A 71,446-nucleotide genomic window follows, 5' to 3' on the forward strand; every position below is an offset into this window, starting at 1 on the left:
CAACAGTTTCTGTGATATAATTAAACGTTTTCCTCAACGATATGTTTAAATTAGTAGTATAAAAGTATAGTGTTTAGGCAGTGTAGTGTTGGATCTCAATCTCATTAGAGGTGAGTTGTTAAAAAGTCAGCGCACGATACATGCAATTAATGTATCAAATCAACGTGTTTCTCGACAGAAGGATCTTTTCTTTCTCACATGTGGAGAGGGACCGACCACCATTGACTGGATACTACAAAGCAATGGAAGGTGAGTGGATTGGGTAAAAAACTTCCCCAGAGAGAGAGATTGTAAGCATTGAAAGAAGCAATCCGCGATTTCATTAAACAAAACACCCTCGGATTGTCGCCATTATTGGGATTGCGCTATCAACAAGGATATAAAAGATACCTTGGTTAAAACAAAGACAACGTCAACGTCATACTGATTCCCAAATTCCATCCTTACTGTCGTCTTATCCCTATTAATTAATATTACCAGATTAGTTAATTTAATTCATTCAAATACCATCTAACAGATAGCTCCCCTGCTCTTCAATCCCATCACTCGTTTATATATTTTCTGCGTTCTGCATCTCCCAGTTTTTGTTTTTATTTTCATCCCATTCATTTTCTCCACTCCAAAGCCTGCTCTGTTTCATGGCTTTGAATATGGTTTATCCTTCTGAAATGATTGAGTCTACCTCCTTCTTCCATCCCACCAACTCCGTTTCCCTCCCCAACCTTTCTCCAGGTTTATTTGTTTTACTCCATCTTCCTTTTTTCTCTTCCATTCTTGCTTCGTCTATGCTACGCATCTGAACCCAGAAATTTTCTCTGTTTTTGTTTAAAGATTCTCAAAAACCTTCTCCTTTTGCTTCTTGGGTTTGAATTATAATTGTAATGAATGGTGTTTTCTGGATTTTAAGATGGGTTTGTTTGGAAGAGGAAGGGCTACGGCACAGCGATTGGTAGGATCAGGAGACTACAATGTTCAGCTCAGGCTCCACACCCACCACCGGCATGGCCAGGACTAGCTTTTCCACACCCTGGACGCAAGACTTGGGATGGCCCCAAGCCTATCTCCATTGTCGGTTCAACTGGTTCCATTGGAAGTCAGGTGAAGTTAAAGGGGGAAAGAGAACTATAAAAAAAAAAATCTTTTACATACTGAAACTAACTTGGGATGGCCCCAAGCCTATCTCCATTGTCGGTTCAACTGGTTCCATGGGAAGTCAGGTGAAGTTAAAGGGGGAAAGAGAACTATAAAAAAAAAAAAAATCTTTTACATACTGAAACTAACTTCTTTCCGTTTTGCCTTTTAACTATCTGGCAATGCGCCCATGTAGATTTTTGCCCAAATTTTAGGCTTGCATGTATGTTTTGTTTGGCACTTGATCAAGTTGTTTAGAATTAGAATTTGGCGTTATGTAGACGTTGGACATAATTGCGGAGAATCCAGATAAATTCAGAATTGTGGGGCTTGCTGCAGGTTCAAATGCCACCCTTCTTGCTCATCAGGTAACTCTTCAGTTTTCACCGAGCTATATGACTACTTATAATGGACCAGTTTTAAATTCTTCCGATAAGAGCCATTTAGAGTTGTCTAACTCTCCCTTGACTAACATGATTATGGTTTCATAATCACTAATTCTTCCTTCAGCCATATGTGGTTTTGCAGTATAATCTCATATAAAGTGGTTTCTGCAGATGCTTGCAAGCGTTAGAACTAAAACATAAAGTTCCCTCTATACAAGATAAATGATTTAAACGTGAATTGGGGTTTTTGCAAAATTTTGATGGCTGATAATGTTTCTGTGTATTGCAGGTGAAGACATTCAAACCTCAACTGGTTGCTGTTAGGAATGAGTCTTTGGTAAATGAACTCAAAGATGCTTTGGCTGACATGGAGCCAAAGCCTGAAATTATTCCTGGGGAACAAGGAGTTATTGAGGTAGCCTATGATATAGCTCATTATTTCTTTTCCCTGACTATATAATGCCATTTTCTTATTTAGATAATTAGTCTTAAAAAATTTTCCAGGTTGCTCGCCATCCTGATGCTGTCAGTGTGGTTACAGGGATAGTAGGATGTGCAGGATTGAAGGTACTTCATGATTCTTTTACTGTTTCCCTCTGTTTGGTCATGTTCCACATCCTGCCTTTTCAACCCTTTGATCCATAACACCTAGGCTAGGAGGGCTCTGAAAAGGCTGCATGTAAGATTTCTTTGTCTAGTTTTTTGCATGCATAATGTGAAAAACTGAATGCAGTTGAGACTAATTGAAAGAAGAATAGACTTCACAAAATTTTAAATAGTGTTGGATGATAGTTCTCATTTGCATGCAATCCTTATACTTCAGAGAACCGTATGCAGATCTATTTCTGCTTCCTCTATATATAGCTTTGTTTGCCTCCGCTGAAAGAAATATATTTGAGATATCATCAATTACAGTTTTACTGTCAAGAATTAGGATATGTAAAGAGAAGCAAACAATTTGTTGCTTATTAGATTATATTGTTTAGCTTGCTAAAATTTCCATCTTTTATCTTTTATAGCCTACAGTTGCTGCAATAGAAGCTGGGAAAGATATTGCTTTAGCCAATAAAGAGACCTTGATCGCTGGTGGTCCCTTTGTCCTTCCTCTTGCTCACAAGCATAAAGTAAAAATCCTTCCAGCAGATTCTGAACATTCCGCCATTTTTCAGGTATTGCTGAATAATATTATCTGAAAATTGTTCACTGCTCCAAGTTTTTTTGTCAATCATGTTTCCTTGTTGGTAGTTGAAACAACTCGCCTGTCATTTTATCCCCCAAGTCATTCTTGGTAATTACAGAAAAATCTCCTAGAATCTTTTGTTTCTTCAGTGTATTCAGGGATTGCCAGAGGGTGCTCTTTGGCGTATTATTTTGACTGCATCTGGTGGGGCTTTCAGGTGTGGAATCATAATTTATGTTAGAACGGTAAACCTTGTAAAGTGGGATGACTAGGCCACATTGAACAATTTTCTCACCTTGTTTCACACAGGGATTGGCCTGTTGATAAGTTGAAAGATGTTAAAGTAGCTGATGCTTTGAAACATCCTAACTGGAATATGGGGAAAAAGATCACGGTGGACTCTGCTACCCTTTTCAACAAGGTTTTTATCAAATATCTCATTCAAAGTTATAGGCAGCTAATTTTCTACAAAGTTTATTAGTCCTTTAAAATGTTACCCTCGTCAAAATTACTAGCATTAAATGCTTTCTCTATTTGACAGGGTCTAGAAGTTATTGAAGCCCATTACCTCTTCGGGGCTGAGTATGATGACATTGAGATAGTAATTCACCCGCAATCTATTATTCACTCAATGGTTGAAACACAGGTTTTGCTTTTAACTTTATCATGTTGGTTACTGCTTGGTGATCCGATAGATGTCACATTCACTTTTTAATTTGTCTTACAGCCGTGCCTTTGAATGGAGAGTTGGATAATACAAATTGAAATTCAACTTCCATTTCTCATAATTATTTTTTATATACTTATTTTCAGGATTCATCGGTGCTGGCTCAGTTGCGATGGCCAGATATGCGCTTGCCAATCCTGTACACTCTGTCATGGCCTGAAAGAATTTACTGCTCTGAAATAACTTGGCCTCGCCTTGATCTTTGCAAGTAACTAGCATCTCCCCATTCCAATTTAACATTAGTACTTAACTTTTAAAAATTTGATAATGTTTCATTCAGTTTACAATAATAACAATTATCCCGTGTCCCACAATAGTCGGTCTTAAGTTTTATTTACATCATGTTGCATTTGGAACTTTTTTGGTGATTGAAAAGTAAAATTTATTGAAAAAGGAACGGACACTGCACTCATTCCAATGTGTTAAATTGGTTGATGGATAATACAGGCTTGGTTCACTAGCTTTTAAGGCTCCTGACAATGTGAAATACCCCTCCATGAGTCTTGCCTATGCTGCTGGAAGGGCTGGAGGCACCATGACAGGAGTTCTTAGTGCAGCTAATGAGAAAGCTGTCGAGTTGTTCATCAAGGAAAAGTAAGTATTTTGTAAGATGAGTAGAATTCCCCTATCCAGCTTTATTGTGGTTGATTGAAAGTTTATTGATTAGCCCTTTCCTAACTTTGGTATCAAACATTGGAAATGAGGATGTAGTGATGATTGTTGACAGGTTAAATTGGTATTGCTTCTATTCAGGATAAGCTATTTGGATATATTCAAGGTGGTGGAGCTAACTTGTGAGAAGCACCAGGAAGAATTAGTTGCCACTCCTTCCCTTGAGGAAATTGTACATTATGACTCATGGGCACGAGACTATACCTCTGCTTTGCAATGCTCTTCTTCCGGATAAGATAACAATTACAACCCAAGAAGTAATAAGTACTTGGGCATGGACTTGGAAATCTGCTATTTGTCAATAGAAATGTTCGCCTACTTCCACACAAGAAATATCGTATAACCCGTTGATAAATGAACAAAAAGGTTCATGTAAATTAGAAAATTAAGTGAAATGAGTTTTTTTTTTATTAATGAAAAGATAATAATTTAAATATAAAATAATTCAATATAAAATTTAACATTTATTTATTATTATATAAATTCATTTTAACAAGAAAAGAACTTTCAGCAAAATCAAATTTCTTATAAATGATAAATCCAAATGTTTGAGTAAAATTAAAATTCTTATAATGAACTTTAAATGTTTCTCTAACTCCAACCTTGTTCTCTTATATATATAAAGTTTGGACATGGCATGGGCTCCCTCATCATCTTATAATCCCATTGATAAACTATGCAATCGATGTCCAAATTCTTCATTCTGTTGATTAGTATACAGTCTGATGATACATTGAACAACGTTTGTGATGTGTGCAGTGCAGCCCTACTAAACATTATTCTATCTTCTTTCTCGAATCATACAAACAGTAACAGTCTTCAAGAATTGAGCGCAGGTGTCTCAAGCTTAGCTCAGCTGCCTGCTAATCACTCAGTACACACTAACCACTGACTGCCCTATTCAACAAAATCACAAACTTAGATGGAGAAATTTAAACAATATCATATAAATATAGGCTAATGCTGACAGCTTTCCATTGCTCTTATCTCCATTCTCCATGTTAGTATATAATATTTTAACTCGCAGGTTCATATCTGCAAACACAATCGTAAATCTCTCCCTTGATCAGTTTTTCTGCCAACCTCTGGTTCTTCACCATCGCGAGCTGCAAACAAGGTATTTTGTGTTATATTAAGAGTTGATTGAAACTGAAACCTCTGAGCCTAAGACATCTTCTCAAGCCTCAAACTTGCAGGTTAGAATCAAATAAACATCTTTTTCATGTTTCCTGCCCTAGTTCATGTGATATTTAAAGCCTTTGGTGAAGATCATAGTTTAAAGAACTCAAAGATAACAAATAAGTGTTGGGTATAATGATAAGGCACATTACACTTCCAAGGGAAGGACTCGGGTTAGAACTTTAGAGACAATATTGTTGGAAGGGGCAGCCATAAACCCCGAAAGGATTAGTCTCTATAAAGACCGTAAAACAGACATGGAGGATACCTTGGTTCCAAAAAAAAAACCTGGATAAAGAAGAGGTTGATACAATGATTGTTCCAGCAACTACAATGAGGCCTCATTTAATTGCTTCCTGCTCTTACATTCTAAGATGCATACGATATCATATAAAACCATACCTTCAGGGCTTCACATTTAAACCAAGCATTAAAGTTGGTGTGAAGAGCTCTACCCATTCCTTCTAAGATAATCTGCAGCAAAATGCATGGTTTCTCTTATTTCTTCTAGCATTTCTTATTCTCCAGACACAAGTAAGAAAGGGATGTAAAAGTTTGCTCTACCCATCACAGAACAATAATAACATACCAAATCAGCATGTTTGGCTGCTGAAGCTAGCTCCGAGCTGACCTGCCTCAAATCGATGCATGGGCTCCCACACCCATTCTCAACAACCATCAAAGGAACCGAAGAACAATTTTCTTTAGATCCATCTAGAGTGTTAGTCATTGCATCCACTAGGAGACCTCCAGCTTCAGCAGCTCTGCGAAGGATGTCACAATGCTGTGGGCTAGAAGAGTCAGCGTAACTTGTCCAACACATGATGGTAAATAAGTACTACAAAAACAAAGCTACATTAAAAAAGGCAAACCTTTGCAGCCTCAGCAACAATGTCAGGAAGCTCCATAGCGGTTACATCATTCAGTGCAGGGAGAGAATTTGCAACCAAAACAACCTGCAGAACATCTCATTATAAGTTATTCTGAAATTTAAATGGTAAAGAAACAAGATAAAAGCCATGGCAGAGGATCTTTGGTCTCAATAGTGAGATTACTCTTAAAGTTCCAAAGTTATGGCATTTGTATAGCACAACCATCATCTACGAGAAGAATAATTGTACTAGGTAATTAAAACATCAACTGAAAGAGTACTCACATATATTTCAAACATGCAATTGAGGGTTCCGATATGTAAAGGCATCACTACTCATGCTACTCTTATTGTAAAAGTAATTATTATTCAGTGGCAGATCATTCACAGCAAAATAAAATGACAAACTTACTTCTGTTCCACGTCGGAGAAGTTCTCTTGCTAGTGGAAGCATGCCCAGGACAACATCAGCACCTGAGTTGTCCACAAAGAGTAAAGCTCTCTTATGGGGCCGAGGTTTCTTCCCTTCTGACCCTAACATTCTCTCCCTAAAGAGATCAAAATCATCCACCTGTAGTACAGAAAAGAAGGATTTTCCTTTTTTTCACTGAATTTCTAACAAACACTCAATAAAGAATAATACACTGCAAATCAAGATACCATAAAGATAATCATTTTTTCTCCACTTACACGCCAGGGTCTTTGCATTTTGTTCCGACTCATTCTATAAATATCGATAATTGTTCCTTTATGATAGAGATCAACACAGGCTCGGGATCCCCAATCAAATATGTTTGCAGCTAGAACACCTTCAATTAAGGTAAGCAACCTTGCCTCCTGCAAAGTGAGGAAAATGTTGAAAGGTTAGAAAAATAGTGGCAAAAACAGGGCAGTAGAACAGGTAATGTGCACTGTAACCGAAACTGAAAACCTGAGTTGGAACTTTTATCAAATGATCACATATCTTCACACCTAATCTTTTATCTGATAAAGCAATTTTCATGCCTAAAACAACATATTTCAGTAAGAATGAACAAATGCAAGCAAGGTTAACATGCAGAACCTGACGGTAATTTTGGTAACTGGCAAGCTCCTCCAAAGAGGAAACAAAAATATCACCATACCTCATCCATACGATCAAGCTCCATCAATAGATCAGGTAAAACAGCAAGAGATACCTCATTTTCCCTGTCATGATCGGAGAAACAGCGATAAATGACTTAAATGAGGTCCAAAGAAACAATGCCATCAATGTGCATCAACTTGGTAAAATGTGTCATGAAACTGTAAATGTTGCCTGTGCTGTATGACTTGTCACGCAGGCAGGTATTTGAACAAATCTTCCAGCTAGTTTCCTTTTCACGTACCATGCATATAAATGCTTGAAATTTAATAGAAATGGGGCAGATTTTAGCTCTGGTCAAGGGAGACCATAGGCACCCCAAATGTTGTCAGTGTAGTAGAAAGCTTATATAGATTTACCCAACCCCACCGCTTTTATTGTTTAAACTAATATGCCTCCCCACCCCAATATCCTTTTCTCAATAGCAAATAGAGTAAATGTTACTTTTTATTTTAAGAAACAAATACAGTGCAATAAATGGAAAATGAAGGAAACTGTCCATCTAATTTAAGATTGCCATTTGCAAAAAAGTTATCTTTAGCTTTCCCACTGGGCTTTGAAAACATAAAGTATTTTAACCAGAGTAGTGTTTCCTTTTCCAATGCAACTACTCAGTAAATCAGTTTTTGACGAAAAATATGCCAATTTCCCACTTTACTGGAGGAACATGCAGCTGTTCTGACTAAACTTCTATTAAAGAAAAAATTATCTTCCCAATATATTTTAAATATTTTATTAATTAAAAGAATAGTAGAGATATATTTAAGTTCTTAAGATCAGGCCCAATACATATATATTTCTACTCTGCTCTTTATACATACATATATATATTTGAAATTGCAACCATATACAGCCAGCCAAATGCTTTTAAATAAACACCCAACACCATCATGCAAGGATTTACTACGAGTAGTTTGTACAATAATGCCTTTAATGCTCATGTAGACAGAACGTATTGATGCAAGGTAGTAATAAGAAAGCAAGCACACATAGTGTAGGCACAGAGACATAGGAAAGGACTTCTAAATTTATAAATAATACTAATAAATAAATCAATAGAAGAGTTCAGAACTTGGTTGGAACGCAGGTTACCTCTGTTTGATGCTTCTATAAGCATCAAGAAATTGAAACTCCCTCAAGCATTCTTCCCTTAGTTCCAAAAGATTGGCCAATCCTAACTTCCCATAAGCAGCTGGTTCCTCCATCAACCTATTCAGGAGGATGTAAGCGCATAAGTATCTAAAAGTAAAAGTTCAATTTATTCCAATGATTTTCAGTTAAACAGAATTCAGAAAAAAGAATAAACCGTATCACAAGCTTTTTGTTTAAAAGAAAGAAAAAAAAAAACATAAACCCCCTAGTAAAAACATCTAGGAAGCAATATTTGTAATAACTACTGTTTACATTTTGCACAAAAAATGATTAAAGAGCATTTACTTTAGTAACAAAAACAATCTCCCACTCTCTGTTGGTGGGTAAATGCATTATACCTTTCCATTATATGCTCTATTTAAGACCTCATCCTGAGAAAAACATCATTCACCTTTGATGAAAATTTCTAAGCAGAGTGAGCTAAGTATGAAATTCAGTTGTAGTCTTCCCCCAGTATCTCATGTTTTTTACTAATCCTCAAAGATAAGCTACAATTACGCTAGTTTGCTGTCTATATGGGTAGATTAGATTTTGCCAGTTAATAATGTTAATAATAATGAATAATATACTTTCATTAGGTATAAGTCACCTTGCCAAGTGAGCAGAGAAAGCACGAGCAAAAGCATCACCTCTTCTTTTAGCATCACCAGTTCCACCTTCACTTGCCACTGCCTAACACATTTGACAAGCTCACAGATTACAAAGTAGTTCTAGGAGTAATTTAACTTCAAATTATTTCCACTGCCTAACACATTTGATAAGAATTCAATTTTCTTTGGACTTTATGGTTATTTTCATATGGCCAATGAACACAAGGAGAATTCCCTTTCTCTCTCTTCTTCGGAAAAGGGGGAAGTTCTTTCATCAAATCCTAAAGAACAAAGAACTGGATAAATGTACTTTAAGCATTTTAAAAAGCTTTGTTACCATCAGTTCTTATATTTCTTTTGAAAATAGAACCAGGCATCAGAAGGCAAGTCACGGGAATGCTCAAATTGTTGTATTCAATTTTGATTGCTATTGTGAAATTCCATCAGCTATCAGCAGCATTGAAGCTGTAAAAATTCCACCAGGAATGGCTCACTTCTTAGAAAACAATTCATATATCTTCATGATTTAGGTACTCAATAATTATCCATGATCTTCTAAGAGAGAGAGTCCTAGGGGCCTGACAAGGTTTATATTCCACATTACTCGAACTCAGGTATGAATGTCAAGTACAAGTATGTGTTTGACAGGGGAATGTTCATTCCTTTCTAAGTTTTTCCATATATTTGAAGGGTCCTTGGAGGGTTATATCTCCTACATTGTCCAGATATACATCATATACAGGTAATGCAAGAAAAATGAAAAATTCAGAGCAATACAGTTTTTATTTACCTTATCAACAAGGTCTGGCAAGTGCTCTGAAAGCACAGTGAACCAATACCTGAGGGAACAAGTATATCCAAAATAAAATGAGAAATCCTTGTTTGTGGATCAGTATAATGGAAAGTAAGAAGTTATCAGATCTATTTTTCAAAGCAGTCTTAGGAAGTCTCGAATAAGTAAAAAGTAGCATATTTCAACCGCATACTTACTCAAGCTCGCAGTGATCTGAGAGATCAATGGTATTAGGCTCATACCTGTTTGAATGTAATTCAAGATAACAAATTAAACTATTGCATGGACAGATAAAATCTAACCACCAAAAAATTCTGTATAATAATAGTAGTTTCATAAAAGGTTCTTGCAGATCCTAGCATGCCAAATTACAAAGACAAAAGAGTAACATCCAACTTCATTTCCAAAAAAAATCATTTTACCTCTGTGAGTAAATAGTAGCCGGGCCAAAATACACATATTATATGAGAGAAAGAGAGAGAATCTCCACTTATACTGGTGCACAGCTTGCTGAGTTTACACCACTTAATATATTTCTATGCCATATTTAATTTTCAATCGAAGCCTCAAATTCCATTCTTTCTATTTGTAGATCATGAGAACAAATTTCAAATTAATTAAAAATGCATAGCTATTTTTTGTTCCAAGTGCTAAATACATGCAGTGAATAGATATCAAATTGACTAGAAAATTTATGTGCATGATAAGCATTAAGATATCGTTAAATCCAACAGCTGTTTTCTTAAAATATTATATATATTGTAAAATTTATAAATGCTAAAAAAGATACACAAGTTCTTTTACGTACATTTTAGGGTTGGCTAATAACGGGAACACCTCCAAAGTGGGTACAAGATGGAGAACACCAACATTTAAAGCACTAGCATCAGAGCGCAGAGTACCACCTTTGGAAGAGGGAACTTCAAATCCCCCAAGTCCAGTGGTTCCAGGTGGAGCCATTGGTACTGGTGCAGTAATCTCAGTCCCCTTCAACACAAACTTTTCCATCCAAGAAATCTGCAGTTGAACCCACACAAAGTGGAGTGTGAGGTCTAGTAGGAGAACTAAAGCTAAAAAGGAATTCAAAAGAGGAATTAGCTTTCAAGTTCTTAGACAAGAAATGTAAGGGGAAAATAATAAAACTCGGATTAAATAACATGAGCTCTCATGTTGAAATGAAAAGATTCCCTGTTCTTAGTACTCTAACAATTGAAAGGTTAACATCATCTATTTTCTCTCCTCGATTTGGCAACAAGAATGCCAGGACTTAACTCTTGTTAAACCATCAAAATATTCTAATCTCTCTTTGGTCAAGTTTGCCTATAATAATCCAGTTTTATGGGATATATTCCTACACAGGTGCTTTAGGAATCAAGCCTTTATGATGCCCTAGAAAAGAAAGGTCTATGCTAAGATTCTAGGGAACCACCATAGAATTTTCAACTTTTAGTTGTTTGATTTTTTTTTTTTAATGGTGGGCATAAAGTACAGGTTCTAAGAATCTGGATGAGCCTAGCATAGCTCTTGAAGCAATACAGTAGGGTGTTCCTGTAATTCACCTAAAATGGAATATGTTCTTTTGAGTGTTAAAGAGTATTCCTCACTTGAAAGCTACTCCAAACCCCTATCACTACCACTATTAAATAATGCATTTTTGGCAAAGTTTGAATCCGTTTTACTTTCTTCAGCTGCCCCAAATTATTTGTCCACAATACAAAAAGAGTATATCATTTACTGTAATTCAAAATCTGCAATTTATTTATTGTAAATTATTAACTTGGAAACGACGTAAAGAATTATTAAGAATAAAAGAAAGTAAAAGGGTACTAATGTCAATGAATTAATTGCTACATCTAAAACTTTGTTCCATCTGTGCCAACGTACATGCATAAAAGTTCTTTGTTTTCATCCTTTTAAAGCAGGACAGAAAGTCAAAAACCACGTGAGAATGTGCATGGAGCAGTAATTCTGCAATTCATTATTTTGCAGGAATGATAATTTTGGCTGCTTCAAGAAACAGGTTCTGCAGAACCTTTGTATTTGAAATACTGGAGAAGCTCAAAATTTCTCATACTGATAGATAACAGAGTAAACAGGGTAGAAAAGCTAACCTAGGTACTAAAAAGAAAGAAAATTGATGTAGAACACATATGCTATTGTTCTTTTAATGTTACGAATGGGTAAAAGTTCATGTTTGCAAGTACTAAATTATGATTTGTCGATATACAATTCTCTATTTTATATTTCCTTTAGGAAAATTTTTAAAAAGCCCTGTGTTAAGCTCAAAGCAATTTATATCCAAGATTAACTCCGGGTACTAGATTTGTAGTCAACTCCCCATGGAAAAGACAAAACCTTGAAGATTTTAGAAAATAGATATGTAGAATGGTTTCAAAATCACAGAACGCGAGGTTGAGAGGCAAACTCAAATCCAACCCATTTACAGTCAACTTGGACCCAACTCACACTCATTGGTATCTACGGCTTTGATGTTGGTCAGGTCAGATATGACAAAGTCTAACTATACTTGCCTTTTCATTCAAGTTACCAAGTGGTGGTCCATGTATCTTTCCTCCTGTGTATGGTGCGCCCATTGGAAACCTTTCAACTAACTGATGCACCATCAAGTCATCGAGGCCAAGCTTCTCATAACTCATAAATGCACCTAAGGCTCCCAAAAACCCTTCATGTCGCAAGAACATAGCTTGTGCCTGTCCCTGTGACCTTAGACCAAGTATGCAACATTTGATCATCTGAAGAGTACAGTAACCACTCATCAACATGTACAAACAAGGATAAACTTTCTACACTTACCAGAAATGAACAGCAAAAGAGATTGTATCCATAGTATACGCATGACCCCTAATGAAAAATCCTCCGAAAAAAATTCGCTTAAGCCCAAACCGAAGTGCATTTAAGTATGATATCTACATAGCAGAACTACTCAAATCAGAATCAGGACAACTAACAAAATAAGGAGCACTATAACTAACCTGAAAGGTTATATAGAAGCATGTATGACAAATTTACAACATAAGCTAGTTACAAGATAATGTACAAGTAAATTAAAATGTTTGCTCCTAGAGGTTTAAGAATTTTCTATATGTCAAGCAAATGAACTGTTCTGCACAATACAATTCTTCACCCTTCTCAAGAATATAAAGAAAATGGCAAGTATTGCCATCTTAGGAAGGATGATCCTCGAAGAAAATTCAAGCAAGACTTTCAGCCTAATTCTGATAATCAATTCCTTCGAAAAGAAAACAACAACAATATATTTCAAATAAACATACTTTACATAATATTTTTTATTTTGAAATTAACCTGCCCAATATTATATGAAATCATTCGCAAGAGAGACAAGGAAATATCTTCAGGTCTGTGATCTTCAAGCTCCTTTTTGTCAGAGATAGCCTTGCCAAAACTTGAAGCTATGGTTGAAGCAGAGAGACCAATCTGCCATGATTTAAGTTAGAAGGAACTAACAATGGAGAAGAAAAAATCAAGTTGCCCATTAATCATAGAATTGATACATCTTAGAGTTGCCCAAGCCTGTTAAATGTTCAGGTAATAGAAAGAAAAGATGATAAGATATACCTTAGAGTAATCCATACCACCATAAATGTCTCCAACAAGCATGTCTATGGTCCTGTTGTCTCCCCTTTGACTCAGTTCTAGCAGTTCATCAAAGCTGAAAAGAAGATGGATTTAGAGGAAGGTCTGGATAATATAATACAGAAGATGTAGCATGTTGGGATCACACAAAAAGGAAAAAAGGAGACTAAAAACAACCTGTTGCACTTCGTTAGTAGCCTCCCCAATCCCCAATAGGTACCACCTCCAACATTTGTTCCGCTAACACGCTGAAATTTTCCATCCCCATCAACCTGAACCAAACCAGTAGTGTAGATTGTTTTAGACCATAATCAAGCTCATATCCCAAGCAGCTTGAAAAAGAGGTAAAAGAAAAATTAATTAAAAAATACCTTTATCATACTAACACCAGATCCAACATTAACAAGAAGATAGGGGAACAGATCATTGTGGTCAATCTGAACAAACTCTTTGTGACCCTCCATGTGTGTGAAAGCTTCATGACGAATAGCCTGCTCAGTATAAATACCAAATTTACATTGAGTGATATGCTGTAAACTATTGGAGCATGCATAAATTTTGTAAAAGAATATGAATACTTCCAAAAATCAATTTTAGAAACAATTGGTTACACAAATGCACGTTTAGATTTTAGATTATGCATAAGGGAAAGTTCCTCCTTAGCCAGGATAGGCCTCCTCAAGCATTCATGAGATTATGTATTAGAAATAATCATCAATTCTACACATTTAAGAATTATTACCACAAATGACCACATTCAACTTTCACCAATGCGCTTATAAGATGATCTATCTCACTACTGTTTATATATAATAGTCTCCTGAAAGTAAACTTGACCAGATCAAGAATATACTACCATCATCCATTTTTCTGCTTAAAAAAGTGGCATTATGTACTAGTTTATAAAAGATGCAAATGAGATTATGACGAAGAATTGACCTTTAGTAAGAAATTTGCTCCTGCCACAAGACAATCCATTTCATCTTCTTTGTCGATACTGACCCCAAGCCTTTCTTTAAAGAGGTCTGCAAACTTGTATGCCCCACCCCCTGTGGCCTTCTCACAAACTCAACTTGTTAGAAGAAGTATGCATTTAAAAAGGTGTGAATGTGAACTGTGAAGCAATCTATTAACAGTTTAAACCTCAGCTAAACAACTCTTCCACCTATAAAGAACATTTACTATACCATTGCAATAATTACTCAAGCAATTTATTAACATTTTAAACCTCAGTTAAACAAGTCTTCTACAGACAAAAAACATTTGACTTTTATCATAGCAATTATTACCCAAGAACAAGGCCTTAATATTCTCAAATTAATGAATTTTTTCCATATTCTTCTAATGAAACCTCAGGAGAATATTTCATAATGTACCAGCTTAAGTAAAAGAAACAAGACACCTAAATATTGGGGAAATGAATAGTCAAGAACTTCTTCCAGGTCATCTAATGTGCAAGGTAATCACAGAATCTATGAGATGGTATGTTTGTATGATCAGTAAAGAAAAGACTGTAGCAGAAATGAGACTGCTGCATATACATCGACAGTAGTCATATATTCTTGTGTCTGAAATAGAAAAATATTGATTAGAATAGCCAATAACTCAAATTACCATTTGTACATATATTTAAGGATTTTGAAAACAATGCTTTAGTACAGGATCTTCTCACCAATGTAACATAAAATTGGTCCAACTTGTATGAAAATAGAACATAAAAAATGCTATGAAGAAGGCACTAAACACAAAGTTACCTTGATAACTGCATTTTCTTTGTTTGTGGCCTCAGAATTCCAGTAATGAGAATCAATTCCTATTTAGAAAATAGAAGGAAAAGAACAAAAATAATTAAAAAGGCTAAATGTAATTGCTGAACATAATATGTTAATGCAGGTCAACAAAGCCATGAATATGATGCAACCAGCATGTGAATCTCCATTAATAAGAAAAGAAGATGGATCAAGGAAAAATGAAAAGGGAAAGAAATAAGAATGTTTACTGCCATTGTGAAGCTGCTTGGAAGAAATAAAATCCAAACATTCATTCAACTTGCTTGTCTCAAACTTCACAAAGTGAAGCCTCCCACCAAGAATAGGATAGCTTCTCCTGCTACCATTTGAAATTTCCTTGACAGTTTTCTTCCTCTTATCATCAATTGATTGACCTTCATGTCTTGAAAAGTACACCAACTTAATAAGAGAGCCTGAAAAATAAGATTTTGAAGTTTTCAATGCTCTAGAAGAGGCAGAAAAATAATTTCGTTAAAGGTTTGAACTATGATTAAAGAGCCAGAAAAAGAACAGAACCGACATGCACAGCAGGGGTGGGGAAAGGTGGAAGCCATTACAGTAAGGAATCTCATTTTAGTAAAGAAACAATAAAAGCTTATGAAGTCACCTCAGCTCTTCTGAAATAAGTTAAAATACTGAAATCAAACGCAACGTACAAGTATTCCTCAAAGAAACAGAACATATCCATATCAGGTTCATAGTTGTGGCATAAAATAACTTTGGAACCTAAGTTAGACTTTGAAATAGTTCCTTCAGAGTTCAGATGTAGTAGTATCGAATATCAATCTTCTCCCATCATTAGTTCCACAGTAATTCATGCTAGATTATTGTAGAACTTCCATATAAGGGGGAGTGAAAAGGAGGAGAAGAAAACTCAGGTTTTCTCCAAAGACTGAAAGAAAATAGCCAACAGTTTAAACAAAAAGCAACTCAGAATGCAAAAACCTTTGAGAACTAAACCATGAGAATGAACCACAAGGACTAGTAGGAAAAAAAGAAGGTTGAATTAGAAATGATGATACCTCCAATATCAAGAGCAAAATGAGAAATATCATCAGATTGATTAGGCAACAAAATGGTAGGATCCCTTTCCTCAGAATTGCCTTGGATTGCAGCTTTGCTAAGGTCAAGTTGAGGCCTTGAACCTGACCTGTGAAGCGAATTGCTAGTAGGAGGAGCCATATCTCTCTCACCTCCCTGATTATTGTTATTGTTATTACTATTTTCCTCTCCTTTCACCACCAACCTTGCCTTGTCTATAACCTCCTTGTTTTTATTATTGTTAATAATATTATTTTGAAGTTCCTCGAACTTATCGCCAATTTCCAGAACTGGGTGTCCAGTTAGACCAGCCATTAATTCCCACAATATTCTCACCACCCTAACTGCTTTTGGGGGCTGAGCCTTTTTGGTCACTTGTCCTGTACTCCATTGACCAAATTTTTTTTGTTAAGGAAAAAAAAAGAATACAATTATGTATGATAATTAAGCACACGTATCAGTAAAGGACTTGGGGATTAAAGACGAAATACTCCAGCAAATAAAAATATAATTAATTCATTATCCCAATCAGTAAGGCAAAATATGAAGTGGGGTTGTTGAATTTCAATTGATAAAAGCTGAGAAGAGTGGGCTGCTTTGAGAATTGACCATACGATTAATCGAGACCCAAATTATATATATATATAAAAGAAGAAGAAGAAAATATTTAGTGTAATTGAATGCGGGAAAACTCCAACAAGAAAAGCAGCCAACATTGAATGATCCAGATAAACCTAAAAAAGAATTAAAACAAAATAAAAATCAAAGTTGAACACCAGATACTGATGAAAAAGTCAAAAGAATGAGACATGGAGTAGGTGGGACGATGAAAGCCAATCCAGAAACCCAAAACGCAAGACGAAAAAGCAAACAATAATAATAAAACTTACTAGCAATAAAATAAAAATTGAAAAAAAGAAAAAGAAAAATGGCCGACCTTTGAGTCGATGATTTGTGAAGGCAAAACAGAGTAGCAGGTCCAGGTATTATGGGACACACGATTTGCGGTTCCAGAAAACCTTAACCCGATCGATGTTCTTTGCACACTGGAATAGTGAAGCTCAATTCACTCCCACCCGCAATGAATGCACGTGTTTTTCACCTCCTGTCTTTCCACTACATTTGTTTGTTGGTACCTGGTAGACTCGTCGTCCAACCTTGTAGGAATCTTTAATTTTTTGGCGGCTTTTGATATAAGTAATTAAGTATTAAGAGATTAGGCCTATCTAAAAAATAGGCGGATTTATACTCCAACATTAAACACTTGAATTTAGCCTGCATCACCAGGTTGAGATATTGAAATTTTTAAGGTTTTTGGTTCAAGTAATTTTTTTAAAGTATTTTTATATTTGTAGTTAAAATAATTAATCTAAGCTCTCATGTTATAATATAAATGCTCTTCTAGCTAGAGCAAAATATTTTGGTATTAATTTTAGTTTTCTCTTTACATTTTTAATTAATCAAATAGATATATTTACATGATAATATTTTTTAGCCTATGTTCATAATGAATAATTTATAATATTTGAAAATTGAAAAAATATAAAATTTTACATATTATTGGTAATTTAAATATTTATAAGATTTTTTCCATTAAATATTAGAGTAAATTGTACTGCAAGTCACTTTAAAATAGCGTCGTTTTATTATGGTTACTCTAATATTTTTTTGTCAATTTAGTCACTTTGATTAAGATAATTGTTCGAATTTGTCACTGCAATTAAAAATTTTGTTAATCCACTAACTAATTGTTGACAAAACTTTTATTTTTATTTTGACTAAAGCTAGGGACATCTTTGTAACTAGTCCAAAACATATTTTTCATTGTAACATTAGACTAAAATTTATAAGTTTTCTATTTTTCTATTTTTGTTTTTCGAGAAAAAGTAACAAAGGAAATAATGATTGTTTTGACTCAATCTCAAAAAACGAGACTATTACTACTCCTATTAATATTACACGCGCAGAAAATAAAAATAAAATACTAAAACTTCAATTTTTCTTTAATATTTTAACTCCAAATCGGTAGATGTAATATCTAAATACATTTGTAAATTAAAAAATATCCGGATCAACTCATCAAATTAAACAAATAATTTAGCTTAAAATTTGAATTTTATTAAAATATTTATATATAATGTAATCTACTTTAATCCTACAATCATCTTGCTTCAAGTGAGCCTCTTTTGAGCTTTAAATTAAAATGTTGGTTGCATCTTGTTTGTGAGCTATTTGGGATTTGGCCCAATAAGGAGCCCGCATTTGTTTTATCTTTTCATTTTTTGATATTGAAAATAAAAATGCGAGAAGAAGTAGAACGTCAATTTGAGAATCAACCATTTGCACATTCGATAGTAAACCATCAAGAACCATAATCTGAGACACCAATAGTGGTACGCTAAATGTACATCACTTGTCATTTGCTACATTTATATATTTAATTATAGACACCTTTTGAAGAGATAAATAATTAATCATGATGTGATCTTATGATTAAAGGAGATTTGACTTCTTTTTAATATTAAAAGAAGGTTGTGGTATTCATTATAATTTTTACAAAGTTATTTTATATTGATTTTTGATTGAATTTTTCAGCAATATTTATTTATATATTTCTAAACAAACTTTAAAGTTTTCAAACAAAGCTTGGAGATTTGATGATAGAATCTATAATTTTGTTTCAGTAAATTAAATTTTGGATACATAATTTGCGATGTTAAACATGAACTTTGATTTTGTGCAATTTTACATACAAAATTTTAATTTAATTGATTTTCACAAATCAATAACATTATTATGGATATAGAATCATTTTAAGTTTATATTTATGAAATATAAAATGGTTTCTTTAAATGTATTTTTCATAAACTGATTTTTTAGGTTTTCTTTAAAAGATAATTTATTGTTTTAATGCAAAAATTCCTAAAATAAGGCATATCTTTTGTAGGAAGACATGAAAATTTCTTTAATTTACAAACGAGAGTATCACCGCATATTCCATTAGTTTTAGCTTAAGGAAAACAAAACCTAAGTGTTAGAGAATGAAACAATTAATTAAATCCTCCATCCATTACACTAAATACAAAAATGGAAATTTATTCCACAAATGATTGAAGGGAATTCCCTTTTTTCATGTCATTCAACTCATACAATTATTAATTAGCCTTTAGTTTGTTGACTACAAAATAGTACCCAATTCTGATTTTCTGGATGGATATATATGGTTTCTTTCCTTCATAAATGAAAATTTTGGAAAGTGGTATGATACTAGCCCAACCTAGCCTAGCCAATTTCTGTTAGCTGTCAAGCTCCTCCAATTTGATTGACAACTGAATTTCATGCATTTATTTTAAAGTTTTCCCATGCCCTCATTTCTTGTTTGCTTTTCTTATGATTCTTGAAAATTCAACAAACATATGTTACCAACTTTGGTTCATTAAAGAATCAAACTATGATTTACTAAATTACTTTAATATTTTTATTATTAATTTCTAAATTTGTCTTTATAATTTACAATAAACAATCAAATGGAGTTTTTTCTTGTCTTGTATTTGCCTTGCATGTAATGTATACATATATATTTTAAATACTAGAAATCTTATCACTCGTATATTCATGTGGAAATCACACTTTTAGAACACAGATGTGCGTTTAAGAATAACATATAATAGTTAATAAAATCTATGGTTAAAAATATATTAAATTGTAGGTAAAACAAAATTTAAATACATAAATACACCATATTAACAATACTAAATACACTACAATTCTTTATATGGTTTTGTTATCAATTGTGCGCCGATGTCAAATTGACCTATGACACCAACTTAATTAATAATATTAATATAAATACATAATTCATGGAGGTAATAAAGTGTGCATAATAAAAATACAATGTATAAATAAATCAAAATAAAGTCCTGGTTTAGTAGTAAATTTAAAGTTTTTCAATGTGATTGGTGTGAGTTCAAATCTCATTATATATTTTATTGTTTTTAAATTAAAGATTAAAGTATCCTCTATTAATATAACTTATTTTAAATATAACGTCGTTTTATAATTTCTTAACTGCCCGATTAACTCGTGACACCAATTCAATAAATATTTTATTAATAATATAGATAATATATAAAATTATTTGTCGGGAGAGGAAACATATTTTTAGAAAATAATATATCATTTAATAGTAAAAAATATCACCTACATAAATAAAACAAAATTATAGGAGATTAGAAAAACAGGGATGTTAGATGTCTATCATATTTATAGTGGCAAACTCTAAGCAAAAAATGCAGCAAAGGCAGTTACTTTATTTACAATCAATCAATTGCATGGCCCATTTTGATAGATTTCATATTATGTGTATATTAAATATTAGGCATGAATTACTTGATTTCATTAAAATATACTATTTCTTAGAGCATTTAATCTGTATAATTAAGGAACATTTTTGTGAGAGTATATTTTATTGTGAAATTTTGTGTTGTGATTTTATAAGTTAAGTTCATAATTGTTGAGTATGCCTCATATTTTAGTTAAATTTGAGAGACAATCTCCCGTTAAACTTTGTTTATTTGTTTCATCGAATTCGATTAGTTTAGATTATTTTATTATTATTTAACCTATGAATTTAACCTATAAATAGTTATTTGACCTACGAATTTAGCCTATAAATAGGATTTTTTACAACCATAGAAAAAACACCCATTAAAAAGATTAGAACTTATAACACTTTTGGAGATTTCTGTGTTTACATTTTGAGGGATTTTTGTTTTCGGGTTTCGGGGTTTATTTTTTATCTCCATCTTTTGTACTATTAATTCTTTTGTCATTATAGTAATATTATCTTTTCTCGTGGTTTTTTATTCTCTCTAGTGGGGTTTTTCTATGTTAATTTTTGTGTTCAATTTATCAATTTCTTCCACTATTTTTTACTTGTTCGTTGCTTAATCTAGTCAATTCCCAACAAGTGGTATTAGAGATAGTTTAATTTTCGCAGATCAGCCCATTTAGAGATTGCAACAACAAGGTTTGACATGGAGAAGTTCGATGGTGTTACAAATTTCAATATGTGGCTAGTTCAGATGATGGCAATTCTAGTTCAAACTGACTTGAAAAAGATCGTTACCAAGAAAAAATTGAGAATTTAGATCGGACAGAATGGGAAGAGCTTGATGAAAAGGCCCTGTCTACAATCTAGTTGTGTTTTGTGAATAAGGTATTGTATGAGGTATGGATGGAGAAAACCTCATCCGCATTGTGGAAAAAGTTAGAAACTCTTTATGCGACTAAGTCTTTGGCTAACCAGTTAGTGTTGAAACAACGTCTATTTATGTTTCACATGAACGAGGATGAGCTTCTTAGAGATCACATTAGTCAATTTATTACTCTTTTGAATGATTTAAAGAATGTTGAGGTTAAGATTGACGACAAAGATCAGACTATGTTGTTATTGTACTCTTTACCCTCTTCATACAAGTTTTTCAGGGAGACCCTGATTTATGGCAGAGATAAACTCTCGTTCGAGGATTTGAAGGGTCATTTGTTGAGTAAAGACAAACTTGACAATGAGTTTGGTTCGATAGCAAGGAAGATAGGCAAGCTTCCATTTTGGTAGCATCAAAGAAGCAAGACAAAATGTGTCATTATTGTAAAAAGTTAGGTCACGTCAAAGCAAATTGCCATAAAATTGCGAAATAAAAGGGCTACTGAGAGTTGAGAGGAAGATGTAGCGGGTGCTAATTTTACCGACAAAAGCGATGATGATTTCTTATTAGTGTCAATGAGTGATAGCTCCGAGCTTACATCTGATTAGATCCTAGATTCGGGATGTTTTTTTAACGTGTCCCAACAAAGAATGGTTCTCCACATACAGTTCGGTTGAAGGTGGAGTTGTATGCATGGGGAACGATTCATCCAGTAAGGTAATCGGTATTGATACTGTTAAAATTAGGATGAACGATCGGATGATTAGGACATTTTCAAATGTCAAGTATGTACCTAATTTAAGAAAGAATCTCATCTCCTTGAGTATTTTAGACTCCAAATGTTGCAGAATTAACATTAATTCAAGCGGCATTAAGGTATCTCATGGGGCTCTCGTTTTGTTAAAAGGTAAAAGAGCTTGCAGTATTTATGTAACAGCCCGTTTTCTGTGAAATCGGAATAGTGATTTTGGGACCACAAATATGAGGTCAAAAAAATTATTTTAATATTATTTTGTGATCTACAGCATGATAGGATTATGTTATAAAAATTTGGTTAAGAAATTTTACCGTTTGCAAGTTTAATTTGAGGAAAATGGCTAAATCACGTAAAGTGCAAAAGTTGTGTTCTATTAGCTAAAGGTATTAAATAGCTATAGAACTTTAAAGTGGAGGTCCTTATATGGTAATTAGACTATTAATTGAGTATGTGGATGTGCTTGGCATGGTAATTGTGTAATTTTTAAAGTTAGGTAAATGTAATTTGGTAATTAAATATAAAAATAAATAAAACAACCAAAGCTATCATCTTTGTTAGCTTTCTCCAACTAAAAATTTCAGCAAGAAACACATTTTGAAAGCTTGAAATTTTCAGCCAAGAAATCCCTTGCATGTAAGTGAAATTTTGTCTCGTTTTTAGTAATTTTTATGTTTTCGGGATTGTTGTAGCTTAACCTAGCTAACGAGGGGACTAATTTGCAAAATGGTTGAAATTATAGGGATTTACCATGAGTGTATTTTAGTTTTTTTGTGAAGTTTAATAGAATAAAATGAATCTTTGTTCTGAGTTAAACAACTTTTGTTAAGTGATTTTTAATGAAATTGTTAATTAGGTATAAAATTGAGAAATGTGAAAATTATGTGGTAAATGTGTGAAATTATGAAATTTATGGGCAGCTATAATCATATATGATATTCGGCTAGGCTTGGGTAGGGATGAAATTGCATGAATTTCATTTTACGAGCCTAGGGACTAAATTGTAAAAAAGTCAAGCAAAATAGTAATTTTGCCATTACATGATTTTTGGATTGAATTGATTAGAATGATGTTTAAATTAGTTAAATTTGATTATATAGATTAAGAAAAGCAACATTCAGAATTAAATTGGGGAAAAGACAAAGTAGTGGACTAAACGATCTTTTTTCTCCGTACGAGTTTGAGGTAAGTTCGTGTAATTAAATTGTACATTTATATGTTTTAAATTGAATTATATTTTTGCGAATTGAGTAATTTCCATAAATGAATACCGATTGCATATTCGACGACGTGTGATGACTATCAAGCCCTGTTTGAACCTTAGGAAATCGTAGGATACAAATGACATGTCATTAGGGTTACCAATTTGGTTGAGGTACTGCATGTGTTGCAGACACACCACGGTTCGTATGAGCTTACTGGTTTGCAGCTCGTGAGAGCTTATCGATTCTCAGCTCGTATGAGCTTACCGTTATTTCAGCTCAGAGGAGCTTATCGTTTATAGCTCGTATGAGCATACATGTATAGGAATTGACGGTTTACAGTTCCATACACCTCGTGTGTACCACCCGTGTATCTAACGATATTCTAAGTGGTTTAACGAGCAAAGTTCTGTTACAAGTTTATATGAGTTCGATACGAATTAGTACAGGTATTTACATGAATTACATGTAAAAAGGTTTATATATGATATACGGATACATGGTATAAATGTTGTATGTACATAAAATTTAAATAGTTGTTGAACTCATAAATGATTTTTTCGGTTTTTATATGAATGCATGGCTAACTTGATTGATGAATATGTGTTAGGCTTTGGCCAAATTGAATTGTGATATGCTTTTAGTTACTTACGTAAATTGTGGTTAAATGGTAAGTTAAATTCTGTGTTATACGAACTTACTAAGCTTAATTACTTACTCTGTTTATTTTTCCGTGTTTTATAGTGTTTCAGCAACTCGTTCGGATTAGAAGTTGTTGGAGATCTCATCACACTATCTATTAACTATTTTGGTACTTTTGGCTATATATTTTGGTTAAATGACATGTATAGGTCTTTTTGGCTAATGGTAGCCTATATGTTTGGTTATGTATTTAGTCATTTGATTTGACTTGTTTTTGGTATATTTTGTTATGTATATATGAGCAAATAGCCTTATTATATGTGACATATGGTTGCCATGGGAATGTCTTGTTTGTGAATTGGTATCTTGGGCACCAAATAATTGAGGGTGATAAGTGATATACATGTTAAATGTTAGGCACAAAAATGCATTTATGTGTTTGATCATTTAGGTGGATTTTGGAGGCATAATTGATATGTCTTAAAGTGGCAAATTGAGGTGCTTATGGGTATCATAATTGTGAGTGATGATATTGCATGCTTGGGCTTGATTTTGGTTGGTTTGAATGCCTATTTATGATTTGGTCATATGTTAATTGATGTGTTTAATTTGGTACCAAATTTGGGTGAGAAATATGGCTTGGAATATGACCTATTTTTATCCATACGGGCAGAGACACGGGCGTGTGTCCCCTATAGCCTCTTTAGAAAACAAGTCAGTAGCCTCACACGGCCTAGCACACGGGCGTGTGGCTTGGCCATGTGACCCAATTCAGTGAGTTACACGGGTACGGACACAAGCTGGGACATGGCCCTGTGTCCCCATTTAGAATGCCTACACGCCTGGCCACACGGGCGTGTGTCCCCTACACCTCGGAAAAATTTCCATGTTTTCCAAAAAATTCCTTGAGTTCTCAGTTTAGTCCCAACTTGTTTTTAACGTCTATTTTGGGTCTCGAGGGTTCATATTATGGACTATATGAATGAATTTGATTGGTTTCTAAAATGTTTGTGTTATGAAAATGAAATGTTTGTTTGTTTGATCTGTAAGTTCAGTAATGTTCCGTAACCCTGTTTCGGCATCGAATACGGGTTATGGGTGTTACAATTTATATTCTAGAAGGTTCTACAGTGACTGGTGAAATCGGACGTCCCTCATTCGTTACGGAGTCGAAGCCAACTTGTTTGGAGCGGTTGCAACTTGGTCATAGGAGGGACAAATGTATGACCGCTTTATTGAAGAAAGGTTTTCTCTTGGATGCAGGTTTTGAAAAGTTAGGACACTGTGTTCGTGAAAATCAGACTCGGGTTAGTTTTGTTTTGGCAGTGCACAAGTCAAAGGCTAGAAGTTTTCTAGCTTCTAAGCACAGATTCGGCCCAGTTAATTCCCTGCATAGTTCAAGATAGGGCCATGGCGGGCTTTGACAAAGATAATGTTGTGGAAATACGAGTCAAGGTGGAGATTTGTTGAGTATGCCTCATATTTCAATCAAATTTGAGAGATAATCTCCAATTAAACTCTATTTATTTGTTTCAGTCGAACTCTGATTAGTCTAGATTATTTTTTATCATTTGACCTACGAATTTAGCCTATAAATAGGCTCTTTTACAACCATAGAAAAAACACTCATTAAAAAGATTAGAACTCATAACACTTTTGGAGAATTTTGTTTTTACGTTTTGAGGGTTCTTTGTTTTTGACTTTTTGGGCTTAGTTTTTATCTCCATCTTTTGTACTTTTTGTTCTTTTGCCTTTATAATAAAATTATCTTTACCCATTGTTTTTTATCCTCTTTAGAGGGGTTTTTCCACGTTAAATTTTTGTGTTCAATTTCTCAATTTCTTCCGCTATTTTTTACTTGTTCGTTGCTTAATTGGGTTGATTCCCAACAATAACGGTGAATTTAGTGGTAAGAGTATCAATCTTCGGACTACAAAAGTGAGGAGATTGTCACTAGGAGTGATAAATTTAGGTTCCTTTGTTGTAAGTGCTGAAGATAGTGAATATTTCTCATGAACTAGGCTCCACAAACGTAGGAAAATTAAACTATGTAAACAATATTTATCTCCTATGTTTTATGCATTGTTTTGTAGTGCTTTCAACTTCTCCGATCACTTTTTTTCAGCATTTAGCTTTTATATTTGCAACTTTTTCAAAATTAAATTAATATGTTAAGGTTAAGTTAAGAGTTAAAAAAATTCAAAAATTAATTTACTTGATTTAATTCGTACCCTTTGCTCAATGAGAAAATGGGTCGATTCTATAGGATCAAACCTATAGGACTTAAGAAATGATGGAAGGAATAAAATAAAATGAAAAGAAGTCAAAAATAAAAGGAAAATAATAAAATAATAAATAAGTAAATAAAATGAAGTTGAAGAACTCAGACTCCAAATGAACAAATTCAAATTTGAAAAGAATCTTTTTGTTCTCAAAGAATGAGAGATAAAGGATTGATCGAGAAAATCTAAAGTAAGCTAAAACTAAAAAGGGTGTGTAATTTTAAAATTCATTTCGAAAACGAATTTGATCACTTCAATTTGCAATTTCAATTTTCAAAATTTTCATACATATATTAGTATTTTTCAACATCATTATTATATATATATATATTATTTCATGAAATTCCAAAGGTATAAATTTCTTTTCAAATAAAACAACTACCAATGCTTTCATTTTAAATTTCGTTAATATTTTATAATTTAGTTGGTAACACTTCCTTCACGCCTAATAGTCATATTTGTTCTTTCTTATTGTTATTATTATTTAAATAATAAATCAATTGAATCATTGGTAAAACAGTAAAAAATTATACTCAAATCTTCGATTAATATTGATTTATAATTTTCCTTAGAATTACCAATTTAAAAATAATAATAATAAAAATAAAATAATAATAATAATTAAGAAACTTTATTCACAATCATGAAGACACAATATTTGATTGACCAAAAGATATCTTTACACCAAAACCATATGAGTTATAATTAAAAGCCACATACATATGCCTACACTTTTATTTAATTTCATGATATTTTTCATATGCGCTATGTGGATTCTCGTAATAGTAATCATGAACTTAAAATGCACATGGATTTAAAATTTTTAATGGTTTTATTGTTTATGTTGAAGGAAATTGTGAGAGCAGTGGTTGGCACTGCAAATATCTTATAATTTAATTAAAATATTTTGTTGTTTGTTTGGATTTTTTAAGGATTTTATTAATCAAATAGAGAAGAGATTAGATTAAATAATCGTATTTTTGAAGGATCCTTACATGATTTACCTATCTTATATAGTATGATTTGCTATCACAAAATATATGAGCCAATTTTATGAATATTTATCTAAATCCTTTGTATTCTTATATTAAAGGTAATTGACTTGATAGCAGTTTTATTGTTGAGGTAGTTATGTGAGCAGCGCCACTACACTTAGCACATAACTTGTCTTATTTGGAGTTATCAATCTTTTCAATAAAACCAATTGATTTATTGGACGTTTGATGGTTCATCTTTGAAGACCAATCAATTTGGAAAAATATATATTGAAGATTGAATTAAATTAAGCAATTGAATCCCTTGAAATAAAGAGATTGGATTGAGACTACATTAAAGACTTATCTCTAATTATTCTTCTTTATCGTGGACTTCATTAATATATTGCATATGCTATTTTACCTAATGTTTTATTTTAATTTTCTACTTGTTAAAGAAAGAGATTAGAGTGATAAAGTATTTATAGAGTATATTGGCACAAACTCCATAATCATGGATTCACTTACTAAGAGATTACCATCATGAGCATACTACTCACATGACTCATGTCATTTAAGGATATTTAGTTCTAGTGGGAGTTTATAATTTTAAATAATTTTAAGATTAGTTTCTACAAAATCAAAGTTTATTTTGATATATTCATGCTTTGATTTTGGTAAGGATTGGTTTCACTAAGGTTTAAGGAGTACTAGTTAGAAATAGACATATTTATATTACATTGCATTAAATTTTCTTGCTACACATCCGAACTTGATATATGTCTTTTGGTTGTGGTAATATACATTATCGTGATGAACTTAGTTGCAATATATGTGATGAAAGTTGTCTTGGTTATATGTTAACATAATTGATGTACAATATTGTTCAAAATACTTTTGGTTATTGATAGTAAACTTTTGAGCTCATAGCGATATATTATGACATGTATTTATAAGATAATAAGTATATATAATTTGGAAGATCAGAACGAGAATACTCAAAGATTTTGACATATTGATGGATTTATGTACTCTTTCGCATCTATCTTTATTCTTACTAATTTGGCATTGACATGTCATGTAACGACTCGATAGTCACGGGTGTTAGAAAGTGTATTTCCGAGACTTCGTTATCGTAAATCAGACTCGTAAATATTTATTAAAAATATTTACGAAGTTAGTTGTGTAGTTAATTAGGTTTTGGTTAGGTGAAATTGCATGAATTAAGAGTAATTAGGTAAAAGGACTAAATTGTATAAAGGGTGAAAGTTGAATTATAAATTAAAGAAAAATTAAAGGGACCAAAGGAGCAATTATGCCAATGGTCATAATTGAGGCGGCATAAGTGTATATATATTATAAATATTTAAAGTTATAATATTAAAACTTAAAAGTTAAGTATATATATATTATTATATTATAATGATAAAGTAAAAGAAAAAGAAATAGAAAAGGAAGGAAAGAAAGAAACGAAACAGAGAAGGAAAGAAAGAAAGAAAAAAAGAAAGAAAGAAGGAGAAAAGTTAGGGTTTCAATGGTTCAAAGCTCAGTTGGTTAGTCAATTTATTATTTCGGATTAATTCGATGAGGCACTGGGTGTCAATTTACTTTGGATTAATTGATGAGACACTGAGTGTCAATTTATTACTTCGATTTATCTGATGAAGCACTGGGTGCCAAACTGGTATGTTTTGGTTGGATCCATGTATCTGTTCGATTCCGACTCATGTTAATAGGGGGTAAATGAATAATAAAGTCTTATAATTGATATTGAAATGAAATGATATGAGAAATGAGGTGGAATAGTGAATTGAATATGGTATGGATAAAGCAATTGCATTATGGATAAAGCAATTGCATAAATGAAATGTGATTAAAATTGTGAAAAGCTATTTCTATAGCAAGTGATGGAAAATTTAGTATTGTATGGTTTTAAATGTTCAATTGTGTTTAACATTTTATTATACATATTATATTGTTTATTTTTAAATATTTGGATTGTAGAAAGACCACAGAGTTTTTACTCAGCGTACAGTTTTGTTTCCCGTGCACAAGTTAGGTACTTAATTTTGATCGCCGATTCAACATCCAACAACGATCCCGAACTCAAACGTGGTGATGTTTTTTCTTTTGTGTCGGCATGTACCTATAGTGTCTAAATATTAATCATTTTGTGGATTGATTGTAAATAAGATTATAAGTTAATATTGGATGGTTATATGCATATAAATATGTGTTTATGTTTGAGGTCAGATGATGGCAAGTTTAAGTTAATGTTTAAATGAACATGAAATAGGTAAAATAGATTGAATTTGGCATGTTTAAAAATTGGATTTGAATGATGTTTTATTGGTATGTTTTGATGATATAATTGTGGTACCTATGAGGATACATTGGTTAGGCACCTAGGATGATTGTTTTGACATATTTTGGATGTGTTTGATTGTGTTTTGAATTGGTTAAACGAATGATTTTTGAGTTACTTATTATTCAAGCTTGCAGGGAATGGTAAACTTATTGTTAAAGGTACATTTTGAGTCGACACGACCAGACACACGGGCATGTGAACCCTACAGCTTTGAAAATTTTTAATATTTTACGAAAAATTATCTGAGTCTCCAAATTAGTCCTGATTTGTTTCTAACACGTATTTTGGACCTCGAGGGCTCAAATAAGGGACATTATGTATGAATTTAATTGGGTTTTTACTTGAATATTATGTGATATCAATGTATAAATTTATGTCTATTTGATCGATAAGTTTCGGTAAAGCTCCAAAACCTTATTTCGGCGACAGATGTGGGTTGGGGGTGTTACATGTCATGGTTTGTTAAATGTTATATTAGATTTTTTTACGGTTTTACAAATTACAAATATAATCACAATTATAATTACAATAATACACATTCGAAATAACTATAATCATAATCAACCATTACAAAGCACATTAAAAAAGAAACTAGAATATATCCAAACTCAAATTAGAATAAATTTGGAAAAAACTCACACATTGTAAGACTTAATATAATATGAAATCTAAAGTAAAAACCTAGACGTGATTTATACGGATGAGACTTGAATCTAAAATCTCAAAATTTAAATAAATATGGTTTATACATATTTAAAATATATATAATTTATATTATTATTAAAATTCTAAATATTTAAGTGCGATAAGTCTCATAATCAAATCTTTTATTTAGAGGAAGGGATCAAAGATCTCATTCGATTCTACTAGTCTCAAATTTTACATATGTTGCACGTAAATATATACATTTATTTTTATTTAATAAATTATTTTTTGAAGGTATTTAATAAAATGTTTTTAAAACCATGTTAGAGTTGTGTGACCTGAATCATTATTAAATAATTACGGACAATGCAGCACAAGTAGAATTCGTATAGAACTACACTTCTTCTATTTGAAATTGATTAGAATAAAGGTTTTCACCTTTAAATAGATGTAGTAAAAACTCCTCTTGTATCATTTAGTTTTCAACATTAGTGAATTTCTCCTCCTCTACTCGTAGTTTTTTTCCGAAAAATCTTTGTGTTTTATTTTTCTTTTCTTCTTATTTTGCGATCGTTTTATATATTATTATTATCAACGTTAGTTTTAACATACCATGTAAGTAATTGTTATTAAAACAATTAAAACATATAATAATATCTATACTGATAAATCATAATCGTAATTTACATATAACTATAATATTGGTTTTTTTATTAAATTAATATTATTTCTGTCATTATGGACACCAAACGCTATTATTATTTTACAACCATATACTGGGGTTTACAATCAGAAATTTTGCAAATTGCTTAATCATCAATTATTATTCATAATTAATAATTTTCTTTTCTTTGATTTTTGATTAATAATTAGAGGTTGCTAAAGTTTAGTTGATCAAAATACATATTTGATTTATCTAAATTAAAAAGCAAAATGTCCGGGGTATGATTAAACTGTAAAATGCTAGCATAATTTTAGTTTCTAAAAACAGTTAAAATAATAATCCCAGAAATATTAGGCACAACTTAGACCAATGGCAGCATATTAGGTATCATCAAATATTTAATATTAGGCAAAATGCTAAAAATGTTGGAAGCGTTTCGGTACATCTACGAGATCAGCCGCCCACTAACAACAGTTGGTTTTATATCAAGGAATACATTCATTCATTCTTATTACTTAAATTTCTAATGTTTAAATCACCATTATATTTACGTTTTAATAAGAAACCAATACCAAAAAGAGGAGGCTGGCTATCTACAACCGCCCTCGGCTTTGAAAAGACGATCCATCCATTATATAGTTATTTAATTTTATCCAAAGGCTACTACCACCCTCTTCCTTCACCACCTTCACTAATGTTGATTGCTTTGCTATGAAGATTGGATCAGTTTGTTGGAAACTTTAAGCAAGTGGTATGTTTAATGCTTGATGTGATTATGCTTTCTTAGACTCTCTGTTTGTTTCAAACTTTGCGTACTTGTGGGATGAATTTGTTAATAGTATACCTCAAGCATTATGGGTGGATGGACAAAAAAATGATTCAAGATTAGTGATTATTTGCAAGTTTATTTTTATTAGAATTGTTATATGTCAAGATTTTGTTTTGATTTTAATTATTAAAAGGATATAATAATAATAATAATAATAATAATTTAACATAGTGTGCAAATTAGAGGTTCATATTCACACACACATCATGTATGTGTTTGATTTGAAGGCATATGATCTATATATTGAAATTAAGCAACTTTGAATATAAAATGAGAGGTGTTTAAAAATTGCAAAACCTAAAAAAGGTTAGGTTGGCTTTCTGATACCTATCACTTTCATTGACCTTCAATTGTTAAATTTTGTTACACAAATCTATTATAATAAAAAAGATAAGATGGTTTTCTTTTTCCATTATTATTCTAGTTTTAAAATGTTGACATCATATATCAGTACGGAATTTAAAAAAGAAACCATGAAAGATGATTGATTGGCAGCCAAGTCAAGGCAGATTGCACGTACCATGAAATTGATTATCAACAAAATTTGTTGAAGATAGAATCACAGTATCTTGCAAGATATTAGGCAGGCAGGCACAGTTAGTCCAAAATGCTTTTTCATTCATTCTTTTATGGCTTAGTCACCACACACTAACAAGGCTACCTCGTTTCACGCCAAAATCCTTTTACTCTCATACCAACAGTTTGTTTGCCAAAAACCTCTTCAATTAGTAACTTTTCTCAACTCTAATACTAACCGTTTCCTTGCCTACTACTACTTGTCTTCTTAGCTCCTCCTCCTTATTATATATACGTCTTACTCCTCCAAGCTTTCTCACACCCACCTCCTCCTAAAACAAATCTCTTTTCTTTGTTTTAATAATGTAATCTTGCTTACCTCTGTTTGATTAATGCCCATTTCCTCAAAGCTGTTTGTTCCACTGCATGCTAATATTTCATTTGCTGATGGGTTTTCCATAAATTTCTGGTAGCCTAGCCAGCCTGCTTCAATTCCAACTCTCACTCATGTAATTTGTCAACTCTAACTACCTTTTGTTATTGTTGGTTGGTTTACTTTTGGCGGCATTTAGTTGATGCCAATCATGCTTTTTTCTTTCATCATGATTTGTTGAACTTGATTGTTAGTTAACATCTCGACATATGGACCCTTAGCAATTAGCATCCTTGACTTTTTACAGGGAATTTGAATTTCATCTTCATACCAATATATACCCAATGATTGTTTATAATTTCTTTTATTCCCTATATTTAAATGAAAAGGCCTAATCAGGGGTGAATTATCCTAGGAAAAATGATAACTTGCTGGTAATTTTTTGGCAACCTAGTTTAGTTTATGCTATTCTACTTACTATACTGGTCTCTCCAGTCTTCAATCTTTGTGTGTTTTTTGTCTCGTGTCCTTAGCTGTCTGTCAAACTTTGAAAAATTTTAAAAAGTTATTAGAACAATACTTAGCTACATGGAAGAAACTTTTGTTCCCTTCCGCGGAATCAAGAATGATCTGAAAGCAAGGCTTTTATGCTACAAGCAAGACTGGACCAGTGGCCTCCGTGCTGGTATCAGGTCTGTAACATTCATGGCTCATCTCTGTTCAGTTATAGAATACAAAGACTACAATCTTTTCCAATTTATAATTGATATATATATATATGTAACTTTTTTTTTCATTTAGGATCCTTGCTCCAACAACATACATATTCTTTGCTTCAGCAATTCCAGTTATATCTTTTGGGGAGCAGCTGGAAAGAAGTACAGGTAGGAACCAGACACTATACATGTATATTTACATGTTATGCTTCACTTTTCTTCAAGTAGCGTTGTTTGTGTCTAACGCATATCCAGACATGGGTATGGGGGATACGAAATACATAGAAAAATTTGAACATACTCATGTCCGATGGAGACAGTACATTCCCCTATCTCAAGTAGCATTGCTGGTATGTCTGTCATGATTTATAAGAGATAATACGTTGTTGTTGTTTCAGATGGCAGTTTGACTGCAGTACAAACTCTAACATCAACAGCACTTTGTGGAATCATTCACTCAGTTGTTGGAGGACAGCCCCTGCTCATACTTGGAGTTGCAGAGCCTACTGTATTGATGTACACATTTATGTTCAACTTTGCTAAGGACCGAAAGGATTTGGGCCATAAACTCTTCTTAGCCTGGACAGGATGGTATTTCTTCAATTCTCTACATACTTAAATTAAAATACTGAGTCAGATAGCTCAAGAAACAAGAGTTTGTAGCTTTCTGGTGGCACTGACTTTGATGAGTTCTCAGGGTTTGTGTGTGGACAGCTCTTTTGCTTTTCTTGTTAGCAATTCTAGGGGCATGTTCTATAATAAATCGATTTACACGAGTTGCTGGTGAATTATTTGGTCTACTAATTGCAATGCTTTTCATGCAGCAAGCTATTCGGGTGAGTATCCTTTTGCAGTTATATCCTATAATCAGGAAATTTGATGAAGATTCTGCTTTTCTGTGCCTTAGGTTGTTATTTCAAGTTAAAAAGCACCAATATTTTTCTCCAAATTCAATTGAGTATTATCCTACAGGGAATTGTGGAGGAGTTTGGCATTCCCCAGAGAGAAAATCCTCAACAGACAGCATTGCAGCCTTCTTGGCGATTTGGCAATGGAATGTTCGCACTAGTTCTGTCCTTCGGCCTTCTCCTCACTGCAATAAGAAGCCGTAAAGCAAGATCCTGGTGCTATGGAACAGGTATTCCTTCTTTATTATATCACCGTGGCATTCTAATTATGCTCATAAGGGATTACAAGGCCATTGAGAGGATAAGGTTCATAAACCATACCATTGTGCTTCAGTTCTTTCATTTAGTACTGCTTTGTTTAGCTCCCTGGTTGCAGAAAGCCCATACTTGTGTGTATTCCTTATGCACCTTAATTTAATAGGCTGGCTTCGAGGTTTAATAGCAGATTACGGGGTGCCACTTATGGTGCTTGTCTGGACTGCTATTTCTTACATACCTGTTAATGATGTCCCAAGAGAGATTCCAAGGCGTCTTTATAGTCCAAATCCATGGTCTGCTGGTGCATATTCTAATTGGACTGTTATCAAGGTGAATCCCCATGGTTTCAGTCTTCTTGGGAGCTACAGTAATATCCTGCTAAGTAACTCATTTTATTTATTCAATTGTGTAGGAAATGGTGAATGTGCCCCCTCTTTACATACTTGGAGCATTTGTTCCAGCAACCATGATTGCTGTGCTGTACTACTTTGACCACAGTGTAGCATCTCAACTTGCTCAACAAAAGAGTTCAATCTGAAAAAGCCACCTTCCTACCACTACGACCTCCTCCTTTTGGGTTTTCTGGTGATATTATTCTCCAATGATGAACCTATTGACCAAGTTTGACATGATATATAGTAACTAATGATATGGTGTTTACTAGGTCATATTATGTGGTCTTATTGGCATTCCACAATCTCCAATGCATACAAAAAGCTTAGCAACTCTGAAACACCAGGTAGTAGATAGTTTGTTCTAGTTAATGATATATGAATTCACAGTGGCAATTAACTGAAATTCCTTCCATCATTCTGTATGTGGTTATGAGTTTCTTATTGTCTTTAACAGCTCTTGCGTAATAAGCTTGTATCGACAGCTCGAAAATGTACAAGTAAAAATGCAAACCTGAGTCAACTATATCGAAGCATGCAAGAGGCATACAATGAAATCCAAACTCCTCTAGTTTATCAACTCCCGTCCACTCTGGTAACATCATTTTGAATTTACACCATCAGTTATCATCCCCTGTTTGTTCTTACCCTTTGAGTGAAATAGGGACTCAAACATCTAAAAGAATCCACAATCCGACTGGCCTCAAGTACTGGCTGCATTGATGCACCTGTGGATGGCACCATATTTGACGTGGATAAGGAAATCGATGAGCTTTTACCTGTTGAAGTCAAAGAACAGCGTCTCAGTAACCTGCTTCAGGCACTGATGGTTGGTGGGTGTGTCGCAGCTATGCCTCTTCTTAAGAAGATCCCCACTGCTGTTCTTTGGGGTTATTTTGCTTTCATGGCCTTTGAGAGCTTGCCCGGAAATCAATTTTGGGAGAGAATATTACTGCTGTTCACTGCTCCAAGTCGAAGATACAAGTACGCTTTTTCATTGGGTATATCATAAAAACTATCATGCATATACGCAGTCTGTTTCCTCAAAATCTGATGTGACAGGCTGCTGGAGGAGTATCATGCAACCTTTGTTGAGACAGTTCCCTTCAAAACTATTGCCACTTTCACCTTGTTCCAGACAATATACTTGCTCGTATGCTTTGGCATAACATGGATCCCTCTAGCTGGAGTCCTTTTTCCACTGTTGATCATGCTTCTTGTGCCAGTGAGGCAATACTTGCTCCCCATGTTTTTCAAAGCCGTCCATCTTCAAGACCTTGATGCTGCAGAATTTGAGGAAGCATCGCCCATTCCGTACATGGCATTTGAAGTATGCTTGCTAGTTCTTTCAACCTTACTTTTTACTTACTTCATCATGAAGCTCAATGTTGGTGCTTCAATTTGGCATAACAGGACCTGGAACTTGAGGGAAGGACCACTACTACTGTGGATGGTGCAGAAATTCTGGATCAAATTATCACGACAAGTCGTGGAGAAATCCGCCGTATACAGAGTCCCAATACATCTTCAGTCTTCGAAAAGGAGTATAGCCCCCAGATTAGGCAACTGAGCCCCAGCTTAACTGAAAAAGGGCTTGAATTAAGTCTAACTCCTAGTCCTGCTGCATCTACACTTGGACATAGCAGTCGTGATTCATCATCAAGCTAAAATATACATGCATAAATACACAACTAAAGAAAAGCATGCTCTTCATTTCTGATTCTGATCTCTAGAGGTATTGTACTTAGTTTATCACGAGACTAGAGTTGCCTTACTCTGGTTCTGTGCAATGAATGTTGCTATCAAGTTAAAAGCAAAGCAAGCAACCATAAACTAAATACCTGCGTACAAACAACCAGTCATATTTAATCATTCTTTTTAACTTCAGCTGCCCTAGGCTACACCTTTGCATTTCTTCTTTGATACATTGATGCCAGTCAACTTCATGAAGACGATCAGCATGAGCAGTAATCTACAGCATCCATTCCCTTATTGGCTGCTTTCTCTTAAACGCTCACATTCTAACGTACTAAACATTCGGTTATATGTAAAACGCAACTTTAGAAGGAAATAAGATTTAAATAAATATTCTGTCAATTAATTAATTAATTATAAAAAATTATCTATAATCTATAGAAAATATTGAAAAAAATTTGAACGGCCAAATTTACTCTACATTTACTGACTTCATAATTTTAAATATATATTTTTATTATATATAAAATTTATAACATTTATATGTAAAATGTAATCTTATAAAAATATTTGATTAAATAAATTTATCTAATAAAAATATTTATCATACTTATAGATAAAAATTCTAATTATGTTAAAATATCTTTATTAAATAAGCTATACAATAATATATTACAAAAGTTAAATTTTAGTCTACAAAAGTTGAAATTTATATTTAAATTATTATTTTCATTAATTTGAAAAATTAAAATATATATTGTTTTAGACTGAAAATTTATATTTATATATTATATATAATATTAAAAACAAAAGAATAAAAAGAATGGTGATGGTCATAATCAGTCAACACCAATCAACCGTCATCAATAAATTAGTTGATTAATATTTTTATTTTAAATAAATTAAGTGTCACATGACACATTGTGATTAGTTGAAAGGTGTCACGTGATAATCGATTTTTTAATACCGTTAAAATGAGTTGAATAGGATAATGAAATAATAATTTAAGTAGTATGAGATAATAATAAAAAGTTTAAATAAAGCCAACAAAAATAAAAATTTAAGTAGCTAAATAAAAGAAATAGGCATGAAGGAGAAATTGAGGATTAAGCATATATTTTTTGAAGTAACGATTAGTTATAGATTATAGATGTGGTAATGACGACTGCGCCTAACTAGCTTTTACAACCTGAATTGGAAGAAAACGTAGGAAGTTGAGAGTGTATTTGAGTTTTGGTTTGTATGGTTTGGTTAGAGAAGAAGTAAAACATTTTGGTTCATGACAAGAGAAGAGTGAAGATGAACAAGTGGTGACGAGCAAAGAAAAATGAAAAAAGCAAATAGGCTCAGTGTGCAAGGGACCGCCATGTGGGGGGAAGGAATATCTAGAAATGGGCTAAATAAAGCAAAGAGAAACAGAAACCGAGTTAAATTCTCCCTATTTTCTTTGGTTGCCATCTTCCTCTCTTTCACACAAAAAGACTCCAGACCCCCCTAGGAATTACAATCATCTCTCCTTCTCCAAACCCTTCAATCGTAACATGACAAAGGGTTAGGGAGAGAAGAGAAAAATGTGAATATTTTGCTATATATATAAAAAAAGAAAGAAAACAGAAACAGAGCAGAGGACCAACAGAATTCGATGCGATTCTCAGTCCAACATCCTTTGAACATTATAATGATATGGATGTTGCTGATGTTTGCTTCATGTTTCTCCCCTGCCTCCTCTGCTCTTCTATCCTTCGGATCCCGCCTTAAGTGTGGAACTAATAACGAAACCTCCCAGAGATTCGTTAGGAGTGTTGACAAAGTGATGGGAGCTTTGTCCAAATTAATTGCTGCTCAGGGCTGGGGAACCTTCTCTGATGTGGATCCACCCTTCACTGTCTTTGGATTAGGCCAATGCTATCAACATGTCAACGGAAAAGGTTGTAAACTCTGTTTCAATACAGCCAGAGAAGAACTTAGAAGGTGCGTCCCGGCCACATCGGGACGAATCTTTCTTGATTGGTGCTTTCAACGTTTCGATAATTATATGTTCTACAATGAAGGGGTTGATGCCAAATAAGATCACCTAATCTGTGGCTCGCCTGCAGGTGTTTATCAACAAGATTTTCAAAGGGAATTGGATCAAGTGATCAGGAAAGTAACCAATACAGCGTTGGAGAACAATGGATATGCGGCAAAGGCGGCCAAAGGAGGGGTGACCACCGTTTACGCATTGGCGCAATGTTGGAGGGCAATTGATCAAGAGACTTGCAGCGAGTGTTTGAGGCATGCAGCCTCGGGGTTGAGGAAGTGTGCTCCTGGGGCTGAGGGCAAGGCTATGTTTTCTGGGTGTTATATGAGGTATTCCACCCATAGGTTTTTTGGCCCAGAAGCTGAAACAGAGGACAATACGGGTGGGTAACAAAGCAAGTGAACTTAACTTGTTAAAGTTTTTTTTTTTTTTTTATCTGCGACCCATATCATATTTTCCTTCTGATTGCTATTATTTACTGTGTTCTCTTTGAAGGGTTTAGTCCTTGGGTCATCATAGGATTGGCTTCAGCAGGAGTTGCATGCGCCGTGCTTGGTGCTATTGGTACTTGTATAAGCTGTAAGAGATTCTCCAAGAAGAAAGGTATGCATACGTATGTATGGAACCTATACTGCACCATACATATGTATCGCTTTGCTTACAAATTAATGCTGATTCAGCCTTACTTTTTCTTGTGGACTTCTCTCAGGGCTAGATGACATTCCAGCAACCCGAAACAATACTAGTTTAAATTACATGTATGGAACGCTTGAAAAGGCGACTGACCATTTTGATGAATCAAGGAAATTAGGACAAGGAGGAGCAGGTACTGTGTTCAAGGGAATTCTCCCTGATGGTAAAGTTGTTGCAGTTAAAAGGTTGTTCTTCAATACCCGGCAGTGGGTGGACCAGTTCTTTAACGAAGTCAATTTGATCAGTGGAATTCAGCACAAGAACCTTGTAAGCCTTTTAGGTTGCAGCATTGAAGGTCCCGAGAGCCTTCTAGTTTATGAATATGTACCAAATAGGAGGCTAGATCAAATCCTGTTTGGTAAGTAAGTCATTTCTAAACTAATTCGATTATGAATGATAAAGGCAGTTTATAGAAATATAGTTGCTAATTTCTCATTTCTCCAAGACTGTACTAAAACCTTTTTTTTATCTGATGCAGTTAAGAACACAATAAACATTCTAAGCTGGTCACATCGGTTCAACATTATATGTGGAACAGCTGAAGGGCTGGCTTATCTTCATGGGGGTTCTGGAGTAAAAATCATTCATAGAGACATAAAATCCAGCAACATTCTCCTTGATGAGAATCTCAATCCAAAGATTGCTGATTTTGGACTTGCTTGTTGTGTTGCTTCAGATAAATCCCATGTTAGCACTGCAATTGCTGGAACATTGTAAGATATTGATCTCCTACTGTCAAGTGGTTGCTATTGGCACATATTTGGCATCATTATTTTCAACATCCAATGCTAGCTTCTTTAGTAATAAATACCCCACAGTTATTGTGTGAGGAGGAAAAGTTTAAATCCCAAACCAATGAGAGTAGCTTTTTTAATTTAGACAAATATGATATTTCCAATATCCAGGTATAGACTTCAATCTTCCCTTCATGCAAATTACATCTGTTTTCTATTATGAATATATTTCCAAGTTGTTGTGATAAATAAATCTATGTTGCAGAGGATACATGGCTCCTGAATATCTGGTTCGAGGACAACTGACAGAGAAGGCGGATGTTTATGCATTTGGGGTGCTAATGCTTGAGATTGCCACTGGTAGGAAAAACAATGTTTTCTCTGAGCGTTCAAGTTCTACTTTGTACTTGGTGAGATCCATAATCCTTTTTCATTGACTTGATAACCGTAATCATAAAAGGCTTTTACAATATCCCTTTCCAGCTATAATAAAGAAAAAAATGTAATACAAAGCAGAATATGGTCATGGATTAACCTTTGTTCTATCAGGTGTGGAAGCAATACAAGGCAGAAAGTATTACACAAGCTATAGACTCTACCTTAAAGGGCAGATTTGATGAGAGGGAGGCATCGATTGTGCTTCGAGTTGGGCTGCTGTGCACCCAATCCTCAGTTGCACTAAGACCAACCATGTCTGAAGTAGCTCAAACGTTAACTGATAGACGTTGTGTGATTCCCTCCCCGAAACAGCCTCCCTTCTTGAACGCTAGTGTGCTAAGTCCTGAAGACGCAATGACTAGTTCTTTTATGGGCTCTTCAGCTTTAAATGACCCAAGAACTCAAAAGCCTGGCACCTGAATCAAATAATTGTACACAATTAAAGCATTGAGATCAACATAGCCTTCACTCTTCTAAGATTGGCAGGGCATACAATCAGAAAATATTTGCCCCACGTGGAGACTGGAATTTTGTACACCTGAGATTAGGTAGAGGCAATGATTTGCATTGGTTATTTTTTCTTTTAACTTCTTTTCTCCCTTGTATTTGCACATACAAAAATTTAACCGTGTACATATAATTAAAAGGAAAAAAACCTTTTACATCCCCATTTGATCTCCTAAAATTAAACCCATCCGATGGATTGTTGACAGGTGTTGGTAAATAAGTACGTGACAGAATAGCATTATCAGCCACTTGGGAAATCCTTGTGAGATTGGAATAGTGACATGGCAAGTCTTTTTGGACAAATTCTTGAGCTGAGACACACAAAACACGCCATAATTCGGCTACAGCTTCATTTTCGAGTCCTCTTCATGTGTTGCAAGCGTCATTTGAACTTGTATTTTCAGTTGGAGGTTTCCTTGTTTATGATGAAGAAATGAAATAGAAAGGTTTTGCATTGTGGGTTAAAGTTGAGGTCGCAAATCATTAATAGTAGGGTCGATTATTTTCATTTTATTTTTGGGAAACCCATTACCATATGGAAGGACCAAATTGTTTTTGTTTTGATTCGATATTATGCACGGAGAGATTTATTGCGGATTGTTAGTTTAATTCATTATATCTCTAGTACTAAATGGAAATATATTTTTATTATTTTTAAAATTTCACAAATTTTCATTTTAAAAAGCTTCAAATCAAACCTTTTTTAATTTAAAAAAAAAACGTGAGAACCCTTTGCCTAAGAGAGAGAACCATATGGAAGTGTCACGGGCCAAAGTGCAAAGCCCGTGACCATGCCACAAGAAGCGCCCCATGGAGGTCTATTGATTAGGTGGGGGACATTCAGCCCATAAGAACTGGCCCGATTCAAAGAGCTACTAAAGAAGCCTATCAGATTAAAGCCTGGTTGGCCCAATGATGAAGACATGGCAACTTAGGCAATTTTGGTAACTAATCTTAGAAGATAGAAGAGAATCATATCTTGTAAGATTAGATTAGATTTGATATGGCAAATCTTGTAAATCCCTAAAATCAAGGGATATAGTGAATCTCGTCCGTCGATGTACATTTATCTTGACCGTCTGTTTTGGGGGAGCTCAACTATAAATAGAGCCTCCCCCTCATTTGTAAATCATCCATTGTAACTTGAATTCTTAAGAGTAATAGAATTCTTAAGCATTTACTCAAACACTTTGTGGGCATTCTTTCTTTGGTTTTCTGTTGTTCTTTTGTAGCTTCTTTTGGCACAAACGCTTCCGCTATACAAATTGGTGCCTTGGAGGAGTTCTAAAAGAATCCTCTCTTTTGGGAGTTAAGGCTGACTTGGGCGAGTTTGGACGAACGGATCGCCTAAGGCCGCACGGATTGCGAGACGAAAGGTCTAGCCCCGTGACAGAAGGATCAAATTGTTTTTGTTTTTATTCGATTTTATGCACGGAGAGATTTACTACAGATTGTTAGTTTAGTTTATTATATCTCTAGTCCTAAATGGAAATATTTTTTATTTTTTTTAAAATTTCACAAATTTTCATTTAAGCTCCAAATCAAACATTTTTTTTAATTTTTAAAGAAAAACGTGAAAACCCTTTGCCTAAGAGAGAGAAAAATGTAATAGTTGGCAAGGGGACTAATAATTATTGCCCATACCCTAGAACTTGTATAAAATAAACTTTCCCATTGTTTCACACCTCAAATTCAAAGTTAAGGGTTCTTTTGTTTTCCTAATTTCATTTTACAGAAATCATTTTTCGAGGGGTGGTTTTTGGGCAAAATACTATTAAAAGTCATTTTTTTTAAAAATTTACTGAAATGAGTCCGGTAAATAATTAATTATCGAAATGGCTCAATTCCACGAAAGTGCGTCCACGTTAGCTCATTGTCAAGGGATGTTGTAGAAAAACGCTTCCTCAAGGAAGCGCTTTGTCCACGTGGGCAGAAAGCGCGCCCTCAAGAACGCGTTTTCTTGCCACGTTAGCGCTCCCTTGGGGACGCGTTTTGCCCGCGCGTGAACAGTAGTAACGGCTACTTTTTGACCGTTGGTGACCCCCCAACGGTAAAAAAAAACTATAAAACCCCCCTTTCATTTTTTTCACAACTTAATCATTTCTCTCAATTTCTCTCTAATATTCTCTCAATTTCCTATTTAAAAAAGCTTTAATTTTTAAATTATTTTTAAAAAAGTTTTAAATTTTATTTTTTTGAATTTTTTTAAATCGTAAAAATTTGTACGAATTTAGCAATGGCCGGAGAATTAATTCGTCTTGATGACAAGCACATATCCGTCGAACAAATGAAAATAGTAAGTGTTAAATTTAGTTTTTAAATATTATTTAAGATTTTTTTTATTTATGCAATTTTAAATAACTATTATTTATTTTATTATTTGTTATAAAAATCTATAGATCGGATATTACAATGCTATATCCGTAATATGCATGGTCCTCCATCACCGTTGGTAGAGAATTATCTACAGGAAGCGGGTTTTTGGCACGTGGCAACGGGAGGCCGGGGATGCAAGTTGGACCCAAAACTTATTAGTGCGTTGATTGAGAGGTGGAGACCCAAGACGCACACATTCCATCTTCCATGTGAAGAGTGTACTATCACTTTGGAAGATGTGAATTTGCAATTAGGATTGCCGGTGGACGGGTACGCAATCACTAGGTCTGTTCAATCTGGTAATTGGGGAGTTGTATGCTATGAGCTTTTGGGCACTATTCCGGAGACTATTAACGGAGGTCGGATCGAGATGGGCTGGTTACGAGACACATTCCCTGATCCGGATGATGATTCTACCAAACTAGAAAGAATCGGATATGCTCGGGCATACATTCTTCAGATAATTAGAGGTTATCTGATGTCAGACTTGTCACGGAACCTTGTACATTTAAGATGGCTGCTGAAACTCGTTGATTTTAGAACATTGTACCGGGAGATGTGCAGGGTGACGCGACCGAATAAAGCAAAAATCGGAGGTTGCCTGTCACTACTGCAGTCATGGGCACGGTTTCGCTTTCTATTTTTACGTCCTCAAGTGGACCACCCATATACATTCCTACTCATAACGAGGTAAATTATATATTAGATTTTACAATTATTACGTATTTTTAAAATATAATCGTATGCTAAAAATTTATTTAATTAGGTGGAACCATTCGGTAAGTTATGCTCGATTACCTACCTCTCTTGAAGATATAGACTTCTATTAGACCAACAGTCAGAAGCACAAGTAAGTATTAAATAAAATAGATATTTCCATCATGAGCTAGTCGATTGGTATTTAGTATTTAGTATTATGTATTATGTATATAACTAATATTTCTATCATGTTCATATAGTTTCAATAGACACCATGCGAGGATCCGGCAATTCGGGCAGTAATTCCGGATGAGTACTTCTAAAATCCAAACGCTTGGCATGTGAAAGTCGCATTGGTCAACTATGCGACCGTGGAGATGCACCAGTCAGACAAAGTATTACCACAATTTGGATTCCGACAACCGATTCCTGTGGCATCTGAGGTGTTAGATGATCATCACAAAATCGACCTACGGCAATTGCATACGGATTGGCCGAGATTTTGGTCATACTACATCTAAATGTGTGAAGATCGGTATGATTATATACCTACTCGAGAACCGATCATCGTTCCAGAGTTAGCGTGCGTGTCAGAATACATGTCATGGTTTAGGATCCATGGCAAGCCTTATTTACTATCAGCAGAGGAAATGCAGCGACAATTGCGTGTCCAAAGGGAACTACGTGGCCCTTTAAATCCAAGAAGAAGGGACGATGACGTAGGCCCATCAACGAGACCCAGACATTCACCCGGCCCATCATCAGCGCCCATACAATCACCAGGCCCAGCAACAGCACCGATACAGTCACCCGACCCAGCAGTTCAACGGATGATACCCACGGCGCAGCCTTTTCAGATGATGCCAGGTGCGTATCCTAGCTCTTTTATATATCCTAACCCTTATATGTTTCCTTTTTATAGTCCTATGGTAGGTTTGAGTCCATGGCCCGGTTCATTTCTATTTTTGATTATGCCGAGTGGATCACCGATGTATAGGCCAGCGTCGTACGAGAGATCGCAAGAGGGGCCGTCGGGGAGCTCTTTTTTTTACCAATCCCCATCACCGTATAGGTTTCAAACAGCTTCGTCGTTGGTGATGCAAACATCTCAACAGTCACTATTCTATCAATGTGGCTCATCGTCCCAACACCGACAACCAGATCCCCTACCAGAGGAACCAGAATCCAAGCCGGAGCAACCAGAACCCCCGCCGGAAGCTAGACAAAGGAGGAATCTAGCGCGTAACCGTCGATGACCGCCATGTGGCACTGAATCCGGCAGGCACGGAGATTGATTTTTATTTTAATATATTTGTACAAATATTTTAAATATTTTGATATTATTTCATGTACTAAAATAGAAATTTGCTTTTACATTTTTAATATAATAGAAATTCTTTTAAATAAGGCAATATGTTGAATATTTCTATATTATTTCATTTAATAAAATAAAATGTTGTTTTGAATAAATTAATTGTAATTTACTTTAATATTTTTAATAAAATAGATTTCCTTTTAAATAAATCAATATTCTGAATATTTATACCAATTTTTGATTTAAAAAAATATAAATAATACAAAGTTTTTTACAATAACGTTCAACTATTGCGATTTGGGCATGATCGGCTACGAATATTGGCAATTAATAACGGCACTAAAGTCTTGGGATATGCCTTCACCGTGGGTAGTATCAAGCTAGCTAACATAGCTGAATCCATCTTGGGATGATCTTGTGAAATACCTAAAAACGGAGGACATTAAATACTACAACATTACATAATAACAGGATTATTCAGAAACCCTAAATACTGTACCTGCAGCACATGTATGTGGACCTTTGTACTTTTTTATCTCCCACAACCCTGTCCTTTTCCTCAACGAGGCGTAGATTTTCCATGAACATGTATCGTCTTGCACTGCACACTTCGCTTCAAACTTATCAGCTTTGGATTTAACCACGTGGTAGTTAACGCCGTTATTGATGCTATGTTGTTTCAAAGCACCAATAAAACTATACTTGTTGGAAAACTGATTACCAACTTCAAATTCAACCAAATCCAGTACCGAACTTGTACGATCACGCAACCGATGTGGTAGATCTGGAAACTCTAACGCATCATCTGCAGACAAATCGACATTATGCATGTGGGCTGGAGGTGAGTATGCCCTGAATCGTGGATTTTCTTCTTCATCTGAACCCCTTTCAACATCTTCATGTTTGGTTGGAATAGGCTCCGGTTCAGAAAATGATGCAACTTCTGCACCATCGGGCCTGGGCTCTCGAAGTGGATCTACATCGGAGTCATCTTCTAACCCATCATCATCTGCAACGTACGAGGTCCCCTCACCGGTGGACGTCATAGAGAGTACATCATCCTTTCTTTTGGGCGTTTCATAATGTCCCCAATTGGATGTAGATTGCCAACCACTAAAAGTTGATGTCGTTCCCCAGTACGTATTTCCGGCATCAAACATCGACCCACCGAGGTACATGTTCCATCCACCGACAGAATGTCTTGCAGGGGATGTGTATTTCATACTGCTACCAAACATGGTTTGTTCCGTGTTTTGTAACTCACTAACCAAGTGTCGGGTAGGGGTCGTGTATACCTTTCGAACAACAGTCGCAAGTACATCATTTGGCGATGTAAATTGTACATATATCTCAATATAGGGTGCTCCACTAGCGAAATGAGTCTGCACCATTGCCTCCAAGCTACGAGCACATTTTATGTTGAACGAGTCATATGTCACCGGATCAACAAAAGAACAAAATCGATACGTAATAGACAGAACTTTCATTGGCATCGTTTCGAATATTTTACGCCTAATTCTTTTACGAAGTTTTGTCAAATCTATGTTCTGGTTAAAAGCCAGTCGCATTGTATTCTCCGATAAAAAAACAACATCATTCTCGGTGTGGCAAACCTCACCATCATAGTAAATAACAGCACTAATGCGTTCACTCATCTTTAATTTCTATCCTTCTTAACCTCTTTAAATTATTTTTGCTGTAACTTATGCAATCTGAGAAAAAAATTTGTCTCATTTATAGCCTTAGGCCAAACATGCGCTACTATAGCAAAAGCGCGTCCACGTAGGAGCGATTTCAGTACTTTTGCTGACAAAGTATCCTGCTTAAAGTGTTTTTGACACTATTTGCTCAGAAACATCTACTCGAAATTATTTTTTCAGGAGCTATTGTAGCAAAAGCGCGTCCACGAGGGAGCGATTTTAGTACTTTTACTAACAATGCATCCTGCTTAAAGCGTTTTTAACACTATTTGCTCAGAAACGTCTACTTAAAATTATTTTTTCAAGAGCTACTGTAGCAAAAGCGCGTCCACGTGGAGCGATTTCCTTAAAAAAATTATTAAATTACTTAAGTAACCCTAAACTCTAATTTAATTGATTTTTTCTTAAAAAATCATAAACACGAAATCTAATACAATTTTGAAAATTTTATAATTAATTTAATTGAGAAACCCTAAACCCTAATCTCTTATTTATTTAATTTTTTCTCTAAAACCCTAAATCTAAAAACCCCCAAAACTTTAACTCTAACCCTAAATCCTAAACTCAAAACCCTAACGACAGGACAAAACACTTCCTTGAATAAGCGTGTCTACGTGGACATAAAGCGCGCCCAAGGAGCGATTTCTATCCACGTGGACAAAACGCTTCTCCAAGGAAGAGCTTTCCTGTTTCGTCCCCTGATAACGCTCTAACGTGGTGCGTTTTTGGGGAAATAGGGCTATTCCAATAATTAATTATTTACAGGGCCCATTTTGATAAATTTTTCTAAAAAGGGCTTTTATATGTATTTTCCCCGTGGTTTTTCTTCTCTTTTTATAAAAATAAAAACCTTCTTCTGTTTCGTAAGGGCATGAAGAGAGCTTCACTTCCTGGGACAAAACTTGGAATAAACCATGTTGTGTTGTGAACGCAACAATACAACGCTAATGTTCGCAAACGCACTCCTTCATATCAAGAGTCAAGACAAACAGCAACTGCTCAAAAACATTCCATAACTATGGCTTCTTCTGTTTCCCACAACAGTTTCTCAACGATTCCTCTTTTTGTCGGTTTCCTTGTTGCTTCCTCCCTTGCCCATGTCCTGTCCTCCCCATTGATGTCAGATTCCGGTAACCGGCAAATGAAAAACCATACTTTTAAACCTGCTAAGGACATTCAGATGCTAAGGGGAATAAATGCTTATCTCAAGAAGATCAATCAGCCTGCTGTGAAGACAATTCAGGCTGGCATCTTCTTTCCCCTGTCGTATCTTGTTCGGAATTTTCTTCTAGTCTTGTTCCACGAGTTTAAACAGTTTTGTTGCTGCAGAGTCCAGATGGTGATATCATAGATTGTGTTCTCTCTCATCTTCAACCTGCTTTCGATCACCCTGAGCTTAGAGGGCAGAAACCATCAGTAAATTTCTGCTTTACCAGTTTAGCTGATATTTAGAAATAAACAAATTCAATGTCGGTGAGCATCTGAAACTTTGCAAGTTTGGGGCATCTCCATGAAACAACCTCATTTTGACAGGATCCACCGGCGAGGCCAAAACGTCACAACTCTACGATGCAAACCCTGAGAACTTGTAACTATGGACAGGCTCAGGTGAATCTTGCCCCGAAGGAACTGTTCCAATCAGATGAACTACAGAGAAAGACGTTTTGAGAGCAAGTTCTGTTAGGAGATATGGAAGAACAAGAAGAAGACATGTAAGGAGAGACTCAACAGGCAGCGGCCATGAGGTTAGTACCTTGATCTTTACGTCACCGAAACAGTAAAAAATTTATCTAACATCTAACCCAGATTGGGATTCCGACAATTACTACGACCTGAGAATTGAAAAACATATTTTCTCGCATTTTGACCCAAAAGTTGTGAGATTCATTTTTATTATCAATTAGCAACCCAGCATTGAGATCATTTAGTGCGAAAAATCTGTCTTAGCTTCCATTTCTTATTCCAGCCGAAGGGATAGTTTTCGGCTAAGTTGATTTTCCGCTGTTTTAGCAGTTCCCCAGGAGTTGGTTGGGGAAAAACAATAAAAGGCAGACAGTGAAGAGATATTGGACTCTAAAGTTGATTTAAATTATAAAGCACTACTCTCAACTAATTGAGTTTTTACTTCTCATGATAATCAATCCTTTATCATCTACCATCCTTTCAATGCTTCTCATCAAGCTGAAATGATGCAAATGTTTTGACAAGTTCATTTCTTCTCGTTGCAGCACGCAGTTGTGTTTGTAAATGGAGATCAGTATTATGGAGCAAAGGCAAGCTTAAACGTGTGGGCGCCTCATGCGACTAATGAATACGAGTTTAGCTTGTCACAGATATGGATCATCTCTGGTTCTTTTGGCAATGATCTTAATACCATTGAAGCTGGTTGGCAGGCATGTCCCTGAATTTTTAGTACATAATGCAGAATCTCTGTATTGGCAAGTCCCCATCTTCAATTAATATCCTGAGGCTGAGAAGAAAACCTCAGTCGTAAATATGTTATATTTAACTTTCAAATAGTATCCTAGAAACATCAAAATGGTGCGTGAAACACGAGCTTTCTGCAAAACCCTTTTCCAAGTTGCTTTCACTTATCAACGTGCAAAATTCTTTTGTTTAAGCTGTTGAACCACCATCTTCTGCATGCTTCTAAATCTAATGAACAATTGCATTCATGCTACTTCAGGTTAGCCCTGAATTATATGGAGATAATTACCCTAGATTCTTCACATACTGGACAGTGAGTAACATCTTGGAATCAAGCTTGAAAATATTTATTTTTCCTTGAAAAACAAACCAACTGCTAATTGGCTTTGAATTGACAGACTGACGCATATCAAGCCACTGGATGTTACAACTTGCTCTGTTCGGGCTTTGTCCAAACCACCAATAAGATTGCTATTGGAGCAGCAATCTCACCAATCTCCTCCTACAATGGCAGACAGTTTGACATCGACATAATGGTTTGGAAGGTGGGTGCTTGCAGAATTCCCCAAAGTAGAAACTATAAAAAGTTATGAATGGAGTAAATTAACAATATGGCATCATTTAAAAAAAAAACAAATAAGGGAAGGTCTTTTTGGTGTTTTACTGATTCACATCTGCTGCTTCAATGTTTGACTGCGTAACCTTGAGAACGAAATTAATAAAGCGCTAAACTTGCAACCTTAATAAAATCTAAATTTGACTTAGAGATTAATGATAATAACTTGAGACCTTTTCCATTCTGGACAGTATTGAAATGCAAAACTATCTCTTTAATCTTTTTTTGTCTTCAACTGTTCATTAATGTGTCAACTTTGTATTCTATTTCTTATATAATCTTTTAGAAAATAAGAACACAAAAACCACCAATGTTTTAGCTCTTATTGCTCTATTTAAGAGGACAATTATGCCGCTATAAGTAAAAAATTTCTTTGATTTTTGGCCTACTTTATCTTACATCTGACCATCCAGCGATGATAGCATACCAAGAAAACAAGGGGAATATTCAGAAAAAAAAAAAATCAAGCTGCCGTTGAACAGTTATTGTTCGTATATTTAAAAAAAAAAAACTCTATTTTCAGTTGGAGGTTCAATTTGTTCCATGTTTATGATGAAGAAATGAAATAGAAAGGCTATGCATTGTGGGTTAAAGTTGTGGTCGCACATCATCAAAGGAAACATAATAGGATTAGAAAATTAGAATACATCGGGAAAGGAAATTTTCATTCATCTTGATCAGAGCCAACATCAAAGATATGCAAGAATGGAACTATTTGATGTACAGGGTTAGTGGTAATGGAACCTGAAGTGTTCCAACCCAAGCGTTGGATGTACACTGCATCGTAGGCTTCAATGTTCAATCCTGAAGCAAGAAATAACTCCAGTTCGTTCACAAACCGATCTGTTCTTGCTAATAGAAAAGGCTTTGCTGCTTCAGTGATGGCAATCCTGAAGTTGTCTTGCCAATATGCTTCAGCAGGTTTCTTTAATACTACACGAGTGTGTTCAATTCTGGAAAATGTAAACCCAGGTAAGACTGAGCAACTCGATTTATTATTTCAATCACTAGAAGCAATGGTTAATACCTTGTCCAGAATGATTCAATTACACCATGTATGTGATGCACAACTATGTCAACATCTTCCTCCTACAAATTCAGTGCACAAAATATTTAAGCCACTAGATTCTATATTTCTTCTAGGAATTCTCTTTGATTAGTTATTGAAAATGTAGCGCATCTTAATAAAATGGAATTTCCAAACAAGCATGGAAAGGCATATGTGAAACAGAATGACCTGCATTAAAGCTTGAAGTTCCCTTTTCAACCAACTCTGAAGCCACATATTTGATTGACGATACTTGCGGGATTTCCAAAACCGTGATACATCAAATATGTCATTTAAGATACCTAATTGATAAAAAGTAAAACCCAGTTACTGTCCCAGGAAAAAAGATAGAATAAATAGAGCAAAGTAAAATGAAATTCACCAAACCTGGTTCACTGTAATAGCACTGTAATCTATACTTGTGTGCTTTTGAAAAGGTAAATCTGCGCATCGCAATCAAAGGTAAGACATCTTAGAAATAAGAAACGGAAAACTGAGAAAACCAATCAACAAAAATAAGACACCTATTCCCAAAATCTTGATCTACATAATGTCGCTGAAAACAGGTTCCATCAAACCCAGCGATTATTGAAAAGTTGTCTGTCTGCACGTTAGTCAAAAAATAGCACCTCAAATTTTACCTAAATATCCAGTCAACACAAGTTAGAACATTGCTTTTAATGGAAACAAACCTTGCATAAAGGACATTTTATAGAGGCTGATTGGCCGGAGCTCTTGCTAGCAACCACCCTACTCCACTGTACAATACAGTTGTAACAAAACTTATCTGACACCAAAGATTGAGAAGGGTGAATCAAAAACTCAGCCACCCTATTCTAGGCTTCTACTTTTACAAATTTATGCTACCACCATAATTTAATACGCAAGCTCTTCAACTAACCAAAACAAAATAGTGGCCCAATCCACTCTTCCAGATTCAATTAAACTCCAAATTCTATTCCATACACAAAGTTAAGAATTTCACCTTTTTCAATCACTTTATTACCTTTCAGGCTTTCACCACACCAAAGAATAATCCTTTGAAAATTTCTAAATAATGAGTTTTTCTCCTATATCAAAAACACTCAAGTAGCTAACTCGTAAAACCCAACCCAAACGACTACTTTATCAATTCAGCACCCATGAATAAGCAAAAAAAAAAAATCCAGAATTCTATCTCCTATTGATACTAACACACACACACACACACAGAGAAACCTACGGAAACATGCATCGAGATAGGATTCCTTAACCAAGGGCGCAAGGCAGATTGGACATGGATTCGGGACTTGGTTTGAAGTATAAGAGCCGGTCTGGTCAGCTTGTTCTTCCCGATTGTTCATTGAGATTTCCTCCTCTCAGGCAGAAAGGTAATGGATTGGAACACCCGAGGCCGAGGGCTAGTTTCGAGACACCCAAATCCTATTTTTATTTAGTGGATCAGATTTGAATTCAAGTTTTGGACTCAGCTTTGAAGAAACCCAACATTATTTGAAAAGTGGGTTAAAAAACTGTTTTGGAAACTGTGGTCTAAGATTTCACTGTTTAGTATTATTATTATAAAAAATTTTGAAATTTAAAATATCTTTTTTAAATTTCATTGAAAATAATTTAATTTAAATTATATTCAAATTCGTTAGTATTATGATATATAAAACATCAATTCTAAATTTTGTAAGTAATTAATATAAACTATTTGTAAAATTTAATTTAAATATATTTATGATATTTTAGATATTAAAATCACATATAAATATAATTCTTATAAATTAATAAAAATTTTATTTTAATTAATTAATTGACTCAAATACAAAAATATCTTTCTTTTCATATATTTTGTTAGAGTTGTGTGACCCAAGTTCTTTTAAGAGATTGCTTGCAAGTCAAGTTAAACAAAATATATTTTCTTTCTAGAAGATTTAATATTTATTAGTATAATATATTTAGCATTTATTAGCATATTTTATTTGACCTACTAATTTAGCTTATAAATAGGTTCTTTTGCAACCTTAGAAAATACACTCATTAGAGATTAGAACTCATAACACATTTAGAGAATTTTGTGTTTACATTTTGAGGGTTATTTGTTTTCTGGTTTTTGAGGTTTAGTTTTTATCTTCATTTTTTGTACTCTTCGTTCTTTTTCCGTTATAGTAAAATTATCTTTGCCCGTGATTTTTTATCCTCTTTGGAAGGATTTTTTCACGTTAAATTTGTGTGTTCAATTTTTCAATTTATTTTGCTATTTTTTGTTACTTGTTACTTAATCGGGTCGATCCTAACAAGTGGTGTCAGAGCTAGTTCAAATTTCATAGATTAGCCCATTCAAAGATGGCAGCAACAAGGTTTGAAATTGAGAAGTTCGATGGTGAGACAAATTTCAATCTGTGGCAAGTTCGGATGATGGCAATTCTAGTTCAAACCGGCTTGAAAAAGGTTGTTACCGAAAAAAGCCTAAGAATCTAAATGAAACAGAATAGGAAGAGCTTGATGAAAAGGCCTTATCTACAATCTAATTGTGCCTTGCAAATACGGTATTGCAGTAGGTATTGATGGAGAAGACTTCATCCGCATTGTGGAAAAGGTTAGAAACTCTTTATGCGACTAAGTCTCTGGCTAACCGTTTAGGGCCAGTTCTTCATTGCTTTTGAAAAGTGCTGTGGAAAAGTACTTTTGAGAAGTGCTTTTAAAAAGCTTGGTTTAAAATTTGAATGTTTAGCATTGCTGTCAAAAAGTATTTTTCAGAAATAAAATGTCCATTTTAGACATGTTAATATCAAGTAACAAATATGCATTTAAATAATATTTAAATTAGTTAATATTATTATATTTTAGTAAGAATATAAAAAAATTATTATAACTTGTTGTTAATATTTTAATATATGAAATATAAATTTTAATATTTTAAGTAATAAATATTAATTATTTATAAAATTTAATTAGAATATATAAACTATATTTTAAATATTTAAATATAATCATTAAATCTTTGTAATTAGTATTTAAAAAATATTTTTATTTTTAATTAATGATTTTATCACATTTGTAATTAGGCACTAAGAAAAAAAAGAAAAATACTTTGTTATTGGAGGGGTGAAAAAGTAATTAAGCACCAAAAGTACTTTTGGGAGAGGAGAAGCTAAAACTTTTAGTAGCTTCTCATTTTCAGCTCCTTTTCAGAAGTCTTTTCAAAAGCACTTCTGAAAAGCTGAAAAGCTAAAAATTTCAGCTTATTCTTCACAGCTTTTCTTTCAAAAGTGCTTTTTTTAAGCAATGAAGAAATGTCCCTTAATGTTGAAACAACGTCTATTTACGTTTCGCATGAACGAAGGTAAGTTTCTTAGAGATCACATCAGTCAATTCATTACTCTTTTAAATGATTTAAAGAACGTTGAGGTTCATATTGACAATGAAGATCAGGCTATGCTATTATTGTGCTCTTTACCTATAACAACCTGAATTTTTAGTGGTAACGGAAATGGTAATTTGAAGTCACCAATTTGGATGAGTAAGCTCGTAAATATTATTATTTAGTATTTACGAGTTAAATATGATTTTAGAAAGATTTGTGAAATAGTGATTTGAGTGTAAAAGGAATTATATTTTAATTGGTTTTAAAAATGGGGCATCGAGACCTCGATTTTATAAATTGAGACGTAAACATTTATAAAAATATTTACGGAGTGTCATTAAGGTATTATTAAATTTTCGTTAGAAAATTTTATCGTTTCAATAGTTAATTAATTAAAAAGGACTAAATTGAAAAATGTGCAAAACTTGCTAAAGTGATTAAATAGCATAAATGGTAAATAAGTGAGGACTAAAAGGGAAATTAAACACCCAAAGAATGGCTGAGGCGGCATAAGCAGAAAAAAATCTTGGAATTAGGTGATTTAAGGGAAAAATTGTAAATTTTGTGAAATTAAGCATAAATAAAAAGAAATCGAAAGATTTCTAGGCAATTCTTCTTCAATTCTCAGCCAAAAACAGCCATTAGAGAGCTTATTAAGCTGGTTTTTATATTTTTACTTCATTTAAGTTTAATTCTTGCTTTTCTCTTGAAATTTTCATATTTTGAGACTTTTACAATTAGGTCCAACTATCTATTTCATTAGTTTTTGATATTATGGGTAATTTTGAAAGTTACCATTGATGAGTGATGGATTTTATAATTAATTACCATGGATTTGAAGCTTTAATTTTGTTTTATGATGATTTTATCAAGAAATTTCAATAGAAATTGATTTTAGGACCTAATTGTGAAGAAGATTAAATCTTAGGGTTTGGCATTAAATTCTGTTTTAAAAGGTTTTGTAATAGCTTATAATATTTAGATAAAGTGTTAATTGAGAAAAATTAGCTCATTTGATGAGTTAATTGGTAAAGGACTAAATTGCAAAAATTATAAAAGTTGGGGTAATTGTGTAATTCCAAAATTTGAAGGGTATAAATTATGAAGTGGACTGAAATTGAAATATATGCTAATGAATGAAAAATTTCACATTCTATATCAAGAGCTCGTAGATCAACGAGAAAAAGAGAAATTAGCCGAGTAGTCTCTGAACTATTACCAATTTTACAATCCAACCCAGGTAAGTTCATATGGTTAAAAATTCATGATTATTTGTTAATTTAGGAATGGTATAATGTATTTAATCATATTTTGTTGTTGAAATTAAGATTATTGTAAAAGTATGAAAATTTAATTAAATGTTTAAAATGATTAGAATGCAGGATTGAGTACGATCGTTCAATGGCAAAGAATGAATTGACAGATAAGACCATGATTTGACCATGGCAATATTTAAATGTAAGACTATAGCTGGGCTATGGCACTTTAATGAAAATACCATAACTGGGTTATGGCACCTTGAACGTAAGACCATGGTTGGACCATGGTAGTATATATATGTAAAACCATAGCTGGGCTTAGAGGTGATCATGGGCCGTGCCGGGTTCGGGCCAGGCCCAGAAAAAATTTTAGGCTCATTTTCTAGGCCCGGTCGACTCGAAATATGGGCCTAAAAATTTATCCAAGCCTGGCCCAAAAGAAAATTGCTAAGCCTAAACCCGACCCGGCCTAACCCATATTAAATATATATTTAATATATAATATATATAATATATATTAGATTAAAAATAAAAATATATATTTAATATATAATTCGGGCTAGGCCCAGGCCAAAATAGTTTTACCCGAGGCTCGGCTCGTTTTCTAAACGGGCCTTGTTTTTTACCCAAACCCATATTTCAGGCCTATATTTTTACTCGAACCCTCCCATTTTTCGGGCTGGCCGTCAGGTTGGGCTACAAATGTAAAGTTGGGCTATGGCATTCTGATAATAAGACCATAACTAGGTTGTGGCACTACAAATGTAAGACCATGGCAGGGCCATGGCAATGCATGTGTAAGACCATAGTTGGACTATAACACAAAAAGAACGATATACTCATATTCGTAAGTCGTTCTTCGATTCAGTAAGAAATGGTAAGAGACTTATGTGATTGAATTAAAAGATTTATAGATTATTATTGATATTGATATGAAGGAAGTGTGTTTATTGATTAAATTGTATTTGACAGGGAAAAACGTATGATTTATTTACAATTTAATTTATTATGTTATATTAAGTTCGATAAGATCAATGTTTAACCTATTGAACTTACTAAGCTTCATTAAGCTTACTCGTGTTGTTTAATGTTCTTGTAGATTAACGTGTAGTCGAAAGATCAGATCAACACATCAAGCTACACTATCTAGTTTAATCCTGTAGTTTTTGCAATGTAAATTTTGATTTATATGGCATGTATAAGGTTGAATTGCCAATGATATAATTTGAAATGTGGTTGTGAATGATATATATTGTATGTATGTTTATGTAATTAGTAGTAGAATTTGATAAATCAATGAAATGAGTTAAATAGGTAGGTATAAGTAAATGAAATATTTGTGATATTATGTCAAGTTGAGAATATGTTTTAGTTTGTATTGATTGCTTGGTTGGGATATATTGGTGTATGTGAATGTTGAGTGCAGGTTAATGTCAAAATGGGTGAGAAAAGTGGCCCTAAAATGGCCTATTTTCGTCCACACGGGCAGAGACATGGGCGTGTGTCTCAGCTGTGTGTGACACACGGCCAGGCACATCGGCGTGTAGTCTAGCCGTGTGACCCTTACACCTTAATTTCATAAATTAGTTACCTACATGGCCTGGCACACGGGCATGTGACTTGGCCATGTGACACAAGTTAGAGAGTTACATGAGTAAGGACACGAGCTGGGATACGTCCATGTGCCTCATATCAAATGCCCACACGGCCTAAGACACGGGCGTGTGTCCCCTGCTTCTAAGAAAATTTTTGAGATTTTGGGAAAAATTCTCTAAGTACCCGGTATAATCCTGATGCACTTCTAAGGTGAATATTAGGCCTCGAGGGTCCATCTAAGGGGCAATATGAGTCTTATATGATTGATTCTTAGTATGTTTAACAAAGGTTGGAAAATATCTGTATTTAATTCGTAAAGTTGGGTAATGCTCCGTAACCTTATTCTAATGATGGATAAGGGTTAGGGGTATTACATTACCCCCTTTATACATGTAACACCCCTAACCCGTATCCTTTTCCAGAATAGGGTTATAGAGCATTATCAGAGTTTACAAATTAATTTTCAGACATTTCATTTCGTCAAGCATTCATATTTATAACCAATCAAAATCAAAACATTTATGAGCTAACATTAACCAATTTAACTTATACAAGTCATTATAACCAGAATCAAATCATCCAAAATTACCAATAGAACCAATGGATAATGTGATATATCTCCAACAAACTTCCAACCCAATCGAGCTTCCGATAATCATTTCAAAACATCTAATAATTATACCTATTACCAATAATAATTCAATTCCAATAATAAAACACACATATATATAATATTCATTACCAAATAGCATTCACTTCTATTAAAATTATACAAAATATAGTTCATTCGAACTTACCAGGCTAAATTGCAGAAATAACAAAATTCAGGGACATTTTGGAAAATTTTTATTTTTCTCAAATTTCCGCCCAGTCTTGATCTAAATTAATATTTCATTAAATTTACTAATTTAAATAATAAAACAATTCATTTCATGCAATTTGGTCACTTTTTGACATTTTTACAAATTTACCCTTAAAGTTTCACATTTGTTCAATTTAGTCCCTGAACCTAAAACATGTAAATTGGTCATTTTTAATGAAAACTCATGCTAGTTGAATAATGATATATTTTCCTCCTCCTCCTCGCCATTCCACATCCTTAATGTATATAACATGCTTATATGTAACATTATCTATAATTTCACCATTTATTTATATATTCATTCAAAGTTGTCCACTTGAGTCATAGTCACTAAATTATTTATATCTTGAGCTACAGAACTTCAAATTGAGATATGTTAATTTTATTTGAAACTATACTCACATATCTTCTTACCATAAAATTTTCAGAATTTTTGGTTTTGCCAATAAGTACAGTTTATTCTTTAAAGTCACCTGTGTTCTGCTGTCTGATAGTTCCAACCCTTCTTGACTAAAACTTAATTATCTCCTTGTACAAAATTCAGATGATATCTCTGTTTATTTATATTGAAAATATACTCTTTAAGGATTTTAAAAATATAAATTATAACCCATGATTATGTTTTTTACAATTTTTTATGATTTTCCAAAGTCAGAACAAGGGAACCCAAAATCATTCTGACCTTGTGTCACAAAATCTATTATATCTCATGATTTACAATTCCATTACTTACACGTTTCTTCTATGAGAAACTAGACTCAGTAATATTTAATTCCATATTTTTTATCCTCTAATTTCATTTTAAAAATTTATGGTGATTTTTCAAAGTTAACCTCTGCTGCTGTCCAAAATTGTTTTAGTGCAAAATGTTAATTACTAAGTTTATAACTTCCTTATTTCCTTTCTCTATAATATTTCCCATCACTTTCACTTATTTCTCTTCACTAATATATCAAGAACACAAGAATTTATATAAGAAAACTCTACTATAATATCTTTTCCATGCTATTTCAATAATATCAAACTTAAAAATATATTGGAATCTCAATGTTCTTAACTTGTCCTATTGATTTCAATCTTTAACTTGATTTTCTCTCTCCTCCAGCTTCAATTTTTTGAATCCAACTTGATATTCTAGCTCCCCATAGTCTTCTTGTTATCTTTCTCTCTTGATGGATATGAAAATTCTTTTGATTTCTAGGTGAAAATGGTAAGTTTTTGGAGGAAGGACCAAATTGTAAAGAAAGCAAAACTTTCCTTCTTTCTCTCTTCTCCTCATGTTGGATGCATGGAAGATGATGGGTTGGTTGCTTTTCATCTTTCTTTCCACATATATATAAATATACTAAATAAATTAATAATAAAATAATAAAATATCATTTAAAAATTAAATTAAAATATTAATAAACTAATATTTATTTAAGTAATTAATCTAAAATATCACCAACATCATCATTGCCTTCTAGATTTCTCTCTCTTCTAATTGACCATTTTTCTCTTTATGTTCTTTTAAAATTCCATCCTTAGGTCATCACTTGATTTGGTAAAATTATAATTTAGTCCCTCAAAATTCTTCACCTTTTTAATTTGGTCCTAATTCATCCATTTTCCTTGGTTTCTAGATTATTCTACCCTTAAAATATTTTCACTATTGGTCCTTCAAATTTTTCATATTTACACTTTATCCCCTTAAATTTTGAGTATTTACTCTTGGGCCACAAAACTTTTCTCACTTTTGCGATTTAATCCTTTCTTGAATTAATATGTCGTAATATACTTCTCAATGTTGATATAACTCAAAATTACTCTTTTTATCACTTTATTTCCTTATTTTACTATATCAGGAATATTATCTTACTTTCTTACTGTAGTAATTTTTTTAGGTATTACAATACATGTCTTTCAAGGAGACCCTGATTTATGGCAGAGACAAACTCTCGTTCAAAGATGTAAATGGTCATTTTTGAGTTGAGACAAACTCGACAATGAGTTTGGTTTGGATAGCAAGCCAGATAGGCAAGCTTCCGTTTTGGTAGCATCAAAGAAATGAGACAAAAGGTGTCGCTATTGTAAAAAGTTAAGTCACGTCAAAGCAGATTGTTATAAATTGTGAAATAAAAGAGCTACTGAGAATAACGAGGCCAAGTCACGCGCCCGTGTGCTAGGCCGTGTGAACATATCAATTTTCATTAATTAGGTGTAGGGGTCACACGGCCAAGCCACACGCCCGTGTGCCAGGTCATGTGAAAATACCTGAGCATTCTGCTTTGAATTTTTAAGATACAGGGGACACACGACCATGTCATACGCCCATGTGCTAGGCCGTGTGTCACACACGGCTGAGACACACCCCCGTGTCTCTACCCTTGTGGACAAAATAAGGCCATTTCTCAGCTCTATTTCTCACCCAATCTTGTCTTCCACCTACATTAACACTTAAACACATTCCCAATCCAATACAAGACATTTAACCAAGCCAAAACCAAGTCGTATGTATGATATTTTCATCACCTGTACTCATATACTCAATCTTACCTAATTGTTCAAATTCGTATATATATGCATATTTTACCAAATATGCTATCTTATTCCATATACTTACCATCATTTAACCATTTCAAATTCACATATAAAATATATTAAGACCATTTATAATATCAAAACATGTCCATCACAAGCCATTCTAATGGCTAGTAACAACCAAAATATTTATATGCCAACAATGGCTAAGTTAACCTATACGTGCCATTATAATCAAAATTTATTTCATATTTAAACCGAAATGGGTTGGTGGATAGTATGAGTGATCTCCGCCAAGTTTCCAACCCAACGAGCCACTGAGTACTATAAGATAGAGATAAATAAAACAGAGTAAGCATTTACTGCTTAGTAAGTTTGTATAACAGAAATATTACTTATCATTCATTTACAATTAAGGTAAGCATACAAATACATCCCAAACAACTTGGCCAAAAGCTAAAAGACATAATCTCACCAAACATGTTAGCTATTTATTTCATGTAAATATCAATAACAAGGAAGAGCTCATCAAATAAAAAGTTCCATATATTCCATGTATATAAGGATAATGATTCATTTTGATTTCACATGTTTCCCATGTCAGAATTTCACCCGTTGAATCATTTGAAATCTTGATGGATATATGAGTAGTACACAAAATGTACACTATTGTAAATCCGTCAATTCATATTCGGGAGTGCTTTTACGAGCACATAAACAAAAAGCTCTCTTTCAAGCCATATAATGGGAAGCTTATCCGGGCAATATAACGGGAGCTCACAAAGAGCCTATAACGGGTAGCTCCGAAGAGCAATTAACGGGTAGCTCTGAAAAGCAAGTAGTCAGGAAGCACCAGATAACCATATAACGGGAAGTTCAAGCGAGCAATAATGGGAAGCTCACAAAGAGCCTTTAATTGGGAAGCTCATAAGAGTTGCGGTGTGCCCACAACACATGTAGAGTCACGACCGACCGGGATGCTCCGAAGAGCTATTAACGGGAAGCTCGCAAGAACCATATAACGAAAAGCTTAAGAGGGCTTATAATGGGATGCTCTTTCGAGCTACGGTATGTCCGCAACATATGTAGGATCATGACCAATCAGGAACCCTGTATCCAATCGAATTTCATTCATTCAAACGGGACTTAATATTTATCGGGTATTTTTCGGATATGTGATCAAATTTCTTGTACTAATTCATTACATAATTCACATACAAATCATTCAATTCAAGCTTATAATTACACAATTAAGTTACACGAACTTACCTCGACAATTGTTCGTGAATTATAATATACTAATCTGATACTTTTCTTTTCCACGATCTAGCTCCGTATTTGGTCTATCCGGATCTATATGAGTAAATTTAACTCAATTTAATACAATTCATATTCAATTTAGTCCAATTTTCATATCAGGCAAAATTATCATTTTGCTCCTATACTTTTAATTAATGATGATTGTCCCTAGGCTCGAAAAATGAAACTCATGTAATTTAATCCTTATTCCAAGCCTAGCCGAATTTTATATGCAACAATAACAGCACATATATTTCACAAAAATTATAATTTTTCCATGAATTTTACATCTTTACAATTTAGTCCCTAAATCACAATTTCATCAAAATTCCCTTAACAAAAGTTGTTTATCTATCAACAACCTTTCATTTTCTACCAAGAAAATTCATAATTTATGCATATTCATCCATGGCAAAACCCTAGTACTTTGATAATTTTACAAATTAATCCCCGAGATAGCTAGAGTAAGCTTTTACGATATCGGAAATGTAAAAATCATTAAAAACGAGACAAGAAAATATATCTAATCAAGCCAAATAAGTTTTCTTGAGTTCTTTTCTCTTAGCTAGAGTTTCCATAAAAAATATTTGGGAAAGATGATGAAAAAATGATGTTTTCATCATTTCATCATTTATCATCTTTTATTATTTCTTATTTCCAATTTAATCCTTTTCTTTATTCAATTTTTAATGGATGGATATTCATCCTTATCTACTAACTCCTCTTAATGGTCTATTTATCATATAAGGACCTCAAACTTTGAATTCTATAGCTATTTGATACTTATAGCTACTAGACCTCAACTTTTTCATTTTATGCAAATTTGTCCTTTTATCAATTAAACATGTGTTACTGAAAACGAGCTATTACATACACCGAGCAGAGAATATTTCAAATAAATAATATAATGTGCGGTGTTCTACAAATGTCACAGGTCTAGTTTTAATATTTCTAAGTGTTCAATAGAATATTTTTATAGTATTTCAAGGATCGAACCCAAATGAGATAGGTTGATAAAATGAATTAACAACTATAAGCATGCAACCTAGTGAGTCTAGCTAGCTAATGTCTAAAAGATATAGTACCGTAGATCATAAAATTAAAGATTTAAACTATTGTAATAATTAAAGGATTGAATTGTAAAAAACCAAAATTATAATAGAAATAATCAAAGACAAATGTAGTAATTGATTACTATTTGTGTTAACAATTAATTCTAGGATTTGGGACCCGAATTGATTAATTTTCTAATTAGATTAATTATATACCTCTCGATTAATAATTTGCCCAATTACGAATTAATTTAATTCATCTCTCGATCTCATTTAGGACCAGTTCTTCATTGCTTTTGAAAAGTGCTGTGGAGAAGTGCTTTTGAAAAGTTTGGTTTAAAATTTGAGTGTTTAGCATTACTGTCAAAAAGTACTTTTCAGAAATAAAATGTCTATTTTAGACATGTTATTATCAAGTAACAAATATGCATTTAAATAATATTTAAATTAGTTAATATTATTATATTTTAGTAAGAATATAAAAAAATTATTATAACTTCTTGTTAATATTTTAATATATGAAATATAAATTTTAAATATTTTTAAGCAATAAATATTAATTATTTATAAAATTTAATTAGAATATATAAACTATATTTTAAATATTTAAATATAACCATTAAATATTTGTAATTAGTATTTTAAAAATATTTTTTATTTTTAATTAATGATTTTAACACATTTGTAATTAAGCACCAAGAAAAAAAAATGGAAAGTACTATGTTATTGGAGGGGTGAAAAAATAATTAAGCACCAAAAGTGCTTTTGGAAGAGAAAAAATTAAAATTTTTAGCTTTTCCTTTTCAAAATTCAAAAGTGCTTTTGAAAAGAAGCACTTTTAAAAAACTAAAAATTTCAGCTAAAATCAGCTTGTTCTGCACAGCTTTTCTTCCAAAAGTGCTTTTGGAGTCAGAAGTATTTTTTTAAGCAATGAAGAACTGGCCCTTAGACTAATTGAGGACAATGGAATATATGCTCGATGAAGTTTTCTTTCGTTCTCACTTATCTATTTATAATAGAGGAGTTATAGGTACTAACCATTGTAATATATATATATATATAACGGGTAAAAATACAATCAATAATTCATGGTTGCTCCTCTAAATGAAAGGTTGTAAATAGTAATAATAAAACATAGAAATCAACTTTGTAACGAATTAGGCTATTTCAATCATCTATATAATAACATTATTTATTTGCCAAGTTCTGGGTGTTATGGAAAGGTATACGTCTAAAACAACATTTTAGGTTTAGATAATATTTTATTTTTAAAAACAAAATTATACTAAAAGCTATAGTATATAATAGTTAGTAAAATTTAAATTGCAATCTTAATTACAAATATAGCCTAATTTATAAAAAATATTCATTTAATAAAATGTGATTATATATTTATATAAAATTTAAATATTCTATTGAAATAATATCGTAACTAAAATTAATTATTTTCATTTCACTTAGTAATAAAATTAATTTCATTAAAGTAAAATTGAGAGACTACTATAAATAACTAAATTAGTAAATAAAAACCCATTTCACAATAAACTTACTGTTATAATAAAATTAATAAAATGTTAATATAGAGTGTTGTTACATATCATGTCAGATTTAGGATCATTCCCTCAGCATTATTGAGGTGACGAGTACAATTAGTTAAAAAAAACAGTGCCTTGACATTCGGGTAATCATTTGACACACCTAACATTTTCAATGACAAGTGCCAAAGGGCTGGATGCCATCGCTTACAAGAACTCCATTTGCATAGGAATGGAGTAAATTGACATTCAGCAAAGTAGATAATAGAATGGTCTAAAAACATGAAAATCTACTCCCTAGTGTCTCCTCAATAAGATAAGCAGTTGCAAACATTCAGACGAGCACTTCGGCGCTATCAATTGAATAATGTCTTTGAACCATTTTTCTGTTTTATAAATGAGTTTAGTTTGGTAGATGCAGTTTCACCCAACGAAGCATCATGTAAACCACCGCACTCAAAACATCCAAAGTTTGGCATAGAAAGTAGGGTTTTACACGTGATATGTTATTTCCTATAAATAGTTAATAGCAATGAGCAATTGAAATAAAGTACACGTGAGTAGGCTAGCTGCTGACAAGTTCCCGGATCAGGAATATAAACAGAGTCTGGCTTCTTAGTCGGTTAGACCTAACTTCAATTTTTAGAAAGATGAATGACGTGTAAAAATCCAACGTCAAACTTCAATTGTTTCAGTTTTAATACCCCATTACAAGGGAAAAGAACCTAGGCATGAAAGATATGCACTAAAACCAGTATGGGCACCAATCTCTCAAATGTCTGCGCAAACATAGCGCATGATTGCCAACAGTTATAATATCTACAATGGGCAACTCATCTGCATCATAACAAATTCAAGGAACGATTGGCATGAAAAACCCAGACAGATTCTTTTATGATAAAGTTGATACAGCAAAAGGTGGGGGTCGGAAACTAAGAACAGCATCAAATGGCTCACTTACCACCCACCCTCTAAGAGCACACAGGTTCCTTCTGGGGGTTAGCCCATGCCTATCCTTGAATAACTGCAAACATACAACATAAATCTGGTCACAACGAGAATTCGTAATTCTAATAAAGTTCCTCTCCGCCTTGCCACTATCAAGAGTTGACATGGAAGTAGCAAAATGGAGGGAAGAAAGTTAAAGGCCTTGCCAAAAGAAGATGAGAAGAAAAAAACATAAATGACTTACAAGCTTTCATGGGTCACCAGATAGGGACATTTAAGGATTCCTACTACCATGAAGATTGCTTGTATCCATCCCAACAACCCTCAAGTTCCTTCTTTTTCAAAACATCACCTGCCACTTGATACATCCTTGCTTGCTCCTCTGCCAGAGAGTGTGAACTCACAACAGACAGTTGCCTAGATGCAAGTGCTGTTGTCTCATCTCTTCCTTCAATGTCCAGGACTCCAGGCCCTGCATTTAAGTCTAGACCTTGTCTTCCCCATTTCCTACCATTCTCAGGAATACTATTACCATTATTGTGTACAAGGCTAACAACATAGGGCCTTGGGTAATGGGAGGGAACAGCACCAGCAGGACCCAACAATTGTGCATGGACTGAGGGTAAACAAATCCTCCCGCCATGAGATGAATCAGAATAAGTTGCTGAGCTGCCAGGAAAGCTGGTTGAAGGAAGAGGAAACGTTGCTCCAAAGGGGAACGTGGGATACTGGAAAGGAGTTGATAGGTAGGGCACCGCCAATGAAGATGACAAGACAAGTCCCCTATATGCATCAGAATTAAAGGGGGTGGCAGAGGCACCAGTAGGGGGACCAGGACTCAACACCCTTTGTGGTCCACCAGTTGCAACAGGAAAATGAGGTTCTCTATCAAACAAGATAGATGGAAGACTGACAGCCGAGTAAGTATTCCCTGTAGGAAACCATGACGAGAAATTTGCTATCTCATAATTGTTTATTCGCAGGCTGGAAACTGGTGGTTGAGATGATATGTTACTGCTTCTATTACGCTGGCTAACTAGTGCAGCACTCACCTCATCAAGAACAGGTCCATTGTTCAAATCAAAGTCCCTGCGGAGACTTGCCTCACCATTAAAAATACCACATGATGATGACTTTATAGGCTGCATATGGGCATCTAGTCTAAAGTTATTGCCAGTTGAAAGATTACCTAAATCAACAGGCACATCAACTCTATTCAAATCAAGATCAAGTCCCCCAGAAGAGCGAAATGATAAATCACGATTATTTGTAAGGTCCGCTGAAGAGTCGGAGCCCAAAGCAGAACTTCGGTAAGCTAGATCATCAAGTAGTCTCTCATCAGGTACATTCAAATCAATATCCAGTGGAGGACGGCTTTGTTTCCCCATAGCAGCTTCAGAAATGGAAGCATGACTTGTACCCAGGGGCATTTCCAAAATCTTTCTGGCAGCTGGCCGAAATGCACTAGTGGCCGCGGATCCCTTCCAACCAAGTGCTCTTTTACTCCTCAGTAGGTCATCTGGTGGAACAAAGGGCCCTTTTGCAGCAGCAGTAACAGTAATTGAAGCAGGAACGCTGTTAGATGCAAAAGAAACAGGTAAAGGTGTTCGGTTAATTAATTGGACAGAAGCAGGACACAATGCTTCTGCCAAGTTAATTGATTCCCCAAATTTCCCATCATCCGCATTAAAGCCTTCATTCAAGTCAAATTTTACTTTTGCATCTGCACATGTAGCAGGAGTATCTGCAGTGGTTGATGTACGCTCCTCTACACCAGCCAAATTGGATCCCCTTAGCCTAATAGGTTGTTCTGTTTCTATTAATATGGATGCCTTACAAGGAGACAGCCCACAGTATGGTTCAGGACACTCACTACCTTCTAAATTCTCCTCCATATGCTCAACTTTCTGGGCAGGGACCACTGAACCACAACAGATACAATTTAGTTATCCATTTTAATTATAAATAAATAAAAAGTTAAATAGTAAGTACTTCAAGTTTAATTAAGACATCAATAACGGAAGAAGCATTACTTTCCCAATCAGGTTTTCGCTTCTCTTTGTCACTGGCTTGACTACGAACATCAGCCTCAACATCCTTCTCGGCCTTTACCACATTAAAAGTTTCCATCATATCATTAGAACCGGTAGGCGATGCTTTTTTATCTGTTCCTTTGGTAGAATGTCCAACAATAGCTGGTGACTTCTCAGGAGTATGTGAACCTCTGTCCATACCTTCAGTGACATCAGTTTTGCGCTCAACATCAACTTCCATGGAGGGTGCAGATGCAGATCCTTCAACCACTTCTTTCTGAAGGTTTACACCCAGATCAGAAACCTTATCTTTATTTGCCCCAAATGTGATATTCTTTTGTTTAATATCCAACCTGCCATCATCATCAACAGCACCAGCCTTTTTATCCAGATGTTCTTTGGAATCTCCAATATCATTTGTCTTCTCCAAAGTGCTTGCAGAGGGAAAATTGACTAAAACAGCCGTTGTTATTTCCTTTACTATACCATTTTCAAGACAATGTTCTGCAGTCCGTGGTAAATCAATAATTGATGAAGTTAACTGCTCATTCAGCTCCACTTCAGATGTTTCTTGAGAGGAAACATTCATGCTGTCTGCATTTTTAGCCCATGATTTACCAGCAACAACACTCTGCTTCAGATGCTCATCATATACACATTCAACAGAGAAGTTTCGATCTTGAACAACCTCATACCCAACAGAAGGTTTTTGTGTTGTATCATTGCCCATGGAAGAGTGCTCAACAACAGGGGCATTTCTTTGTGGAGAATCAATTGTGGAAGCCACATCCGACTTAGGAATCTCTCCAGCAGCCACACAAGCAAGCAAATTCATTCCAGCATCATCCGCAACTGGCATGCATGCATTTGCTTTAGTGTACTTAACAAAACTATCAATTAGAGTATTTATGGAGTTCAAAGAAGCCCTCTGCATCTTCCTTGATTTAATTTCATTTCCAGAAGATGAGGAAGCAACTTTTGTGACTTCGGTTATTTTCCTAAGATCTTCTCCGGTTCTACGGTATTCTTCATCAGGAACAGCTGCGGGTGAACTCTCTCCCTCATCAGACCCAGTCAGCAGATCTTTTACATCATTGCTCTGCCAGGATTCATTATTTACATCAGTTATAACATTTTCCTGGTAAGTACCACTCTTCTCCTTCATGTTATGTTTGAATTGTTCCTGCTTCTCTGAAAGCAGAGGAGAAGAAGCTCTGCTGTTTGTAACCAATTGATCTTCAAGAAATACTCCACTGACACTTTGTGCTGGACCTCTACCTCGATTTGGGATTTTAACAATGAATTTATTACCATTACCCTCAGCAATAGGAGCATCCACCGCCTTTTCACATGTTAAACTGGACTGTGATATTTTTCCAGGAGCAGAATTTCTGTGCAAAGAAGAATTGTTGCATGGTCCGGTTTCACTTTGAACCCCCAATGGCCCCGGCAAACCATTAATGAATTTCCGGTGCCGTGATGAGCTACCTGAGATCTTAGTCACAGTTCCTGAACCAGCTGCAGAACTTCTCGCATCATCCTTTACTGGGATTTCCCCCATCTTCGCATGATCACTAGAACATGACAGAGTATTGTTGTGGGATTGACTAGAACCGTTGATTTTCTCATCCCTTGTGGTTGTTTGAGTATCAGAGGTGCCAACAATAGTAGCATTTCGCACCTTTGTTCTGGCTGAAGCAGGCAATGTTGATGCCTTCATAGGTACCGGCGTTGCAGAAGCAGACTTGGATGCAGTCCCTCCTTGAACAAGCTTAACAAAACCAGTTTTAGTTGCAGAGAATTGTGTTACTGAATTCTTCACTGCAACCTCAGAAGGTCTATAGTGCTTGATTCCACATTTAGCAACATCAGACCAGGGAACAGACTGATTTGGACCATATTTAGCATCCAACTCAACCTGAACTCTTTTTTTCCATGTATCAACTAAACTCCTTGCTTTCTTCTGTATTTCAACATTTCTATGAGTACGCAAAAGATTCACAGACTTGCCAATGCTACACATCTGCAGAACTGTAAGATTTACTGGTAGCTTATCAAGTGCTTGGAGTAAGGTTAAAAGAAAATCGTCAATTGATCTATCATCCTTGGAGCCACTACTACCACCAATCTTCCTTTTGTGGACTTCCTGGATCCAATCATCAAAAACATTCAACCCTCTGAGCTGAACAAAACGACTAAGACAGTCAAACTTGTGTGTAGCTGCTATAACACCAGCAAGCATTGATCGGCTCACCAAGTTTATTTTCCTCTCATTTCTCTCATGAATAATGAGCTGAACCAATTTCCCAACTCCTCCATAATCTTGTAGTCCCCCTTTTTCAGTAATTTTTGCAATCTCAAATTTTAAATTAAGTTCTGGTATAATATGACCAGAATCCACATCATCCATTCTATTAATACATTCTCGTTTGACAGGTTCAGAGACTTGATCCACATGCTCCCTTTTCTTTCCCTTACCCTGAGAAGAAAATGAAGGGGTACTGTTCTGTACACTATCTGAACCGGGTTTTAACTGTGATGCTGATGTCAGATCATTCATTGACTTTGAAGAACAGCAGCCTGTCTGCACTGTAGCATGCATTTCTATACGTGTCTTACGTAACAGTTGATCTACTTCTTCCTGCAGTTCCTGTAAACTGAAAATTTACTGACGACAAAGCTTAAGAAAATGTATGCTAAACTAGAAGAGAATCTAGAACTCACATTAATATAATCTTGATCAGTTAGCCACCATAAACACTTGTTTGTAATGTCATAAACTCGTCGGCACACAAATGAGCAAACCCCCGATGGAAGGTCAACGTCTTTAGGAAGGAATGAAACTTTACATGGATGAAGCAACAATCCAGCAGGAATCTCATCCTTATGGAAGGAATAAAAGATCTCGTTTGGCGCAGCTTCCAATAGGATGCCTTTGCCAAGCTTTACTTCAGCAGGTTGATATAGCCAATTCACACCCAACAGTAACTTATTTTCTTTAGCAGCAGTTAGAGAATGGATTATTCCAATAAAAAGTGGTGAATCTTGGGCTGGTTTGAAGAGAGTACAGCCACCTACACTGAATCTGTGTCCATCCTATAACAAACAAAATAGGTGGTGTCAATAAACAATTGAACAACCAACCAGGTAGGAGAAGCTTATGGTGACGATATAAAGCAATTTGTATGGGTAAAGAACTACGAGCTGGATCAACAGCCAGACTGGCATTGATCAGTTATATCTAAAAATCATAAACTTATTAACTCATAGAGGAAGCAACCAAGATTAGGTAGAGATGATAATTCAATACAAACAGAACCAAGGGAAAAGAACAATCATTGGCGGGCAATGCAAATTGTTCAACCATTCAGAACTGTTGTGACTCCAATAATCAAGCTTAATTAGATACGAAAGACTTCAGAGAATCATATCTACAAATAAAGTTGCATATAGTGCCATTTAGAGCATGACTGGTCAGCTACAGAACAAATTTTTGAAAGAAATACTCTCATTGGTAAATCGACAACAGATGGTAACAAGCTAATACACATATGAATGTACTATTTCAAAGAAGCTGAAGAGAATCCAATGCAATATATTATAATTAATAAACAAAAATTATTCCCATGTGACCAGAGTTCATCATTAACAGAAACATGTTATAGCAATTCAGATATGTTCAAAGATTATACAACCATAACCAAGGAAAAAATTAGTCATTTGAAAGTGTGATATTATATCA

At 34.2% G+C, this 71,446-nt stretch overlaps 6 protein-coding genes and 1 long non-coding RNA gene across 14 annotated transcripts in view; 4 read left to right on the plus strand and 3 right to left on the minus strand.

The window, feature by feature from the left end:
• The first annotated feature begins 350 nt into the window (after positions 1-350).
• Positions 351-4,429, plus strand: LOC105801685 (1-deoxy-D-xylulose 5-phosphate reductoisomerase, chloroplastic). 2 transcript variants are annotated; one of them, XM_012632906.2, is made up of 12 exons: positions 351-732; positions 908-1,098; positions 1,413-1,499; positions 1,807-1,932; positions 2,022-2,084; positions 2,537-2,686; positions 2,847-2,914; positions 3,007-3,118; positions 3,239-3,343; positions 3,511-3,632; positions 3,872-4,018; positions 4,152-4,300. In XM_012632906.2, exons 1-12 carry the CDS (start codon positions 639-641, stop codon positions 4,180-4,182), a joined length of 1,296 nt encoding a protein of 431 aa, XP_012488360.1. In that variant the 5' UTR covers positions 351-638; the 3' UTR covers positions 4,183-4,300. The 2 variants fall into 2 exon arrangements, with proteins under 2 accessions (XP_012488360.1, XP_012488358.1); XM_012632904.2 differs by having other exon boundaries at positions 362-732; positions 4,178-4,429.
• A 337-nt stretch (positions 4,430-4,766) lies between these two features.
• LOC105801684 (pantothenate kinase 2) lies at positions 4,767-17,369 on the minus strand. 3 transcript variants are annotated; one of them, XM_012632903.2, is made up of 23 exons: positions 17,188-17,368; positions 16,232-16,630; positions 15,422-15,622; positions 15,174-15,232; positions 14,359-14,475; positions 13,791-13,910; positions 13,597-13,691; positions 13,402-13,495; positions 13,129-13,260; positions 12,619-12,731; positions 12,336-12,528; positions 10,613-10,821; positions 10,002-10,046; positions 9,802-9,850; positions 9,011-9,093; positions 8,362-8,478; positions 7,271-7,334; positions 6,837-6,983; positions 6,559-6,717; positions 6,148-6,231; positions 5,865-6,059; positions 5,678-5,749; positions 4,767-5,202 (listed from the first exon to the last, which is right to left on the minus strand). In XM_012632903.2, exons 2-23 carry the CDS (start codon positions 16,563-16,565, stop codon positions 5,113-5,115), a joined length of 2,772 nt encoding a protein of 923 aa, XP_012488357.1. In that variant the 5' UTR covers positions 16,566-16,630; positions 17,188-17,368; the 3' UTR covers positions 4,767-5,112. The 3 variants fall into 3 exon arrangements, with proteins under 3 accessions (XP_012488357.1, XP_012488355.1, XP_052480195.1); XM_012632901.2 differs by having other exon boundaries at positions 15,419-15,622; positions 17,188-17,367; XM_052624235.1 differs by lacking the exon at positions 10,002-10,046 and having other exon boundaries at positions 15,419-15,622; positions 17,188-17,369.
• A 15,264-nt stretch (positions 17,370-32,633) lies between these two features.
• On the plus strand, positions 32,634-36,867 carry LOC105801683 (boron transporter 1). Its single transcript, XM_012632900.2, is given in 13 exon segments — positions 32,634-33,398; positions 33,508-33,590; positions 33,821-34,013; positions 34,120-34,258; positions 34,395-34,560; positions 34,752-34,918; positions 35,001-35,109; positions 35,112-35,173; positions 35,253-35,327; positions 35,438-35,575; positions 35,645-35,964; positions 36,043-36,310; positions 36,394-36,867. Coding segments are annotated over 13 exon segments (2,079 nt in total). The 5' UTR covers positions 32,634-33,294; the 3' UTR covers positions 36,649-36,867.
• A 1,151-nt stretch (positions 36,868-38,018) lies between these two features.
• LOC105801682 (cysteine-rich receptor-like protein kinase 1) lies at positions 38,019-41,267 on the plus strand. 2 transcript variants are annotated; one of them, XM_012632899.2, is made up of 7 exons: positions 38,019-38,646; positions 38,772-39,077; positions 39,191-39,298; positions 39,405-39,746; positions 39,867-40,101; positions 40,388-40,532; positions 40,672-41,267. In XM_012632899.2, exons 1-7 carry the CDS (start codon positions 38,589-38,591, stop codon positions 40,978-40,980), a joined length of 1,503 nt encoding a protein of 500 aa, XP_012488353.1. In that variant the 5' UTR covers positions 38,019-38,588; the 3' UTR covers positions 40,981-41,267. The 2 variants fall into 2 exon arrangements, with proteins under 2 accessions (XP_012488353.1, XP_012488352.1); XM_012632898.2 differs by having other exon boundaries at positions 38,019-38,603.
• Positions 41,268-47,949: 6,682 nt separating this feature from the next.
• Positions 47,950-50,275, plus strand: LOC105801681 (uncharacterized). Of its 2 annotated transcripts, XR_008191309.1 has the most exons (4): positions 47,950-48,573; positions 48,691-48,902; positions 49,386-49,897; positions 49,983-50,275. It is a non-coding gene; the product is annotated as an uncharacterized LOC105801681 (long non-coding RNA). The 2 variants fall into 2 exon arrangements; XR_008191308.1 differs by having other exon boundaries at positions 47,952-48,902.
• LOC105801680 (uncharacterized) lies at positions 49,724-52,685 on the minus strand. Its single transcript, XM_012632896.2, has 8 exons — positions 52,471-52,685; positions 51,941-52,035; positions 51,773-51,852; positions 51,636-51,691; positions 51,438-51,550; positions 51,228-51,289; positions 50,945-51,153; positions 49,724-50,161 (listed from the first exon to the last, which is right to left on the minus strand). The coding sequence occupies exons 1-8, from the start codon at positions 52,589-52,591 to the stop codon at positions 50,073-50,075; spliced, it is 825 nt and encodes a 274-aa protein (XP_012488350.2). The 5' UTR covers positions 52,592-52,685; the 3' UTR covers positions 49,724-50,072.
• Positions 52,686-65,194: 12,509 nt separating this feature from the next.
• Positions 65,195-71,446, minus strand: part of LOC105801678 (uncharacterized) — an 8,490-nt gene continuing 2,238 nt past the window's right edge. The window contains exons 2-5 of one of the 3 annotated variants that reach the window (XM_012632890.2): positions 70,429-70,800; positions 67,705-70,345; positions 65,916-67,592; positions 65,195-65,747 (exon numbers count right to left, since the gene is read on the minus strand). In XM_012632890.2, coding sequence (XP_012488344.1) covers positions 65,959-67,592; positions 67,705-70,345; positions 70,429-70,800 — 4,647 coding nt within the window. In that variant the 3' untranslated portion in view covers positions 65,195-65,747; positions 65,916-65,958. Of the gene's footprint in view, positions 65,748-65,915; positions 67,593-67,704; positions 70,362-70,428; positions 70,801-71,446 lie in introns of those variants that run through there. The other 2 variants (XM_012632889.2, XM_012632892.2) reach the window with 2 other exon arrangements.

This window comes from Gossypium raimondii, chromosome 11 (genome assembly GCF_025698545.1).
Source record: "Gossypium raimondii isolate GPD5lz chromosome 11, ASM2569854v1, whole genome shotgun sequence".
Lineage (NCBI taxonomy): Eukaryota > Viridiplantae > Streptophyta > Magnoliopsida > Malvales > Malvaceae > Gossypium > Gossypium raimondii.

Coding starts and splice junctions, on each gene's coding strand:
- LOC105801685 (XM_012632904.2), top strand. CDS start 639: ATGGCTTTGAATATGGTTTATCCTTCTGAAATGATTGAGTCTACCTCC. Junction 2,687..2,846: donor AACATTCCGCCATTTTTCAG/GTATTGCTGAAT, acceptor TTGTTTCTTCAG/TGTATTCAGGGATTGCCAGA. Junction 3,344..3,510: donor ACTCAATGGTTGAAACACAG/GTTTTGCTTTTA, acceptor ACTTATTTTCAG/GATTCATCGGTGCTGGCTCA.
- LOC105801684 (XM_012632901.2), bottom strand. CDS start 16,565: ATGGCTGGTCTAACTGGACACCCAGTTCTGGAAATTGGCGATAAGTTC. Junction 6,232..6,558: donor TTCTCCGACGTGGAACAGAA/GTAAGTTTGTCA, acceptor GATGTTCTGCAG/GTTGTTTTGGTTGCAAATTC. Junction 6,060..6,147: donor TTGTTGCTGAGGCTGCAAAG/GTTTGCCTTTTT, acceptor TCTAGCCCACAG/CATTGTGACATCCTTCGCAG.
- LOC105801682 (XM_012632898.2), top strand. CDS start 38,318: ATGCGATTCTCAGTCCAACATCCTTTGAACATTATAATGATATGGATG. Junction 38,604..38,771: donor TCAACATGTCAACGGAAAAG/GTTGTAAACTCT, acceptor GCTCGCCTGCAG/GTGTTTATCAACAAGATTTT. Junction 39,078..39,190: donor TGAAACAGAGGACAATACGG/GTGGGTAACAAA, acceptor TTCTCTTTGAAG/GGTTTAGTCCTTGGGTCATC.
- LOC105801680 (XM_012632896.2), bottom strand. CDS start 52,591: ATGAACAATCGGGAAGAACAAGCTGACCAGACCGGCTCTTATACTTCA. Junction 52,036..52,470: donor CTATCTCGATGCATGTTTCC/GTAGGTTTCTCT, acceptor CTTTGGTGTCAG/ATAAGTTTTGTTACAACTGT. Junction 51,853..51,940: donor TAAAATGTCCTTTATGCAAG/GTTTGTTTCCAT, acceptor ACTAACGTGCAG/ACAGACAACTTTTCAATAAT.